General features: G+C 39.9%; 1 protein-coding gene and 1 long non-coding RNA gene across 3 annotated transcripts; both read right to left on the bottom strand.

The window, feature by feature from the left end:
- Positions 1 to 14,134: 14,134 nt before the first annotated feature.
- Positions 14,135 to 23,143, bottom strand: tbx3a (T-box transcription factor 3a). 2 transcript variants are annotated; one of them, XM_020629931.3, is made up of 7 exons: positions 22,003 to 23,143; positions 20,484 to 20,751; positions 19,835 to 19,981; positions 18,749 to 18,825; positions 18,046 to 18,203; positions 16,935 to 17,578; positions 14,135 to 15,988 (listed from the first exon to the last, which is right to left on the bottom strand). In XM_020629931.3, exons 1-7 carry the CDS (start codon positions 22,392 to 22,394, stop codon positions 15,539 to 15,541), a joined length of 2,136 nt encoding a protein of 711 aa, XP_020485587.1. In that variant the 5' UTR covers positions 22,395 to 23,143; the 3' UTR covers positions 14,135 to 15,538. The 2 variants fall into 2 exon arrangements, with proteins under 2 accessions (XP_020485587.1, XP_020485586.1); XM_020629930.3 differs by having other exon boundaries at positions 20,469 to 20,751; positions 22,003 to 23,142.
- An 11,748-nt stretch (positions 23,144 to 34,891) lies between these two features.
- On the bottom strand, positions 34,892 to 37,991 carry LOC136183236 (uncharacterized). Its single transcript, XR_010669064.1, has 2 exons — positions 37,284 to 37,991; positions 34,892 to 36,417 (listed from the first exon to the last, which is right to left on the bottom strand). It is a non-coding gene; the product is annotated as an uncharacterized lncRNA (long non-coding RNA).
- Between the last annotated feature and the right edge of the window lie 13,386 nt (positions 37,992 to 51,377).

Here is a 51,377-nt window from a genome sequence, read left to right as displayed (position 1 = left end):
ACATATTTATATGTCCCTGCATTTTGGATAAAAATGAGTGAAAAGTGTTGAATTATGGAGGTATTTCATTGATGCTTATACTTGAGCTATAAAATTATTGCAAAGTGTTGTTAACTGTTCTATCAGCAATGTCAATTTATTGAATTCATATGTCAGTGTCTTACCTTTGTCTTCATATTTATGTTTGTTGATAAACATGTGTAAGCTATAATTTTATTTTAGTAAAATTTGCATGATAACATTTAATTATTTCTGGTTTGGTTTGTTACTGTGCACCCATAGACAGATTCGGTTTTGTTCTTCTAGCATCATGAGGATCCAAATCACTAACTAACTTAAAATCCAAATAACTTGACAAATAAAATGAACCTAAACAAGAAAAAAAGGGGGAGATTTTTACCACATTGCTTTGTAAAGTTCTGGCTATGCCATAAAAAAGAAGCTGGTTATGTGATGTGGCTTGAGTTGTAACTTAACCCTCAATGTTGCAGTGTTGCAACCCCTGCATGTTGTGTACTCGTGAATCCTTCGTAACATACCATCAAAAAGGCCACATATAAGACAGCTCTAGAAAAAAAAATACCCTAGGACACTGACATTGACTGCAGCACAGATGCAGACATCCAGCCACCTACGGAGCTGTGGTAATGAGCATGGGAATCATGTGGTGTGGTCTCCTGCAGCACAGCCACATTCACAGACCGTGAAGGCCTGCGGGCCATCATGTCTCACCTCAGTGAGGTCAAAGCAACCTTCAACTATGACTTGTTCAGATGCACTATTTATGACTCTGTCATTCCCAAAATTATGAGTAAGGCATTTCCCTACCTCATTTGAGTCTTTGGTATGTCCAGGAACAGTCCAGGGTCGTTTCTTTCAGCCTCATGGAAGAGATGAAACAATCTGTAGATAAAAGATTGCTGGATAAAGCAGTAATTTTACATCCAACTCTTATTTTCTAAGTAAGAAAACAATGTAGTAAGGAAAATGTATCAGTTTACAAGAACGTGCAATTCCTGACGAGAGAGAAGAAGAAGTGGTCCACAGTTATTGAGCTTTTTGAATTCTTAAAAACACATCGTTCATCGTTTTGGAGAAACTTCTCCAGATTTTCAGTATCACAGCAGTTTGTGATAATGTGATGATGCACTTGGCATTATGGTTGTACTTCTATAACATCTTGACCTCTTGCTTTAATGTCACAACAGACATAAATGAGAATTATTTGTGAGATTTTATTGAAAGCTTAGAAACAAGCTGGTTGTTAATAAAGATTTAGAAGACAACTTTACACTAAAGACACAATTCTCTATCAAAACAGTTTATATAAGCAGTTGCAAGACACAAGGGAAAGGCATTTATATCCTGAACCAGGGGAACATACCTAATTGAAAATGTGCATTTTTATTCAAATAAACTCTTACACAATAAATATGATGGCAGAATAAAAAGTAGACTAAAATCTGAAGGGTGGAGGAAGCTGGCAAGAGTAGAATACTGTATTATTTCAGTTTTATTGGTAATATCACCAGTAGGTGGCAGTAATGCAGCTACAAGAACACAAGCTGCAGAAGACCAAGTGGAAGAAGAAGGAGCCTGAATTCAAATGCAATGAAATGGAGGGAAAAAAATGACAGTTTTAAAAGTGACTTGCCTTCTTGAATAGATTTCTGCTGTTTCACCACTCACACACTCGTGCTCATGTAGCCAGCATTTCCATTCACATTATGTTTATTTTATGATACTTTGGAGGCAGTTAATGTAGAGTTTGAGAAGTAGTCTGTTGTTAGAAAAACATCAGATAGTTTTAGCTTATTATTCAGAACTTTAACTTTTTTATTTTGTGTGAGTCCTTTACCTCTCTGCTCATCTTGACTCTCAAATGTAGGAACAACCAAACCCGACTGACAAAAATGTGACTTGCTATTATAGAGGTGTTCCTGTTGGACTGTGCCACGTGTGGGACAGGTGGAGGGGTGTAATGGTTTATGATAAATGGTTTATGATAAAACTATCAATTTTGAGCGTTTCTGAGGGGTCAACTTAATCTGTTTGAAATGTTTTATCAGATGTTTTTACTTTTAAACTATGCTATGTAAGTATTTAGTAACAATCATGACAATTGTCACTTAATTGATTTGTGAAATGGTGTTTCCTGTAGTGGGAGGAGCTATAAGGTATAAAAGCAGGACTTTAACGGTGATCTCGAGACATAGTCACAAAGGCAAACTGGATTATAGCCGCTGTTAGCACACCCTCAGTGGCTGCCTACCCTTCTCTTCTATACTTGCCATAAAGCTCCATTTCTTCTGTAAAGAAAATCTTTCTTTCACCAGTGGAATGTACATCATCAGAAATGCATCAAGCTTTCTCCTCCTGACCAACATTACAATACTACAGGTAACTTAGGTTTAAAGATCATGTTGAAAGCACCTGGTACATCAACTTAGGTTTTTATATTTCCATTTATTTGCGTTGATGAATGATTAAAAAAAAAGGCTTTCAATGTTGGTATTGGGCAAACAAGGCTTTATGAAGAATGGTCTCTTTTCCACTAAATGGGTTCAAATGAGAGGGGCATCAAATGTTTAAAAGGTGCATTTTCTTGGCACAGTACCTTGGAACATGGAAGTGACTGTGAGACAGAGCAACAATGTACATTTGGCCAATAACGTGTTACTTTCAACATTCAATCAGCTTAACAGTGTCATGGTGACAGAAATGTTACATTTCCTCTAAAAAGAGGAAACACTGACCCTCTGGTTTGTGTGTGGCGCCCCCTGTTGACAAAGCAGTACCTCTCATCTCTCTGATCTTGTCCTTTATCTGTGTAATTTCTGACAAAATATAAATTCCTGATTCTTTTGAACTTAAACGCTGTATAAGTTGTGAACAAAGGCTGTTTCTTCAGCATGCTGTTAATCTGACACCCACCACGTGTCAGCAGTTTCAGGCATAAAACATTGTAGTATAAAAATATTCAAAATTGCCACTGTTGGTCTTGTATGGTTTTGTCATAAAAAGGCTTTGGACTTTATTTCAAATTCAAAAAATGTTATTTGTTCCCGGGGGGTAAACATTTCAGTTTGTTTCCTAAACAGCTAAAAATGCATCAACAGAGCTTTAATGGATACTGAGGCATGATGTCACAATAAATATTGATATACCTCCTAATATATAATCTGCTTGATTTTAGGTGTCACCTAATTGAGTATAGGGCTGGAGCTTAGAGACATCAATATTGGACATGAAGCATTATAATTAAGGTCAGTGAGACGTAGATTCAACTTACAGCGTTTATATTCAGGTAGAGTTTCACCTTCAACTTGTCAAATGATGTTTCTGTATCATTTACATAAAGAGATAAAAGAGTATAACACAATTGATTAATTGGCTTAAAACAAAACACACAAAAATATGCTCAATTAACAAGCTTAATAAGCCTTCATCAAAAATCACAGATGCATGAATCTGCATGAATGCATGAATGCATCAATTCAACAGTACATTAGGTCAGCGTAATCTGAACAAATACAACCTACTGGCTCTCATCAGAGGACTGTATATGCCTCTGAATGTTGGCCATTCCATCTGCAAAGATACAGGTGGAAGAAGCTGTTGCCGCGGTGACCTATAGAGGCTGTGAGTTATTATGTGTAATTACTGTGTCTTCCAATTCATGTATCCATTTGGTTCAAGTAAACAAAGAAGGCAACAGACGAAAATGCAATATTTGTGGCCAAATGGAGTAAAAAAAAAAACAATGGTTGAAATCACAGGTTACCTCCACTTCTTGTGTATAGTCTCTAATAAGTCAACGTTTAATACTGTGACCTGAATTCGTCTCATGCTCTCTGTAGCTGTCCATGCACAGTTTAACACGTCTTTGACCCATTTGGCTTCTTGTGAAGTCTTTTCTGCTAGCTGTGTACTACAGCCACTCAAATATAAGCAATCTAAAAAATGATTATTGTTCAAACATTCTTTGTGGACCAAAGCTTTTTATCTGATCTTTGTGCTTAGTATTTTGTGGAGGACCAAAATCATCTACCTGCATTCTTAGATTAAATCGTTCTATAACTCTGGGTACAATTCATTGCACATCAGTTTCTAGAAAACTTAGGCTACTTTTCAAATAACTGAGAATTAAACTTAGACCAGTGTTTCTCAAACTGTATCAAACCAAGGACCACTAAAACAATCAAAAAAAGCTTGTGGACCACCTAACACCAAAACATCCGAAAAACAATAGGCAAACTCCATCAAATTAATGCCATTGCCGTTATTTCTGGGACATCAGCAAGTCAATGTCTGTCTCCGAACTGGAGAGTTTTAGTCTCATATTAGGCTCCACATTTATCTGGTTCTGTTGCTTTTGTTTTCAGACCAACAAGTGTGGAAAATCAAACTTCACAGTTGTAGGTGGTTGGAAAGGGCATCAATACAAATAAGCAGAGTCAGCCAGTCCAGGATGCTCCTGTTTGGGATGTGGATCCATGTCTTGTCTTTAGGTCCCCATATGATTCAATGTCCACAATGCTGTCAAATTTTTGTATTGGAAGCTTGGAAGAAACACGGTTGTGTGTTTTGTCCCAATTGGATTTCTGATAGCAATTAAAAACCTGTGTCTATCTCTGGCAAATATGTTGCTAGTTGTGAATGAAAGCACTGCAGATATTCCTTGAGGAGAATGTCTTTGAACGTCAGGAAGCAGTCGACTTCTTGGCTATCAAGACGGGCACACCACATTACATCTTTAGATGCACGGCTTTAAATTTGTCCTGTTCATTGAAGACAGTGACGGCTTTTCCCTGCAGTGCTAAATACAAAGCGTAGATTGGACTGAAAACATCCGCAAGGTATGCTTCTTTAGCCAAAGAAAATCATGTAGTCAGTCGTACAGTAAATCCTTGTGACGCAGGAATAACTTCACATCATTGTACAGTTCAAAAGGCCGGGTGAGAACTTTCCCACAAAACAGCCAGCGAACTTAAGTGTGAAATAGATGTTTTGTGTCTTCGCTTCCCACTTGTTTAATCAGCACTTCAAAAAGATCTGTGTTCAGTGGTTTGCTTTTCATCTTATTCACAATTTCTACGGGCTTGAGGCACTTTGTGCATTTTTTTCACAGCCAGTTGTTCTCTGTGAATGCAACAGTGTGCTGCTGTGGTCCATGGTGCTACCGTGTGTATGTGTAATTTGTGCGGAGTCCTCTCTGTTTTCTAGTCATCGCAGTTGGACAGTCTATGCAAAACCAACACATTCTTGTGCCATCAATATTATTCTTCACAATTAAGTCATTGAGGGACTCAAAAATTGCTTCTCCTATGGTGTTGTTTAGTAGGGGATGACAAAAAAGAAATTCATCATGTACCCCGCTGGCAAAATGTACCCTACAAAACACAGCAGATTTGCCTCATTTCCAATGTCGGTAGACTCGTCCAGATGAAATTAGAAAAGTTGGCATTGACGCAAACTTTTAATCAGCTGCTCTTCAACATTTTCAGCCATAGATGATATTCGCTGCTGGACTGTGTCATTGGACAGCGGGATGTTAACTTCATTGCATGCTTTTGCCCCAAACAATGTTAGCCATAACCTTTGCAGCTAGTATAACTAAATGCTCATCTTTTACATAAGGTTTCCCTCTTTTTGCATTTTACATGGACACCCTATAAAGCCTTTGTAGCCTTTAGTCTTTGGTCTTTACCCCGGTTAAAAAGACTGAGGCATTCCTCTTCATGTGTTAAGCTCTTTGCGTTTTCTCTAAAATGAATCTATAGATTTCCCCTTGTTGTCCTTTTGATTATTTTCAAAATACCTCTTGAGTTTTTTTTTTAGTGATGTGCTTACAGTAAAAACTCTGAATAAAGTCTATGGAACAGATTCTGACATTCCAGTTCACTATGCAGCCAGATTGGACGATGTAGGGGGATTTTCAGGAGTGCAATGCCTGTGTGAAAAGGGCTAAAGAGAGCTCGGGGGGTTTTCAGCATTTGTATAAAGTGAGTTGGTATCAATTTCTATTTTTACTCTTTAGAATAAAGAATTCACCTGCCACTTTTCCGACGCTGATGAACAAAGGGTTGGCTTGTCTTCATAACAATGCAACCAACCTTGATGAGGTGGTGATGTACAGCTCTTCCTTGGCACACTATGTTATGTCTATCAATCTTATTGATTGATAGACCTGATTTTAAATTGTTTTAATAGAATTGTTTTTCGTTTTTTCTGTCTTCTAAAAAAGAAAACAAGACAAACAAGTTTTTTGTTTGTTTATTTGTTTAAAATGAGGAAAAGGCCATAAATGTGTTCCCCTGTTTACTCATATCCTGTCTGACAATAATTTAAACCTTCATACCCAGAACATGTCAGGATTAAATGTAATATTTAGAAACAAAACTTTTGCAACACCATTTGGGCCCAAATTCAGCTATACTAAGATTATATACAGATTATCCTGTGCCTCGAATAAGGAGCACATAATGTGCAGTCTGGTTCTTTGTGGAATTTATTGGAGGCTTGTACCAAATTTTGCTATAACATTGTTAACCAACTTGTTAAAGAATAGTGTCAAGTTAAATGTTGAAAATAGTGTCAGAGGACTTTGAACATGTGAAAGTGGAGTCGGAGCTGTGTTAATTCAAATTTATTTTAAATGGTATTGAAAGGCCCATGGCTTGGCTGGTTGCACCTAGAAGTCAAATTAAAGGTTGTATTCAACCATAGAGAAAGAAGTCTTGGCTTGGTCCTGTTAGTTCAGGACTTTAAGATACATGTGTTTATTGCTGGAGGCAATTTGATGGTTCATATATGAACCACCAACCTTCACCCTTATAACCTGTCAGTGAAGAAGTTAACAGGAAGGGAGAATGTTGGAAATTTATGACTTACAGAGGATGATACATTGAGGATGGTCTGATGTGATCCAAAGAAGTTCAACTGTGTGTGACAAATATTCTCTTAAAATGGAAATGTGTGATTTTGTCATTGTACCTCAAGTAAAGTGTTTTCAAACATTTTTAATGGAAATACTTCACGTAGGTAACTTTGTAATATTTTCCATTCTTTCTTAGTCCTCACATCAGTAAATGCTCACATTTTGGCTCTCTATCAGTGGGCAGAGTTTGTCAATTCTCAGACCAAATAGATGTTTGGTTTGATTAATAGACTTAAACAAAAACATTGCAATTGACCAAATCCATTCCAGGCATCAGATCATCAGAATTGCTTCACTCATGGCCTATTTCTGCCACACAGACACACAAAGTATTACATCGTAAAACCATAGATGATTCTAACTCCGCCTTATTCTTACTCATCTGGTTCTACTTGCTCTTCATCAAGGGCACATCTTCAAACTCACAGAATCAACTTGAGTTCATCTCAATTGATGATATCCAAGTATGAAATAATCGCAATCAAAACATTTTACGCATTACTGATATTGCTTGTGTTCCACATTATACACAACATAAACAAGTTAAAAAGTTTAGAAAACCATGAAACAACCCCAACACCATCAAGAATTTAACATTTTACTTGAGGTAGGCAGATAAGTTTTTTTGGGATCTTTGTTTCATCTGCTAGACGGTAAAAGGTCATACTCAGATTCGCAGACGTGATAGGGGTCAAACAATAATCTCGGACCTGTCTGTCGATCAATAATGGATGAGTGTGCATCCTGAATGCTTTTAGAGAAAGTAGAAGTTGGAAATGTTTTCATCAATTTTCAAAGGAAAGCCCCAGGATATGTCCAAAGGAGTTGTCTTGCATCTCAAAACAGTCAACTCAAGAAATGCAAGTCTGTTTGTTGGCTAATTGCTACACAACCCATTAGAATATTATGTGTGAACATATTTGTATACAGTGCAATTTGTGCATTTCCTAAATACCCACTTTAAGCAGAAGCACATGCATAAGACTCGACTCCTCTCGCACGGTGGTGCGTGCGTCTGCCTGTGTTTGTGGTGAGCCTTCCTTCTAATCTGCCAGCCGCTGGTTGTGTATGAAGTGCTGCTGACAGCGAAGACTATTAGGCCTGTGAAGGCAGAGCTGACTGTCCTCTCCTTTTCCCCACAGCTCGTTTAAACTTCCAGCCCATGGTCGAGATTAAACGTCGTCTCTTAGAAGGAAGGATTCTGCGGCTACTCTTGGGCTGCTATTTAAGAAACTTGAATGAGTGAGAAGCATGTAAAGAAGCCATTTAGTCCAAGACAAAAGAGTGGCAGTGGGTTTGCGTGTGCAAACAATGTAACAGGCCTCACACGGCATACCACACATGTGGCACGCTTTTCTTTTACATGTGGCGATCTTTCAGGGTTAGCAAATGTCAGGTATATTTCCTGTATTTTGATTGGATTTCTTAAAACTAATGAATACAATTTCATTAAGATGTTATTTCTGTGTTATTTTGTAAGTCTTGTCAGTTGTTTTCAGGAAAGGTTTGGCCTTGTTTTGGTAGTGTTTACGATTTTATGATCTTCTAAGTGCTCCCTTTATGTAAATATAGACAACACATGTTAACAATTGTTTACAACTGGTAAATACATCAATTATAAAGAACTTTTTCTTTGCCGTTCACATCTCCACAAATCAAAATGTACAGATCTGATAAGGGTACATCTCTGAATTTTAACAGATCCTCGGATTGAGGGAAAACTATATTCTCTTTTTCATAAATACAGGTCATCCTCAGTGTAGGAAAGAATTGTTTTGATTGTATTAAAAGCCTATTTTTTATTCTCCTTTGTCAGCTTTTCTGTAGGCATAAGACTTATTCTCATATTACTTATACTTATATAAAACTTCAGATGTTTAAATTTTTTACAACACACATACTGTACATGAAATAGAAGGCCTTTGTTAATACTTACCGTACTATTAGTGGTCAGATTGATCAATGGGGAGATACATAGACAAGCTGCCTGTATTTATTTGTTGCTGTAATTCACTTTCTTTTATTGAGTCGCCAATAATGACCTTTTAAGAAAACATGTTTTAGAGGATAATTTCCCAAAGAAGTATGAAGTAAAACGGCCAAAGAGAACTTCGCAGAACCCAAAAAGTGACACAATCAAACTGTGAAATGGGTCCTAAGCAGATATGTGGAAACACTACAGAGGAATAACTCAGTATCTATTTTCTTTTTCAATAGAAATGACTCGATGTGGCTCAGCTGCAGACAATGTTCACTACTGCATTTCTTTATAAGATATGGACTGATGTGAACAACAGATTCAACAACGGCTTTGTGCACTATCATGTCCCTGAGCGAGCCGTAACACACCTCCACAGCTGCGGGGCAGCACATCAGGATTGAGGAAAAGTCAGGTTGACAGCAGCAGAAAAGGAGAGTTTTATTGACTGACAGGTTGGCTTGTCAGTGAGCTGCAGAACAATGTAACTTCATCCTTAGAAGTGATACTTTGAGCTGAACCTTCTCACAACACCAAAGTCAAGTTTACTCCTCCAGGGCTTTCTCTTTCAAACAGACAGTCAGAGATCAGGCTCTCAGGTTTCTTTATGACTCTTTGATGCTGTTTTTAGTCCTCACACACGCCTCTTCTTAAACATTTTATTCTGGAAACACCTTTCATTAACATGCAATTAGAATTCTTTTCTAACCCATCTGGATTTCAACTACAAGATGTTATTGTCCTCTTTTTCATGTTTTAGGACAAAAACAAAAAGGAGAAAATGAACCATATTTCAGTTCAGTTTAAAATTAAAGAACTTGAGAAAAATCATGACATGCACACTTTATGCTTAAACTTTTGAAAGGAGACAAAAATAATTTTGAACAATTTCATAAGTTTCATAATTAACATTCACAACAACAGGCATGTAAATAAGTTTAACCTGTGATTGTAACACAAAACAAACGGAGGCATTCAGGACTAAATACTTTATTTTTAGTTTTGTATGTTTAGAATTGCTTTAGAATACATAACACATTCAGTGCTGCATGCATGATTAAATAAATAAATAAATAAAACCTTTCAAAACCTTGTCTATCTTGTAGACATTGAATGCTCATGTGCTTCCCCAAAAGGTCCAGCAGTGTTTTGAACCCGGAATTCTTCACCCTCCTTTTAAAAAAATCCAGAATTCCAAAGTGCTAACATACATGATAAAGGAAAAGACTTCCCTTCTTGTTCATTGACAAACAAATGTATTGTCTCACCTTTTTTTGCAAAATGTGCTCAGAAGTATTTTTCTGTAGTAGTTATCTTTGGACACTAGAGGGTACTGCAGTATTGTATAAGGGAAATCTGCCAAGGTAATGCCAATAAGCCACTTAACCTTTAAATAGACAAAGTGCATTGATTTCCATTTATGAAGCTTTACTGCTTTCATTCTCTTTTATTTTTAGTAACTGTCTTTACGTTTTATTTTAAACCTTATTGCGGAAAAAAAGTTTACACATAGTGTCTTAGCCATCCGTCTAAGCAGCACATTTGAAAGACATAAACAATGAAACAAAGATGACTCATGGGTACAGAAATAGTAGAAACTCTTGATTTTAATGTAAAAACAAAAACAACTAACTAAGACAGTTAACCCAAGTTTAAATTTCATGTCTAGTGAAAAAAAAAGTCAACACGAAGAATTTTTGTTCAGAATGCTGCAGTGACACAGTTTAGTCTTTGATGCAAAAAATAAAATGAATAATACAATCTACAAATTCTGAAAACTATTAAACAAATGTCCAAAAGAAAAAAAAAAAAAAAGCTCATCTGTTGACATCAGTGACATCAGTTAATTTTCTTAAATTCACTTGAGTTTGCACATCTGTTTATACCTGCAATCACGAGGATATGCACATAAAACATGTGCAAGGGTGTTTCTCTGTTTTGTGCCCGTTGAAAGCAGAAATGTTATACCAGTAATAGGCTGTTCCTTCTTGCCAATAGCAGGATTATGTTGGACAATACAATGTCAACAGATTTTGGTTACACACAGACACACCTATGACTTTCAATAGAGAACCTTATTACTGCAATTATCATTTTACAATTCAAAGATTAAAAAGCTGGAACCTTTGATTTGACAAAGATGTCATGTCGCTGAACTGTCCAACTAATTCTTATCACCCTGTGGGTTTTTTTGTTTAAAGGTGGTGCAGTTTTAAACCTTTATGATACAAATAGATAACAGTAAATATTACACATTTAAAGTACTCCCCTGTGTCAGCTTTACTGTCTCCTTAAATACAGATAACATGCATGCAGAGAGCTAAACTTATCTGCTACTCAACTCACACACACACACACACACACACAGACACACACACACACACACACACACCTTCTATTCCAAAAGTAATTTATGATTCTTCAGAACTTCTCAAATCAGAGATCGTGTTGAAACACATTCATGGAATGCAACTGGAGGAAGTACACAAGCAGAACATCAACATCAGACGCTAATTTAACCATTATACACTCACTGTCCATAAGTTACTCATTTCTTTTCTAATAAAGGGAAGCTACAGTCTTCTTAAACTGAATAATTGGCAATGGACACTCATGCTTCTGCAAGATTCTCACGCAGTCTGTTTTCTGTAACCGTGATCAAAGTGCAGGTTAGAGAGTTCTTCTTTTTCATTGATTTGTAATCCTAAATGCCCATTTGTAATGTATACTTTTAGATTTCACTGGTGCATGAATGTATTCAATGTATTTCTGTGTTCCCACTTTACATTCATAGCGTAATAATTCCATTAAAAAAGTTAGCCAGGCAGGAATATTCATAAACATTCATAGACAGATACATTTCCCCTCAGTTCAGTTCAGACTTTTATTGTCCCTGGAAGTGAAATTTGATTTACAGCAAAAAATGTGGACAAAAAACACAACAGATAAAAAATAGGACAGTGCAACACAACCTGATGGATCACAACCAAGAAAAATGTCACTGTTCGTTAAAAGTTCAACTGTAATGGTATATATTGGAATGGTAGCAATATAAATAAATATAAATATATATATATATATATATATATTATAAATGAAGTGCTATAGTGCTGCTTGAAAGTGCAGTCAAGCAGCACAAGATCATCAGCAAGAGTTGAAACAGAAAGTTGTGAGAGCAGAAAAGTCATTTATGATTCACTGCCACTAGATGGCGCCACAAACCAATAAAATGAATGTATTTTCTTTACGAATAAAAGCAACCTGTTTGACCAACCTTGAAAAAGAAAAACCTCGAGCCTCTTGTGCAGTGAAAAACACAGAAGACACATTCTTTCAGTACAGTCAAGCTTACCACAAATAAATCAAATACACTGAAGCGCAGGACTTCAAAGTGTTTCATCATTTAATCAGTTTGATCCCTGATTGGCTGAAAGGGTAAACAGGTCAAAACTATGAAGCCAAAATATATTCAACGAAATATCTGAGCTGCAACAAGCAGAGGCCATAAAGACAATGATTAAAAAATAAATACATAAGACAAGCATTTCTTCAAAATGTATGATCATTTCCTTATTTGTCATGTTTATCAACTAGGTGACATCATTGAAAACATGTCCCTAATTTTAAGCACGTTCATTTGAATGCTCTCTTCATCATATCAATGTGTTAAGAGAATATGTTGGAGAATATTCGCGTTTGGCATGGCTGGATTTTGTCATTGAGTCTCATTTTCTTTCTCTTCTTTCATATGATTTCATGGCCCCATGTCATCGTTTTTTCCCCCCGGTAATATCTGAAGTCCAACATGTGGGCTCCGGCGGTTACACGCACAGAGACAGTGATTTAATATAGGCCTAGAGATCTGAACTCACGGCTGTTTTTGTGGAACAATAATTAGCCTATACACGAGCATTTATTAGCTTTAGAGTACCACATAATACAGAGATTTTCGTAATGTGTGAGCAGATCAGAGAGCCCATATGTGTAGCCAACTCTGTGTGATGTCACTCAGCATTTGTCTTTGGTTTGTTTTGCTGTGTTGCTGATATTGAAGCTGCCCTGTTGCCGCTTGGGGGCGTCGTCTCTTGCTTTGATTACAGACGCATTGTCGCCTTCCGTGCAATAAAATGGAAGATACGGCCATCGAAGGCGCCAGGTGAGCAATAAGAGAGACCAATTGAGACAGCTAGTATCATGTTTACACCTATTCCCCAGCGCCAGGCCTGCTACACATTAACCAGCCGATATACAAATGAAGATATGGAGTTGATAAACTCATGACTGGAGGTGCAATAGAGAGGGTAATCAGGAGGATTTCATTATCAGGTTTACCTCTGGCCTGTGTGACACTTCTTCAGTAGGCGATGCTGGCCTCCTTCAGGAGTTTATGATGTCACCTCTCAGCGAAACTTTCAACACATAGTGCGGTGATGCTTTCAGGGAACTTTGGAGCTATCACTTTAGGTTGACCTCAAATTACAGTTTGGTCTTTGTGATAAAAAAAAAAAAAAAAACAGACTTCAGAGAAAATATTGTTCGGATTCATATGTGCCCATCTTCCTTATTTGAAGAAACATCAGAAAACATTTTTAATACCCCCCCCCACCACCATAATCAACTTTAACTTACACTATATAGCTTTACATTATCCGGGAGATGGCTGTCCATCATCATGTCTGATTCTGTTCCAGGTTTCTTCCTGTTCAGATAAAGTTGTTTCTATTGTTTGTATACAGTGGATTCATGGCTTTCTGTTAATAATACTAATTGTGTTGTATAGTATGGTGTCGGCCCCCTCTAATGTGTCATTGGGCTACCTTTAGTTGTGATAAGGCGGTGGCCTGTACAAATAAAAACAATATTTTTGTTCAACTTTACAGGTTATGACAATGACGCCAATAAAACACTCAATTACAGTGCACAGCTTCTTGTCCAGGTAGGAATCCCAGGTATGATCTTTGGAGAGCGTCTTCGGGGGTCTTTGCTTCGACCTGATTTATCTTAAAGGCATTCTTTCAAAGCAGATATCTCCCCATTTTACGTAGTGTTAGAGTCCTCCTTACTAAAAAAGAAAAAACAGCGATTAGGCCGACTACAAGATCTCAGGAAGCCTCGTTCCCTACATGCCTTGTATCAGCTAGGCCAATTAAACAATCAAAGCTTTATTTATAAAGAAATCATTATTTAGAGAAGCGAGGGAGACACACTACAAAATCGGCATTTAAATATTTTATTGAAACTTTCAAGAACACGATGTCGATGTCGTAAACTAGACATAACTCCAATACAACAGAGCTCATTGACAACTTAAGGAAAACAAAAAAAAAGAAACCTTCATTTTTCGATAATGCGGCACTTTAACGCGAAAATATTTTAACAGAAAAAAACAATTGTCCACTTTTTTTCACACTTAAACAACACTTCTGTTTTCTTTTCTCCAAAAAAAAAAAAAAAAAAAAAAAAAAAATCTCAAGCCATTGGTGCAGTGCGTTGTCGCTTTGTCATTCGTTTTGAAACAGTAGCACTTCACACGGGGACAATGAAAATAAAAAAATACAATGGCACATGAGTGTGAATAACTAGCTCAGTGGATATTTGGGTGGAGGAATAAAGTCCATATTTTAGGGGTGAGGGAGGGGGGTGGGGGGTAATGTAGATGGCAACAAAAGGATAATATCCCACAAACTATCTTTACACAGGTATATCGACAATAAATTAGAACAAATCCCTAAAAACAAACTACTCCGTTGTATTTACACGCAATTACAATATGAAATAATTACATAAATATTGTATATATCCCTATGTACACCTTTTATTCAATACTACCATTCATTATTTTCAGTATTTAAATTTCTGCTTCCCTTTGCCTGCTGGACATTTGGGCTGAATTGCGCATGCTTGGGCCAAAGTGTATTTATTTTTTAACGCAGCACCAGGCCTATATTCTGATTTGAAAAAGGCATGAAGTAAAACATGTTCATGTTAAGAACTTTTTAAACATAAAGGAGAAAAAAATTTAAGGGAAAAGAGAGAATATTTTTCATACTTTTCGTGTCAGTTTTTAGTGATAAAACAACATTCGTTGGGGTTTTAGGGGGCATGCATCTTTTGGCCAATCAAAGAATGAGTTAACAAAATACAGCAGTCTTTCCAAGGTAGGTTCAATGGTAGTGAATTCAAAGAAGTCCTATTAATTTAGAGTGCATATTAAACCACATTTCTCCCAATGTACAATGAAAGTTTTAGGAGATAGGACACAGCAGCAACTTCTCCTAAAAAAACTCTTAAGTCACACCCATGCCAACTTTTTAGTTTCAATACTTGTACGGTATTCAAATGACAGGATAAAAGTGTTGTTTAATTTAACAAAATCAAATAAAAAATATACATATCAGATGTGTATTAACCAAAGTGCATTTCAGAAACTAAAACGTCGAACAGTTCATCTTTTTCTATTTTTTTTCCTCTTTAAAAGCTGCATGAATCTACGAGGGAGTCCTCCTAATGTTTGTCTTCATCACTGTCAACACTTTTCACTTTTCATGACAACAACGAAACAAGAAGGTGGTGCGTTCACGAAAAAACAAAAAAAGGAAAGAAAAAAAAAGGAGAAAAGCCTAGGGGGACCCGCTCCGTGGCCTGTCCTGGTTCGAGTCCAGTCCGCTGACCAGGCGTTGTATGCTCTGCAGCTCGTTGGCGGCGTCCTTCTCCGTGGTGCAAGTTTTTGGGGACAATGAAAGGGAGCCGGAGGAAATAGTCGACGAGTGACTGGTCACCTCCGACGTGGAATCCAGGGTGACACCGGACACGGGGCTCGCGGGGACTATTCCGTCCCCCTTTAGATCAACCCCACTGCCGACCATGGTGGGCAGGGCGGTGGTGAGCAGGGTGCTGTCCGGTACCGTCATGGGGAGGGAGTAAGGGCTGTACCTGAGTCGGGGTCGCACTGCGTTAAGGAAGGGGTGCCGGTGCACCGAAGAGGAGGCTGCGGAGGAAGCGGCTGCAGCTGCTGCCATGTACGTGTAAGGGTAGGGGAACAGACTGCCGAACGGAGACATGGCAAGGCCCTGCGGAGGAATGGAGAAACAAAGTGTGAGCCACAAAGCTGCTGTCAAACACTGTTGTTTACAAAAAAAGGGACAAAACATTGCAATAAAGAAGGTAGTGCATGGTGATAAACATTTTTTCTTTTTTTTGTATTAGACTGGTGCATATTGTCGATTTAAAAACATGTAAACATGACTAAAATTTCTAATCACTTTCAACTAAGTTCGTTTGGTGTCCTTATCTTAAATAATTGATTAACCTTTGCAGGCGTTAGTTATGCCTTGTTTCAGAGTTTAGGGCCATGTTTGACACTTGGCTTTTGGACATGAAAACTCTGATTTTAATGCAATACAGAATCAGTCTGCTGCATGTTGCATTCAGTGCTTTGCTTCATACAGGATTCTGTTCTAAGAATATTTAGCATTCAAGCTCTATCATATCACAGGTAGAGAGAGTTTTGTGCTTGTTCAAGAAGTTATAAAGCAATTAAAAAATAATCTGCAAATGGTCTCATGTCACAGATTAAAGGAGTTATCATCAAGATATTGTTCAACTCCTGAAACTGCAGCATGGCGGTCTCTGTCTCTCCTGATTCATGCTAGTTAAGCTAGCATATACAACAACAATAGAGAAATAAGAGAAGGTATTAAACTTTGCCCAATAGCAGAGTCAGACCAAATACAATTGCACAAGTCTACTTTGATTTTAGCCTATTCGGCACTAAACCAAAGTAAACAAACGCGCGCCTCAAAGCGCACGAGCAAAAACTTGCACTCAGACAATCTCACCCTCTTTCTCACAGAAAATCTCATAAAGAGATAAGATGATGACAGCATTTAAGATAATTACATTTGTTGACACATTAAATGAAGCACGCAGGCCTCTAAGGCCCACAGTCTGCTGAAATATAAAACCCAACATGTGCTTTACTCAAGCAGCGTGTAGGCCAAAGAAAACAGGTTTTACCTGTGATGCCAAGACATGTTGCTGCAGATGAAAGGGCAGGCCCGGCGCTCCCGTCAAGCTTTGCGGGGATGATGCCATGCTTGTCGTGTCCATGGTGCTCACCCCTCCCGTGGAAACAGCTGCCAGTAGTGGCCCCATGCCCGCGGCCATGTTTGAGAACGCACCTCCCATGTTGAACTGACTTGGGTGCAAGAGAAACGGGTGCGCGCCCCCAAGGTGATTGAAAAACTGCTGTCCTGTGAGGCCCGTTGGAAATCCAAAATTATGCAAGTGTCCGTGGCCTATGTGTGCGCTTTCAGTCTGCACAGATAAAGGAATGAAACTGTCTTTGCTTATCGGCCTGCAATCGTCCGCTTTGGGCTGCTCCAGGCTCGGGCTCTTCAGCTCATCTCCAGAGCGCGTGGTGCTCGAGATGAGCGTAATGGGGCTCTGCCGCGAGTCCGCCTGGCTTTTCTCAGTCCTCGCGCTGCTGTCCCTGCTCCTGCTGGTACTGTCACTGTTGCTGAAGGCATGCCCCTTAACTGGGCTCGCCTCGTGGTCCTTCCCGTCTTCCGTGGTCGTGGAAATCTTGCTGGAGTCCGGACCATCTTTGAGTTGTCCATCTTTGCTCTCATCGTCGCTGTCCTCGTCGCTGTCACAGAAATCTAAACATCAGAGTAGACAATCAATTTTTTGCACATTGGTGAATCCTGCAAATCACTGTCTATATGAGCAATTTTGCAGTAAGAATTATACAGAGACCTGCATGAAAGTGATGTAGGCCTATATGAACAGAATGTAGAACAGATGTTCCAATCTTTCTTTGGATATTAATCGTAAATAATGTGCAGCAAGTAAACAAATGTCTCATCAAGCAATGAGCATATTCATGTTGTCACAGTTTAATTTTAATGCAGAGGACTGAGCAATCAATCATTCCCCATGTCCAGTGTTCAGATGTGAGCGATCAGCCAACATTTCAAACAAAAACTTTACTACTACTACTACTAAACTACTTTACTTCTCTTGTTCTATACACTGTACAAACTCTTGTCACTGTGGGTATTTTACGACTTTCCACACCACTTGTGATCGGCGCATGTGTGACTGACTGTGGGGTCCCTCGACCTACCTTTAAGGTGTGGGGGGCCCACAGTAGACACGGCAGGGGACGAGGCCTGGCCGAAGCACTTAAAGGGAGCCTGCTCTCCAGAGGAGTCGTCTGAAGCGCCGTTCTCCTTTTTCTGCTGCTCCTCGTATGAACGAATGGACTGCAGAGCCAGCTGTTTCCTGTGCGTAAAGCGTATGCACGGTTAGTGTGGGTGTAAATCACAGATTTCAGATCAGAAACGGTATCAGCAGCACCATCAGCAGGGTGGAAGATTATACAGAGTTGACACCAGACATGATGAGGGTTTAGTGAAGCAGATTATAATAGTTACACACCTATGCGGTAGATGAGAACACAAAATACATTTTAGGGCTGTTGCTTTAAGAGTCCTGCCTATTTTAAATAAATTTAAAAATATCACATTTTTTTCAAAAATTTAGAATAAATAGGAATGAAAAACAATAATAATTCAGAAGAAAATATGAATTAAAACGTCATTAAAAGCCACAACGTTTCAGTATCCGTTCCGTAAGACTAATGGATAATTGTGATCTCTAGCCTATTAAGCTATGTGATCAGAAACTGTGATGATCCAGACTCCCTGCGGGTTCATGTGGAAGCTTTGACGCGGAATTAATCCATTGAGATCACTGCTTGACTCTATGTTTAAATCTGAGATTATTTTCTACCTGTTGTCACAACACACTTTCTCCTTCTGCTTTACCTCTTTTCCCGTCTCCCATTGCCAGTGTCACGGAATCCTTTGGCGAATGGATTGTGGTCAATTTTCAGCTGTGTTATCTGAAATAATTGAAATTAAGTGTTAATTAAAGTGATTGAAATGTAATGTTCCCAACATAATCCAGGCGTGCTTTTAAAGACTGAAAGATGAGGCAATTTTTTTTTTTTTTTTTTTTTGCAAGTTTACAATACGTGGAGATTACTCTCCCAACAGGCCAAAACTGCTAGAGTAACAACATGGTTTTGGTTTTACAGGCCAAAAAAAAGACATCAAACAAAACACGTGAGCACACATGTGCGCACAAATAGCGCACGAGTCCTCATATTGGTCCGTTTTGCCAAGTTGAAATATGCTGCAGATAAGTGTAAACTTTTCAAAACTTCACTCCCAAACCACTTCCTCTAAATCTGAAGCAGCGTTACAACCGCACACAAGGGGAGGGTGTGTGTGTGTGTGTGTGTGTGTGTGTGTGTGTGTGTGGATGCCAGCGTCTCCCAACAAAATCAAAGAGTTTAGGAGACGATTTCCATTATTTTTATTTCTTACATACAACTAAATGTTTATATGCCGAGCAGCCTCACACAGAACGCACCCCCTCCCTTTCATTTCCCCCATGTGTTGCCCCTCTTCTTTTCCTCATTTCTCAACCCCCAATCCTTTCACATACACACAAACACACACTAATACACACACACACATGCAGAGAAAAGGAAGAGAGAGAGAAAGAGAGAGAAAGAGAGAGAGAGAGAGAGTCTGGGTCTTTGCCAAATCCTTTTCACGTGATTAAATGTAAGGAAGACAAACGGAATAACATTCCTCAGAATTATTTCTTTACTGCCACAAGCTGGTTGAATATGGCATCAATTTCCCCCTCTCTGATGTCCCCCCCGCTCTCTCAGGCTCAAACAAATATGACGTCTTTCATATTTTATGACAACAAAATGGTGCAGAGCGTGAGCGACAAGGGGAGCAAAGCGCGCCTGGCAGGGTAAGGGGACGATCGAGCTTTTATTTGAGAAACTATCCAGGACATATAGCGCTAAAGCCACGAGCAGGAATTGGGCTTACCTTGTCATTCTGATAAGCAGTCACGGCTATGAAATCCGTTTCAGGGAAAACGTAAGTCCTGAAGGTGCTGTAGGGGAGTTTGAGGATATCGTTGGCCCTCACGATGTGAAAGCGAGGCTGATATTTGTGCATGGAGTTTAGTATGGTCTGCAACACAGTCACAGAAAAAAGCAGATTAGTGCTCTCTTGGTGATTCACTTGTGGTCGTAGTTACAGAATAGTCATTAAGCTTTTTTTTTTTGGAATTGCTATTTGTTTAAATCACATGTTAGGCTTCTCAATGAGAATGAATAAGAGTTTGTGCGTAGTGCTGTTTTGTAGACATTAAAATAACAAAAACAACAACAACAGTAAAACTAATTTCAATACAAAAGTTTAAATAGGTTACCAAATGGTACTGCAGTGATAGGCTAATAAAAGCCTACACATTAAGCATTTAGTAGGGATTATCGCCAGATAATAACATTTACAAATTCTCTAATTTTTTAATCAAGTGCTATCTAGGTCACATGCACACAAATAAGTCTTAAATCTTATGTGATTGGATTAAAAATAAATACAAATAAAAACATCACATTAGCGAGACATTTGGCTAACTAAAAGGGTATTTTGGTAAATAGGAAAATTGACATACATTAGTTGAACTTACAAATCCATGCTTGTCGGAGATGTTGTTCGTCAGCTTGAGTTTATGGAAATTGACGACTTTTGACATCCACTGTTCGCCGGTAGCCGGACTGTCCGGGTGAATGTACATCCTCTTTGGCATTTCGGGGTCGGCCTTCCCGGCCACCATCCAGCGCGAGTTATGGAACTTGTACCTGCAGTCGTCGGCTGCAACAATATCCATCAAGAGAATGTATTTGGCCTTTTTGTCCAGACCGGTGCACCTTACTTTAAAGGGGGGGAACATCCGTCTGCGAGAAAAGGAAAACAAATAGTGAGCACTGGCAAAGTTTCAGAGAAAACCATGATGTTAATATTTAGGCTCACGAATGCAAAAAAAAAAAGCAGCTAGACCTAATAAATGTAGCCTAAATGTAGGCCTATTTTTAATACTAAGAGTAGTGTTCCAGGAGTTATGGGGAGGTAGTGTTGGCCTACTCTTGCTGTTTTTGCTGAAGTCAGCTGGAGAAAATGTATTAGTCTATTAACAAAATAACATGTAGCCTATTCTCTGCATATTTAATCCCACATCAGGCCTAAGACATCACCTAAACGCTGTTTGCATTGTGTATTTATTTTGAATGCCTTTAGAAGACACACACACACACACACACACACACACACACACACACACACACACACACACACACACACACACACACACACACACACACACACAGCAGCCATCTTTGTGTAGCCTACTGTCACTGTGATGATGACGGAAATAATTTAGTCAGAGCTCCACACATTCAAAACTGACATATCAATGAAGTAATCCGTCAATGCAACGTTTTGACAAACCGGGCGTGAAAACTAACAATAGGATTATAACACAGCCTAATTTTATATCCGGGAATGTACATAGGCTACATGTAGACCACTGTTTGCTACTACATGCTTGATTTTTATATCCCAGCAGATAAACTCTGTTTTTTGTTTTTTTTTCTTGTTTTTTTTTCCAGAAATAGTGTTATACCTAATGGCCTATAATGTCACATTTAAAAGACGTATTTGATAACTTGTTCAGCGCTGGCTTGAGGGTTACATGATATATGAACTCACAAGATTTGCAGGCCTTTCTGAATTTTTCAGTTTTTATTTAAGCTAAAAAAAAAATCTCAGCGAAATCTATCTATAGATTTTTTTTTGAAGTGTCAGTTTTTTGCTGTGCAGTGAAAATATATTGTCCCGTAATTAGGATCAAATCTTTATGATAACTGAATGACACACATGCGGCAATCTCTTTTTAATTGACACAACTAAACAAATGGAAAATATTTAAAGGTGATGCGTGGATTTCAAACAATATCCAAAGGAAATATAAAAAACTCAAGTAGCATATGTAAAGTAGCCTATAGTCTATATTTTTCACAGTATAACAATAATTTCCCTCCTAAAAAGATACAAATACGGACAAACCTTCATAGGCATATTAGGCTATATTATATTATCGTATTGGCTATAAAGATTTCTAGATAAGAACAAATAAAAATAAATATTACCTTCCGGATTTGGTGATCACCATCTCAGTGCCCCTCTTGTGGAACAGTTCCCAGAGCTCCTTGGCTTCCAGGTGAACTTTGGGGTCGTCCTCCACCTCCTCCTCAGGCTCCAAGGTCTTCAGAGGCCTGAGGTGGGCGGCAGCAGCCTGGTGCCCCAGCGAGGAGAAGTGGAGGCCGGTCTCCGTGGCTCCCATCAGCTGGTCCATGATCGGCTTCCCCAGCGCGCCCGGCAGAGAGAGCGAACCGCCGTGAGGCAGAGCCAGGGCCGGGAAGAACGGAGGCTGGTGCCCCAGCATTGCACTCATGGCAAATTCCGGACCCCGGTGAGGTATAAACGGATGATATGCCATACTTGATCCCTGTATGACTGGATCTCTCATCAGGAAGTTCATCCAAGAGCTGGATACGAATGGAGGCGACTGGTTTGATTTTGAGAGAGTGTTTCTAGCGTCAGAGAAGTCTGCGCTCAAAAGGAGCAAACAACAAACAAAAAAAAAAAGAAAAGAAAAGAGGAAAAACAAAGTTGAAACGCTTTGGAAATTCCTCCTTAAAGCTGCTGAAATAAGATTCCAAGTATTTTCACAAGCTGTGGGAAATCTTTACAGTCGTTTGTTGAATTTGTATCAAAAGTCAGCAAAGAGAAATGTCAAAAAAGTTCTCCATGATTCTTCACAAGTGCTGCGAGAGCGATTTACTTCAGAGACTGACGCGCATCGGACACCTCTCTGCGTCTCGCTGGCTCGCGGACATTAGTCGAATTAAAGCAACTCGGGTGAGTCACTTAATTGACTGCGGCGCATTCTTTCTCTTCTGCTGCTGTTTACAATATCGGCATTCCTGTTAAAATGCGTTCCTTCTTATTGGCTTCAGTCCTGCAGCGAGGGCGACGTGTTGAAATATTTCGATAGCGCCGAATAATCCCCCTGCCTTTACTTGCTCCGGACATGCACCCTCACACGCACACACACACTTTATTCCTGCTCTCTCTGTCGTGCACACACACATTTCAGGGAAAGACGTGTGCAGAGAAAGGAGTCCGCTGACGGCCAGAGAAAGAGAGCGAGAGAGAGAGAGAGAGAGAGAGAGAGGTGGTAAGGTCCCAGCTCCGTGATTTTGCTAGCGCCTCTGTGGCCCATAGGGCTTCATACTGTATGGATGTGTTGCATGTTACGAGTAGCAGCGCTCCGTTTGATTGGCTCTTTGACGCTTTCGGACCAATTGTGTGGCTGCGTAGGCGTGGTTTTAACAGGTCGGGTGGAGGGGACAGACTTCAGACTTATAAAAAGGTGTTTGGAAACTGAAAAGGGCTTTGCCGTGAAACACCACCCTTCTGTGGACGGTGTTGTGTGAATATGCCAACATCGTTAGAAAAGTTGCGCTATCGGTCGCTCTGTGAGAGCTGCAGGAAGGAGGGGAGAGAGCGGACAAGAGGAGCCGGGGAGCCGGCACGCTCTGTGGGCGAGATGTTGTTTTCCGCTGTCGACTCGCTTCTCTGTCCTGTAGCGAAGCACTTTTCCTTTTCTTTTAAAGTCGCTTGCAGAATTATATTAATTCATAGATGTGTTTATGTCACGATTAAACGATTCCATTTCGCGGTCCACTAAATGTCCGGAGATTAACAGCACCGAAAAGCAGCCGGCATTTCCTGTAACATCCTCACTTGAGATCATAGCTGGTGACGGGATGAGGCGCGCGATCATAAGTTCATGTAATGTCAATAACTGACGCATAAATGCCAAATAATTGTTTATAACAACATTCAACATTTACATTGGTGTACTGAATTTCATATTTGTAGTATTTGTTTTATTATGTTTGTTATCACATTTTATTCCATTATTAGGGACACTGTTATTAGCTCCCTTTTTTTTCTCTCTCCAGACTAAATTTGTATTTGAGTCATTGTGATTGAAATCAGTTCTGAATCTGTGCAATGCAAAGAAGATGATGTTTTCCCGTTGGACTTGGAGCAACATTTTGAAACTTAAGCTGGGCTACAGTGAGTCGAACCGTATATGCAAGCAGAATAGCAGAGTATGAGAGGATGTGTTCACTGGTGATTGTGTATCATCAATGATACATCCTCTTAGAGGGATTCCAGTCAATTCTGTTGGTACATTTAGCACGCTTTCCGGGCACAATGATTTCAGGAGTTGAATTTTACGCGCATTTTACAAAGTGACTTTTGCGCAAAATAGGTCTTATTAAAATACGAGACCATCTTTTGATTTAATCATACGAAAAGATTTCAATTCTTTCCACCATAGCACATTTCTAATAACAGTTTCTTCATCAGTTATAACACTGAAGCCCGCATAGTTCTGGTCTTCTTTTTGCTCCGCTTAAGCCGCAGGTATAAATAAAGCTTATAGGTTTTATACAAAACTGAACCACCAAATTACACCTCAGCAGGAGCTCACTTTTGGGTGCAATAACAATGTCTCATTACAAAACGTCCGGGGAACTGCGCATCCCTTACAACGCCACGTTAGTGCTCACTAAAATGCTATTTAACCACAAATTCACGAGTAAACGAGAGAGCCGTGGCCACTCAGCCACCTTGGATAAACATTGACCATCAATTATCAGTCAATTGTCTGTCTCCTGTGGATCCACACGGGGACTGAAGCTGTGGTGGTGGTTCTCAAAGTCCTTGAGGGGGGACTATGTGGGCGAAATCTCACCAAAGACACCTATAGAATGTGCTCAGGTCAATATTTTTTCACCAGTTATATTTATTTACTTATTCATTTATTACATGCAGCGCAATAGATGTTGGTTTGAAGCTTTTTGTTTAGTTGGTCTGCTTTTTAAATTTGGAGCTGGAGATAGTCTGTAAATGCCTCAGGGCTCATATTGGGAGCTCTTTTGAAAGCGAACTGAGTTTCCATTCAGCACTGCTCATGCATGCAAGTATTAGTGTGGAGCCTCTGCTGTAGGCATGTTTTGTTCTTTGCAGCTTAATTGTTGCCTGTGATGATGTGAGTTATACATTGCCCTCCTCAGTGTACATTTGGCAAGATGACCCACTAACACCTGTGTATTCATGTGTGTGGTGTTGATTTACTGGGCAAAAAAACCCAAACTAATTTCAGTGCTGTTTAAAAGCTACAGCAGCATCTGATTGCATTAAATCTCACTTAGCTGCAAAAGCTAAATTCATAAGCTAAGCCTTTAGCTGCCAATTTAACATGCTTCTTTTCTGCAGCCCATATGGGGCCTTCCAAGCTACTCTCTGTGCAACTGAGGTCAACCCTGTGTCAATTACTGCAGCTTCTTTCTCTTCTTTAAACGCTCACCCTCATTAGCAGCACATTGCAATTTAGTGGAAGGTGTCATCAAATAGGAAGCAGTGTTGACACTGCGGCTGCAGCCCTTTTTTGGTCTCTGCGGCCAAGCTGGCTTCATTAGCTAAGCAAGTAGAAGAATGGTCAATACACTATATAAACTTTTACAGGGTTAGGGCTCTCAGGGACTGCAGTAGGCTGTAAAAAGGTCTGAGCTGACATTGCTGATTGATGAAGAGAACTTTGTCAGCGCTTCTTTTTTTCCCCCCTTTTCAGAGGTATCAAAATCAAATGTAGTTGACAGGAAAGGCTCTAAAATATCTCACTCCATGTGGCCATGGGGGAGGGAGGGGTCAATTTAAACTTGCCTGATATGTTAAGAATCATGCATTTAGTGCACAAGAATTAGCCTTGAAGAATGTGCTTTACAGAAATGTAGTTCCTTTCACATGCTTCTGCAGCATTTAATTTCAGCTGCAACCACTATGTGTTCTTATTGAATATTCCTTTTACCCCCTCTGCTACCCTCCCAATATTATCAATAAGGAAAATCTGCATTAAGGTCATGGGTTATGAAGCCTCACAGCCCTGACTGCACTACACACACACACACAACAGCTATACTGTGTAGGTTCATTAAGCAAAGCTTCAAAGACATTCCTGGAATTGATCATGGAGCTGCAAGTGATGTAATGTATGCTGTCCTGTTTATTTGCAGATTGTTAATGATAAGCGAGGACAGACTTGGTGGCACCGCTCCTGAATGGACTAGATTGTCTTTGCTGAGAGTCATCAAGCCTAACACGAGGTGATAGGGGAAAGGAAACATTACAAGATTAGTATATTCAACTAACATAATGACTCCAAACTTCATTATAAGACAGCCTGACACAAAGTGGAGGGGGAGATGTTCAATTGACAGCATAATGACTTTCTAAATGCAAACCATTTACCTCCAAATATTTAGGTAGAGCTGTGATCCACTGAGGGAATATTGCACCAAAAAAAAAAGGTTGCAGATCGGAAAATGCACTTTGTAGAATCAGACGCATGTTTTAGTCAATTGGCACGAGGAATGATAAACAACTTACCTGTCGATGGACTGTCTCCGTCTGGCATTTTTAGTCAAGTCAACCCTTGCTCTCATCAATTTCTGCTATAGCTATTGATGAAAAACAATTTTAGTTAATTAGGGGATGTGCTTATTGATGGCAGAGCATTGACTACAGGTTGACACGAAAAATCGCAGGGTGGGTTGAAGGGTTGTTCATCGAGAGTGACTCAGGCTCCTGAGCTTTAAGTTTATACCATGTTGTTAAGGACAAGCTTTGTTGCATAGGGTTCCTCCCCTAGGAAAGTCAGAGCGTCAAAAACTTTATTTCCAAAATTGTGATGCATTTGTGTGCACCCTTCTGGGTTTAAAAATCTCTATTTTGGCAAAGTAAAACATTATTAATGGCTTCATAAATTCAAATAGTAAATGTATGGTACTTCCTGCATGAAGTTCAGACTCAGTATCACTGGGTACTTTCATGTAAACCATATGAAGTGGAAGAGAGAGAAGAGGGACGTTTTTAAGTTTTTAGAGGGGACAATTTTTTATACCCAATTCTGCATCTTTGGTAAAGAAAAGGGCAATACAATGTGAAAAAAAAGGTTTCATGTTTAGCATGGTATCCTTATTCTGAATGAGGAAAATGTTAATGCTGAAAGTCTTTAAACAGCAGCCTTCATTCGTTTTAAAGAGCAATCGGATTTACTCACAGATTGATTTGGAACCAGTTAATCAGTGTCAGTGTTCTGAATTCATACTAAAAACTTGAACTACATTTAAAATGATCAACATTAGGAGGTGGACTAAGCTGTAGCTGAAAACTCATATGTAGTTAATTATTGATACTAAATAAGATTGCATTACGTTATCTGGTAGTAAACCCACCAAACACTTGCTTAATGGTTCCTTTTCACGTAAAACAAGCTTTGCTCATTATCACCTGTTGCTGTACAATAGAGGAAGAACTGTTCAGAGCTATGTTAGAACAAACCAGTCCAGTGGCATGCATCACCTGTAGAGCACAATGCAGAGGATTTGTCTGCTCAGACCCATAAACAGCCACCAGGCGTTCCCTCTGCAAGCTGCAAGCTGTGTGATCAAGATGCTAAACGCCTCACATGTAGACCATGTGTCAGAAGTCTTCTGCTTGCCTTTACGTGCCACCGCTAGCCAACGTCACAGATAAGCATCTTTCCTATTATATATTTCCATCCCTGAGAAATGTGCATGCTAAAAAAAACAAACAATTGTAAATGGGAAGCAGAGCAATCCTCAGGTTATTTGTCATCAAGTTAGCACAATGTAAATATGTTCCCGTTCTGTTCATGAGAGGCTTCAGTTAGAGGCTATGAATCAAAAAGTATTTGGATTCGCAGTTTGCAGTGGGAAGGGTGCTGTCCTTAATGTGGGTATCTGCTGTCTATTTATCCCTGCCACCGTTGGCACCGGTGTCGTGCTGCTTTGAGTTTACACTCTCACGAAAGCTCTAAAAGTTTTTTTTTTTTTTGCCATTGAGTCCAACCTCAAGACCCAGAGCTTTTAAGAGCAGAGCAGTATAAAGAAGCACATTCCTCAAAGCGAGGGAATCTTGGGCTAAAGGGTTATAGGGTGGCTTCTCTCTCTGGAGGTTAAGTGGGATAAGTGTGTGGCTCATGTCAACCCCTCTACCCCCCTATAGTTTCTGGAAAATTTGCAATGGGGTCAGATTGGATTACTGTGTTTTGGTATTTACATGGAGACATAGGGCTTTGAAATGGAAAACCATAGGCGGAAAAGCAAGTGGCATGCAATCTGAAAGGCCGGGTAAAAGAAACCAGCGGTGATTTCCACTGATGGGATGGTTGAATACATGTCTTTTATGTCTTTTCTGCCCTACAATCAGACATTTTGTAATAGAGAATGGCGATTTTGGTAAATGGATCAAGTGCAATCTTTAAAGTAAATCCATCTTAAGTACTATGATAGGCATTCAATAGGAAATAAAAAGGTTATGCTTACATATAGGCTATGCCACATGATAAGATGAGACTGTGGCTTTAAGGCAGCTTCTTAAGGAATTCTGCTACAAAAACAGCAGTATACCTCATCCCAAAATGACCTTGTAAAAAACTCACAAAGGTGTCAGTTCGCCTCCAGGTAAAGTCAAATCTTCTTGGATTTATGCTTCAGGATATCTGTTGTTTTTTTTTTTTGCCTGTTAAACCTTCCTGCAGACCTGCTGAGATTATTTTTTTTTGGGGAGGTTATTTCTGGAAGAATTCTGCTGCCACTCCCTCCAGGTGCTGTGTTCAGGCCTGAGCCCATAATCCAGGCTTTTCACTGCGGATTTCACTGCATGCACCCCGTCCCACTTCAGTTTGTTGTTCTAAAGTAGCAGTTAAAGAAACACAGTAGATTATGCGGCAAGCACTTTTTTAAAACATATTTTGGCACCTTTAAAAAAAAAAAGGTAAAAATGGATTGCAGTTTCTAAGAGAAAAGAATGAAGACTGTTTTCTTAATTTCTACTTAACATGTAAAACTCAGTTTGCAGGTTATCTGACTGATTACATAAAAATACAGCTTTATTTGATATAGGCAACAGGGACTCTAGTTTTTAAGGTTAAACAATTGTTTGATTGTGTCACAAATTAGTTCTTCCAAAAAATTGGATTTTCATTTTTTTAACATTTTTGTCAGATCCTCCTTTTTAAAAGTATGTATTTCATGACAAACATGCATTGAAATCTCAACCGGTTCTTTAAAACTCAAACTTTGACACCTGCTGCTTTTATTTGTTGAGTGTCCAAAAGAAAAGCAAATGTTCACGATGTTATTCATATAGTGTAAGTCTACAGGGCTCTTTGTTTATGAGGTCTGACGCAAACGTTTTCTGTGAGTTTGTCGGCTACTTTCCCCCCCTTCTGCTCCTGCTGAAACTTGACCTCCCGTTTCTGGGTGAATTAACGGTTTTGTCAGTAGCGAGAACAACAATTCGAAGTGTATGCGGCGAGCTCAAGCGGCGGCAAAGTTGAGTGCGGTCAATTGAATCTCCCACATGCTGTGGGCGATGGATGGATCTCTCTGTTCACTGTATAGAGCCTTGTAAATGTGTGCGTAAAAATTCCTTTAGGTAGCCTATGGAGTCTTGCGCTTAGTTTTGAGAATTGTTTTCTTTACCAAAATACAAATATTTTTAAACAATTTAATAAACGATGTCAATGCCTCGTCTCTATTCATATATATATTTTTAACAATTTCTTAAGGAAAACAAAATGTTTTCATTAAGCTCATTTTGTCAAAGATAAGTGGGGATTTTATTTCAAACTCAAAGTTTCTAGATAGTTCCTTTTTAATCCTTGAATTTCTCACTCCTGGATTACACACACAATTTGAGAAGTCTCATTTTAATAACGTGTGTAAAATTATATCCTGTGTGTTTGCACTGCAAACAGATTAAGTTGTCTCTTTGCGCATATTGTCGTCACTGATGCTGTGCGTCAACAGGTTTATCTGGCTTTGTGCACACTGATATGGGCGCGTGCTGCTGGTTTACACGGGTTATGTGGATTGAAAAGCCTCCTGTAGGCTATATCAGTTCGCCTAATAGTCTATTATGTTTGATATAAAACTGTCAGGTTCTCGTTTTAAAAAGTCCACACTGAGCTACATCCGCCGATGCAGAATAAAAAGTAGTTCTTTCTTTAGATCTATTGAGTTAGGCCTAAATATGACTCAAGTTGAACGGTTTCAGAGTCACTTTTTCGACTTCATTTTTTATTTTTTTACTAGCTGTTTGCCTTGGCTCCTTTTTCATGTTCAAAAGTCGTCAGAGGATTTGTGACATTTGAAATATGAGCCTGCATGGCCGTATTTACCGAGTCAGACAATACACGAAAACCACATGAAACTTCGAAATAAGTATAGGATGCGGTTAGGAGTCTGTGCTTTCATTTATTGAAGCTCCTACACATGTTTTGCATAAAGACGTTTTTTGGGGGTAATGAGAGAGGAGTATTTGAACGTGAGCTGAACCTGCTTGGATCACGTAAAGGATTTTACAGTGACTTAGAATAAGCACGGGAGAGGCTGAATCTGGGCAACTGTTGCATTACGTTTAACGTTGGAAAAATACGACTGTGGCCCGTTCAGTGGGGTTGAAACGATGAGCACTGATGTTTATGTCAGTGTATTTTAAAAATTGAAAAGGGCACCAAAGAGCTCTTTTCAACGCGGCCGAAATGCAACAAAATGATTTGCAAAAATCTAGAATAAAAGTTAACACCTGTTGAGTTTCCATCAATAAGAGCTCACACGCCTATGTATTGATATATATATAATATTTTAAAACATACTTTTGTTTTTTCACTACATCAGACCATTTTTGTGGATCCGCGCTGAAATCCAAACACCCACTGCATACACCAATAGGACACAAGCACCAACCAACCAATTAAAATCCGATTAGGAAACATCTTAGTTTTCCAACCGAGGGCAGTGAAAAAGTCTGTAACCTTTCCTCGTCGGGGTCATCCACCTAATAAGATCCATTGCCTATAGTGAAGCCGCAGACCTTCACAAATGCTCCTGGCGACCGACGGTGGCCCCGGGGACCTTTGGCATACATGGAGCTTTAATTGGTCACTGTATTTAAGAATAAGGTGGGATTCCAGTTAATTAGTGGCGAAGTGAACGCGATTGAACATTATATGATTTGCTCCCGGGCCCTGGTTTGTTAGTGAGGATTTGGGCTGGATCAGCTTTTGTGCTCGCCAAATGAGAAGTGAGTAGCGTGGTGCCGATGCACAGTGTCGTTTTGTGGACTGGCGACAGTCTCGATTCATGGGAAAAACTTAAAGGAGACCCGCGTTATCACAGGACCTCATTATCTCATGTCTGCAACCATCTTTTGGGAACAATCCCTAATCAGGAGTGGCACAGACCTACTTTGCAGAACTTTAGTATAATGGCCCCCCCACACACCTCCCCCCACCCCCATCCCTCTCTCTCTTTTTGCTCTCTCACTGCAAACACATACACACACGCACAGACACACATTCATTCATATACAAAAAAACACACACACTCTTTGCGTGACGTGGGGTGATAAATGTAGCAATATGATCCTGGATTACTGAGCCCCTGTTTTGGTATCAAAAACCATGTTTAATGGAATTGCGCGCGCGTATTCACACAAATATATACACCCAAACAACTCATCCAGGTAATAGGCTACAGTGCACCCAAATATTTTATTAGTATCAAAGTAAACATCTTTGAAAGCTTTATCGAAGATTATTTCAAACCGGAGTGGAAGAGTGGGTTTGCTGTCTTTAGTTTGAAAACAGTCTCTAATTAGTTTTTTTAGTGTCTTTAATTGCTAATATAAAAATGAATTCGCGTTTTCCCATTTTGAAGAATGTGATCAAATATTTTACATTTGTTACACAGAATAAAATGTTAAAATGTATAAAATTACAAAGGTTTTTCTTTTTTTCTGAACTTTAAACCGCCCGAAATCTATACATTAAGGCTTCAACTTAGTGCATGGCTATTGCAACAATACCCCGGGGCTGTTTTCTTTCCGCGCACGAGCCTAGAGAAGTGGTTCATTTACTCGGCCATAAACCATTTATTTACCTCCAGGTGAGTGTCGCACAGAGTGCAGAGTAAAGATCGCAGGGAGAGATTTACACCTGTCTCTCTGCTCAAATAGAGAAGCCTATAGCCTACAGAGATGGCCGCTGGAGCCAGCTTGTCTGGACTTTTTTCTGCTAGGCAGCCCGACCCCCCTCATCCTCATCCACTGTGGATTAAACAACATCATAAAAAATGACCATCAACGCGCACACTGTAAACAGATTATTCTGCTCGGCGCCTGGCGCACAAACTGCGCGCCGAAGGCAAAGACGCAGCCACGTGTTGCAGCCCTGCTTGGTCATCCTTTTTTTTTTTTTTAAACACTCACTTCTCTTAACACTTCCAGCTCGTGTAAATACTCACAAGCGTTTGATGTCATGGCTGCTGTAGGTATGGAGACTCTAGGGAGGCAGAAGAGGGACATTTGTTATCAGATGGAGTCTTACATTTCTCATTAAAACCTTTTTAAACACGAAACAGGACAGCTTGATTACAAAACCTGTATAATTTAAAAAGCTTCATTAAAACAATATCTCTCTTGAAAAAAATCTGATGTCTACACATGACCTATAAGCACAACTTCTTTTGAATCCTATTTTACCTTTTATTGTAGTGATCCCTCTCCCAATTCTTGTCCACCTTCAGGATTACACACTAAAGCATTGCTGTTACAACATGTTGAAGTATCCTTACACTATGATTTCTCTCATTTCCCATCAGATAATCGCATGTACAGGTCTGCTCCTAACCTGGTGAAATCAATTTATCACATTAGAGTGCACACAGTGTCATCATTAGTGCATTGCTTTGTGCTAATCAGCATACAGATCTGGATTTTGAGTTCTGTGTCCTCCAGCGATCTCTGTCATGTCATCACATGAAGGTTCTTCACATGCAGGTAACAAGTTATTTATGGGAAACGGGTTACATTTTTGTTTGTATCAGGTTTATTATATAAGATAGAATAGTACAGTACCCCCTGCCTGTAGCTGGATTAGAATAACTGTGAAAATTCAATATTTAAATTCCTTGCCTTAGTGTGAGAACGAGTGATAAGAAGAATGAGAAGTAAGACACACAATTAAATAAGAATAAATCAGAAAATTCTGGTTAAAATTTGCATTAGGGCAAAACCTTAAAATCCTTCTCAGAATCAAGGACACACACACACAAAGATAGAAAATAAACACAGCTCCTTTATTCTTTCTAAACAAGCACACATATTTGTGTTCCATTTCTTTCTCTTGTCCTCTCCCCCACTCTCTCTCTCTGAATCTGTCTCTGTCTGTCTGTCTGTCTGTCTCTCTCTCTCTCTCTCTCTCTCTCTCTCTCTCCCTCTCTTGCACACACACACACACACACACACACACACACACACACACACACACACACACACACACACACACACACTCGCATTCATACACAATTTACATTCACACTCACAGACCTTGGCACAGGACTTCAGTGGTCACTTTGTTTGCCTGGAAACAAACAAGTTGTCCAGCAGATTTCATGCCCTATTGATGAGAATATACTCCCTTGCTATGACAATATAATTATAATGTGGAGATTTCGGCACATCAATCTGGTTTATAAAATGACTACATATATTGAATGAAAAACAATCTACCTCCTGTATTTACTGTAAAGCCACCTATTACATATCCTATAATATATGTATTTCAGCTTCCTTTGCACTGTAGTATACTGTCTACAATAAACAATACACTGTCTATATAAGTATTATTCTAATTTATATTTTGTACCATTTTTTTTTATTTTTTGCATGTTTGTCCATTTGTGTAACTAAGCTTTAAATGCAAAACTGGAGTGAAAGTCCTTTAAAGTGCACACATGTGGCCAGTGAGGTTGATTATTGAAAAGGAGATTTCTCTTGAGGTCTTCGAATGCAGCTCATTCTCTCAATGATTGTGCTGGAGATTTCACAGAGTTTTTTTGGCTCGTTCTGCTTGTTTGGTTCTGCCAAACTATCGTGCAATGCACTCTTTTTCTCTGTACCCCGGTGTGTTTTGTTTCATGAGGATGCCGACTCACTGATGGCCATGTTAGTCTCATAGTTATTCTTGAAATGTGGGCCAAGGCAAAAATTGTGTCACAGGCCCCCTTTTAACTGGCTCTTTGTGTGACGATGTGCGAGTGTTTAGACGAGCTTGTATCACAGGGACTGAGTGATTTTATCCAATTGAGATCTGCAGTGAGCAACAGCCCCCATCTGCCGTCAAAACCAGCATTGAACCCCACAAAACAGCACGTTCTACATATCATGTCTAAAGTCTTGCTTTAAAAGGTGCACGTCCATAACTTTTGGACAACATGCTGTGATTTGTCTTTAAATCCTTTGCAAAATCCCAGTTTGGACACACTAAATACACATGATTGATTATTTGCTGAGTGAGCAGGCATAGATCACAATTATTAGTTCCTTCTGCTAATGGAGCAGCTTTTAGCTTAAACACCAATATATAGATGTTCCCAGCTGTAAATCATCCTGAAAGATCCTAACCTTTTATTTTTATTTTACAATTTTCAAAACAAGTGAACTCGATTCATCACTATAGATGCATCCTGTTGCTGCAGATTCCATGTAAGTTAATGAACAAATCCAAACAGTCCATCCCTCATTGTTTTTTATTTGCATCATTGACTCGTTCAGTCATTGAGCTCAGCCCCTGACATGTCTACGTTATTCTGAAGTGGGGGGGGGGGTCTTGGAAATTATAAAAGGAAGCCTTCTATCCAGTGCAGCCATAAGGGAATACATAGAGGAAGGCAGCAGGAGCCAATCGAGAGCGCTGATTTTCCAAAATGGCCTGGCTATTGAATGACAATAGCCAGGCCCCTTCTGCCTGTCTCTCTTTCTTTCACTGCTGCAGACTGGGAAAGCAACATAATAAAGCGGAGGCAGAGAAAATTGACCAAATGTGATTTATTCTGACATGGACAAATCATTTGTGATTTTAAACTGGCAGGGAGGGATATCCATGGTAACTGTAGTAGTCTGAATTTAAGTTACTCGTAACATTTTTATAATTTTCTCTTCATATTTTTACTGCACAAAACAAGAGTTGGAGGTCCCGTGGTATCAGCTAATCTTTGCAACCGCTGCTTCTGTGCTGTCCCTGACATTTCGGACTGTACAAACATAGTAAATATACATTTTGGCATGGGAGGCATTATTTTTACGTTATCTTCCAAAAAGACGGTTTTGTCCTCCACTAGATTCAGTGTCAGGGTGCATCGGTTAACCGTGTTTTCATCTTGGCATAGTCAGTGAGCAACCCTACATATTCCTTCATCCGTCTAGCAAGGGGAGAATTTTTTCAATAAATAATTCACCACTTATAGCCTGCCCTGATGCCGACATGAACAAATCTCTCAGTTACAGCCGTCCTGGGAGTAAGCCAGTCCGAGAGCATACTTAATAAACAAATACAGAGGCTGACGGGCTCTGGTTTCACTGATGTCTCTCTGAGCTGAGAGGAAAGTATTTGAAGAGAGTCGCTGAAACAACATCCTTTCTGTGGGTGTAGGTTTAGGGGTCAGGTGTGGGTTAGTGCACCGTCACTGGTGATGCTCCGGACATATTCACTGTCCATTTTACACCAGGCGTAATTTCAGAATGATGTTTTAGTGTATTTAGTGGGGATTAAATGACAAAGGACACATGAAAAGAAAACATAAAATATAGAAATAACTTGACACATTTAAAAAAGCTATCTGTAGTGGGTAGAAAAACAAGCTTTCTTAGCTTGTTGTCCTACATGTCCACTTCTTAGACCGAGCCTGAGTCGATATCGCAGCCTTACATCGACCACATGTTCCCTCGGACAAAAAACATGTTCCAGACATGATTCCCCTGTGGGTGAAATGGCCATGCGTGTCTGTGCAACATCTTCTCACAGAAATGTTCTTGTCCGCTAAAAGAAACTGTTACCTCTTCATTTTGGACTGTAGTTTTACAATGAATTTGAAGTTTTTGTAAATGTTATGACCATAATTTTGACTTTTGTTGAGATTGGGGAATAAAGGTTGGTGGGCTTTACTATCGGTGTACTTTAGGCCAATATGATTCTCTCATTTTGGGGTTTTGGAATCATACAGACGTCAAAATATTATTATTTTTCTACAAACCAGTATTCTAGTGTGGCCTGTAATTGTGTTTTTTAAGATTTTGCAGATGCTTGTGAGAGACTGGACATAGTTATAGCCCTTTGGTGTGTCTGTTGCACGACTCCTTACATGAAATATTTAGAAAGTCCAGTGAAAATTGATCTTCTGATCTGAAGTCTGTTTTTTTTCTCTCCTCTCTCTTTCTCTCTCCTTCCAGGTCCCAGTGGAGCAGCCTCCAAGAAGAATCCTAATATCACATATCAGTGAGATGACCAAGTTCAGGGCCTGCTGCAGCTCTGTCCTGGAGCCCGGATCAATGGAGCACTGTTGGGGATACAAAGGAACACACCCACACACTAATCAGACCTTCTGATTGGATCACACGAGGATGTCTTGACCACTACCACGGCTTCCATGCAAATTGATGACGGTAATTTGAGCCCCTTAAGTGAAATTTGATTTGCGTTAAGAGCTCTTGCTGCTTTTTTCTTAATGCAAATCGGTTTTGATTAATAGTGTGGGAGTCCGGGGAGAAATATTAGCAAGTGCAGCAGTCTAATGTATCTCTTCCACTGAATTAGTGGCGCTGCTGTTTGTCATGTGAGTTTAATTCCAGTTTTAAGGCAAGGAAAGCCGATTTCTTCAACATACTCTCCTTGAAAAAGAATGACAAGTACTTTATGAACAACCCTTAAATTTTCTTTTTTCAAACTCAATTTGAACCATTTATTACTCTTCATTAGCTGAATAGAAATTGTAAAAGAAATACTCATTAGCTACACTTGAACTGACACTAAAACCTTTCTAGTCACATGGCCTATAGTTTACTTTATTTGTTCTTTCTAACTGAAATTAATAGAGTGTAGCGATACACTAAAAAGAACAGTCAAACCCCCCTAAACTGCACACACACATAAAAAAAGGGACAGTTGTGTCAACAATCCCTGACTTAAAGTTTGATAAACACCTTGAAACTCTGTAGTGATTAGCTGGATGGAAATTTTTAGAAAGGTTATTTTAAAAGCTAGAGTTCAACTGGCACGAAACCCTTCTTAATTCTAGAACCTTTGATTCCCCCCACCACACACACACACACACACACACACACACACACACACACACACACACACCTTCACACACCAAAAACTGTTATCAGCAAATAACCCTAGTATACCATTGTATCCACCTACCCAGACTGTGGCTGTTACGTGCTCCTCTAAATGTCTGCAACACTTCACCTCACCTCCTCAGAGCGGCACAGCGCTGCACCCTGGCTAAATGAAAAACAATCTGAGGAAGCAGGGAACAATCCTCGGCAGGCTCCAGCGGGCTGCCATAAAAAAGAGTGGGCCGCCTCTCTCCAGCCTCTCCCCTCGTGCCTTCAACTTTAACTCTATGGGCTGATGAAAGATCAATGGGCCGACTGGGCCGAGCTGCTGCTGTGCCTGCTGTCCACCGCTCCACCAGGAAGTGGACCAATTACAAAAAAAAGAGAAAGAAAAGGAAGAAAATCAGTCTTTGTTAATGCAAACTTTGTGATTGGATGAGTAGTTTTATGTGTGCGCGTCTCTTATCCAGCCAAAAGTGGCAATTTTTTTAAAACTTGTTGTTCCAGTCTGTGGATCATATTCTAAACTCATTTTAACCCCGATTTCTCCACCCACCTCCCCATCTTTAACACCGCTCCATGCACTCCCCCCTACCCGCCTCCTGACTCCAGATCTGTACCCACTAACCAGACCTCTCCTCTGGCTCTAAGGCAGCAGTTAATGGGAGTTGGCGCTAGGGGGGTTTGTTGCAAACATGCAGCAGCAGACAAACAAATCATGCTAAGTCTCTGCTGCCATGGCTGGCAGCAAACTCAAAGGGGGAGTATATAGGTGCCCTGCCAGGGAGGAGGGTGCACCCATTTTCCCAGGGAGGGGAGGGGCGGGGAGGGGAGGCCTGGTCCTTATCGAGCCCCGGATCACAGACACCTCCGCCCCTCCTGGCAGGAATGCACACAGCCCCTGTGGGAGGAGAGACGAAGCAGAAGAAGAAAGGAGGAGGAGGAGGAGGAGGAGGAGGAGGAGGAAACAAGCAGACATTAAGAGGGGAAGTAAAAAGAGGAAGAAAAAAGAGCGAGTGAGGGGAAAGTGAGTGACAGACTCAACGAAAGACCTGCCCAGCTTATAGGAGAGGGAGTGTCTCAGAGCACACATGCAAGCACACACACACACACACACACACCGATCACAGCACTCAACACACTCTGGCTGGATTGAGAGCACCACTGGGAGAGCACGTAGGAAAACAAACAGGGCATTAAGCTGCTTAAATACCATACTAAACGTGCAACTGTGGTTATCATTACCTCAGCTCAGTCACAGTTTGTGTGTCACAGATGACAGCTGGAGAGAGATCACACAGCCAATGATGCGGTCAGAGGTGTTACAGTTGATATTAGGTGGTTCAAAATTGTTGGAAGTGGGACCCTTTTTTTTTTTATCAGTCACTTAGTCCAAAGTTAGAAATACATAAAAGCTATTAATTGGGAAAGACATCACAAAGGCTAATTTCTACTGTTGCCTTGAGAATTGCTGAAAAGTTTTAACCCAAAACCAAAAATAGCCAGAGCATGAAATATGAAGTGCATAAAGATCCTAAAATGTATAATGTTTCAACAAACTCTTCAGAAATGGAGGCATTTAATTATGATCTCAACATGGCGTTCCTGCGTGGTTTGTATGTCAGGGTAAGTAACACATTTTGTCAGGTGGAGATCATGGTTAAGGGAGTTCATTTACAGTTCACGCTGGAGCATTCCATGCAGTCTTTACATTTCCATTTACCCTCGCTCGCTCTGCCATCGCTCCTCTCTTATTTTACAGTTCTGTTTTTTTATGTTAAAATGCTAATATAAACCAACATATATATCTTCAGCGTTGACAGATATCAGTTCAAAATGTTTAGCACCACAACATATATTCTGCATGCTTTCCTGATCATACCCAGAAGCATTACACTGCCATGTCAAAGATGTGAGCCACACTACAGTGTATGCACTGATCCCTCATTACGCTTAAGTGTCTGCGAAATGCACAGCTAATCACAACATACAGAAAAACATACGTCTTACAGCCAACGCAATACCAGAGCAGCTCTCTAATCCGCTTCTTAACACGTCTGTTTGTTTAACTTCCTGTAAAAATCCTTCAGATTTTGTAAGCAAGCCTCACAAGGAACATGGAAAGTTGGACAGACAAACAAACAGATATGCAGACAGGAGAGTGTCATTTTTGGTAAGTTTATGTAAGTTTGCAATGAATATACAATGCATGGAAATACATATTAATTGTTTGTAAAATTTTGTGGCTTTATAATATTTTTTATCCTTGTTTTTACTCTTTGAAAAAAAATATCAACATGACAAGACAAAAAAGAGCGATATGATTAATATTAATAGTTTTTATACCAAACAATAAAATAGCAATGCTGGTGTGAAAAAGACTCAAAAGCTGATATGACACACTTTTTGGTCAAAAAGCACAATACATTTTAAAGTAGCATAATTAATGTTCAGAAAAACCCACCATTATGATTCAATATGAAGCTCTTTTAAAAAGATCCAAAATCAAGTTCATATATATTAACCTAGAATTACCCATTGTAGTTCTGTATGCACAATAAGAAAATGTGTAGGTGGGTTTTTAACAGAGGGCTCTTTGTTGATAAGCACACATGGACCATGACATGTACGTCTGTCTTCAGTATCAAGTTTAATATATTATATCATGCTTGAAAAGTCTTTATTCTATTTTAGGAGACCATCTTTATTGACAAAAGAGGTTTGATTTTATTTGGTGTTCTTTCATTCTGTTTGTGAATTAGATTAAGAGGGTGCGTCAATCATACTAAGTACTAAGAACTCTAATGAGTAAATGTAAAGAGAGAGTTAGATATACACAGATGAAGTGGCAACAGTTACTTTGCCGCTACTTTGAAACTGTAAAAAAATCATGTGTTGCCTTCACTACTGTAACATTTTAGAGCAGTGTAAAAATATGTCTATAGGTACAGTATACCTGTTTTATCAGCACATAAAAACCTCTGCAACCCAACAGCTTTATTGTGATAGAGTAAAGACGGGAAATCTTCCCGTTTTAGCGGCAGAGCCTCAGTCCAGCTCCATCTGTTTGTCCAACCAGAGTGGCAGAGAGGCTAACTTATTGCTAGCACATGTGACCGGGTGAGCGTGTGTGCCCCCCCCCCGCCCCCCCCAGAGCCATATCCCCCCCAGATAGAGCTCAACCTTCATTAATGCAGGCCCACGGCGAGCGCATGTCTCCACATGTTAGCATGGGACGCAAACATCTGGCATATTTTGAACATTGAGGGTCTCCTTTCCTCCCTGTAAAACATTCTCTTGCTCTTTTCTGGTGTCTTAACAGGGGCAAATCACATTTAGTCTCTCTACGAGAGAGGTAGTGGTGCTGGTGATGTTGTGATGAGGGACTTCAAAGACTTCGGGGATGTCAGTCATGAGCGAGCGAAGGGCAGAACCTGGTCAGCGGTGGGGATTTATTGTCTAATAGCCCCTCTGGGGGGACTTTAGGTCTAATTTCAGAGGTGCTGAAAGTTGGAGTTTATGGAGTATGCCAAACAAGATCCTTTTGTTTTAACATGTTATTTCATTACACAGAGGCTAACTGAAATAAAAATCTGAGGGTTGTTGTTAAATATTGAGTAGACTAAGGAACATGAGCAAATGTCGAAAATTTAGTTTCCTCAACAAGTGTGTATATTCATCGCATATTCTTTTTCTAACCTTCACATGACGTCAAACAGGGAAAGCCATATCATGCAACCTGTTTGGCAGTAACTCCAGGTCACTTTAATATTGATGTTTCCCTCCCCTTGTCTCCCCATCAGCAATATATTTAATGGTCACTTTCTGTGCTTATTCAGCACAAGAAAAACGAGAGCAAGGTAAACATGCCAGCCAGAGAGCACAAGGCATTAGTCTTGCGGCTTGAAATAACTGGATTGCATTTAATGAGACGTATGTAAGTTGAGAGGGGGGCAGACATTTGTTTTGTTCCTGACCGCAATGTGCTGAATTAAATGACAAACAGTGAACTTCTCCGACTTTGGGACTGTGTCGTGCTCCAACAACCATCAATATGAGATCATGATCTGCAGTCCCTGTCAGTCAGGACGTCGGTTAGAAGAAATGCACATTTAATGGCATGATCCATTGTGATTGGAGTGGTTAATTGATGATCTGGTTGTAAATTTCACTCTCATGGCTGTCACTATCTCCCCCCCTATTCTCCCATGATTCCCTCTGTTTACTCTTCTTCCTCACTTTGCTTTGCTTGTCCTGTTCTGTGACTTGAATCTCAGTCTCTCTTGCTCCATATTAACATCTAATTGAGCAGTTGAAATTCTTCTCACAACATTATTCTCTGTTATGCAGGGAGAAAATGTTTGTGTTGGCTGCTAACCAACACCGGGCCCCCGAGTATGCCAGATTTGGAGTTTTGAGGGGGACGCCAGGGTGCTGCCGCTGGTGCAGATGTGCCGCCTAATTGCAGATCCCCCCATGCGGAAACAATTCTTCTCAACCATTTCAAAGCATCCGCGATAGGTGTCACTGCAAGGTTACACCAACTTAAAAATGCAAAGTTCTGTTTCTATTCCTCAATGCTGAATTGATTTTGAAATGTTGTATGCTCTCAGAAAAGAAGAAGGAGGTCTGGTGGTTGTGAAGTGTTTCTCTGACATTATAAAAGGAGAAAAAGGGAGTATAAAGTTGAAAATACCATACACCAGTACAAATAGTGATGTCACCTTTTGGGTGTTTTTTAAACAATTCAACCGGTGGTTCCAGTTTAAGTAAAATGCGTTAATTGACATGATAGTCGTTAATCATTTAATTGTCGTAAGATTATGATGGTGTCGTATTCTCTGAAAAAGAAAGCCAAGTAATAATTATGTTTAACTGTAACCATAGGCAGAGAATAGAGCTGGTGGCTTTATCTTGTGCTCTTTTTAATGCTTTCTGGGAAGATATTGATTTTAGCCCTTTGAAACAGTTAATGATGACTGTAAATGCTAATTGAAACCTGAAGAAAGTATCAGGTTTCATCTTACTGTAGCACCAGACATGTAACCTAAACAGAAGTAAGTTATTAATCACTCAATGTAGCCCTTTAAGCAAATATTTACTGTAATAGATTCATCAACACATCAAGGATGTTCCTTCCTGAACCCGTTCTGCTGTTAACAGCACACCAACTGCACTTTAACTCTGAAATCCAGACAAGGTGCTGCTCTCACAGATACACTGCAGACAGTGAGAGCCGGTGGACAGCTGAGTAAAGACCACAGAGCTGTTATCACTGGAGACGTGATAGATCAAAGGCTGAGAAAGCAGAAGGTCATGGGCTCTGGTGTGGAGCAAGGCATATGACTCTGATTCTATTTGTGGGTATCCTCTTAGAAATTTCTGGAAACATTTCTTGTGCATTGAAAACAGACACATTTTATACTGAAAGAACTAAAGCCAATTTAAGCTCTGTCTGTTGTCTTGCTTTCAGAGGTGTATCTAGACTTTTTTGACTTTAGGTGGCCTAGCCCAGGCTCTGTCTTATGCAGGGATGGCATGCAGATTCTACACACATACACAGGTCCAAATAGCGTATTTACCATTTCTGTCTGCACTCTACCTACTCTCTCTCTTTCTCAACTCTCACTGGCCATATAGCCAATCATATAGATTATGGTGTTGCACCTAGGGAGGCAAAAGAGACACCACGCCAGGTCACCCCTTAGACACACCCCTGCTCTCATGTGCAGATTGTTATTTTTGACCAAAAGGAAGGCAAACTGGGTTGTAAATTTCCCAGTAGTTCATAAAAGGTAGTTTTTGATTGTACATATACAGTTTAATTGAACAGTTGTGCCTTTATAAATGTATAACACAGTAGCTGAATTGCTCAAATCAACATGGTTGTCCTGTTCGATTTATGCCTGTTTGCAATTTGCCAAGTGTGTTTGTCTACTGATCTTGTAGAAGTAGTCTAGTCTTGTGTTTTAATTATTATATTTATTTGATTTGAGGGTTTTTTAATGCGAAATAGGCTTAAAAAATAACCTTTTATTTCAATAAAAGAAACAAATTAGGGCCAAGGACTGACCCTTGTGGGACCCCACCTTGATTATTTTGATTAGAAAGTTATTTTTTTTATACATACTGATATCCGGGGAAGAACATAGGCCTGCACACTTGCTCAAATGCCTCTAAAAGTTTAAATTAATAACTATCACAATGTTTCTATATATTTTTGGGTGTGCCCCCCCTCCTTTGTTAAAAATGTGTCACCTGAAGAAGATCTCTGGTCGAAATGTATTGATTGTAATGAAGTGTGCTAGCCTATTATCTTGCTCATTCTGCAGTTTTTGTACTGCCCTGCACCTACGTGATGTGCGTATACCTCTTTTCTACATACTGATATCTTCCATCTAGGTAACTCCTCTTCATGCTGTATGCTAACCTAACAAAACAGTATATCTACAGTTACTTCCTTAATTTGTAAATATACAAGCCAAATTGTATGTTTTTACATGATGTGTTTCACGAGCTTATAGTCCATTTTAAGAACGCTGTTGAGAAAAGACAATGAATGCATCGCTGTATATTCCCTCGCTTGTGTGCGTATGTATGAGTGTGTGGCCCCATGTCTGGCCAGCCATGGCCACATCTGTTTGTCATGTTAGCACTTAAGCGCCTGCAGGAGCCACGATACTAAGTGGAGACAGAGTCCTTTCTCCCACCTCCTCCATCCTCCCCTTACTCCTAATTACATTTGTTCATTAATCCATTTTCTGCCTACTTCTCTTTCTTGTTTATGTTCGTGCTCCAGTGGGCTTTAGCCTCCTCCGACCAGCAGACAGTGACCTTTAAGGAGATGCCAAAAGACTCTGTAAGACAATGTTACCCCTTCACCCTTTCACCATACACACACGCATACACATACACACACACACACACTAAGCAGTCACATCTTGGCCCCTCAGTATCCCCTCAGGCCATCTCCTTTAGAGAGGCTAATGGAGTTAGCCTAATGTCTGCACAGCGCCAGCCATAAAACTGATTTGAAGCTAAAGGCTTGGTGCCGAGACCACCACTCTGCCTACAAAAAAAGAGAGATGTGAGCGAGATGTTAAAAGAGAGTGAGTGTATCTTTAGAGGAAAAGAGGTTGGGGTGGCGGTGGAGGTGGCGGTGGCAGCAGTGGCGGTGAGGGGCAGGCTGGCGTAACTAAGGCAACTGCAGACAATCTAATTGGTATTGACATCCTTGTCTCTGAGGAAATTTGACATCTAAGGGCAAATCATTCTATTTAGTCGCCTGAATAGTCTCCAAGGCGGGGCCTGAAGAGCACAATCGCGCTGTAGCGTTGTTCTGGTCCTCATGTCTGGGCCGGCTCTGCCATGCAGCAATCGATCCTAATCCGATCGGGAGAGGGTAGGAGGATAAGCGGTATGGGGAGAAAAAAAATGACAATAAAATCAAAAGCTCTGTTGGGCTAATATTCAACAAGAGGGAGTACAATTGGGCCCTGGCGGGGCGGCAGCCTGTAATGCACTTGTGCTGCTACAGCATGGTTAATGTAAAGAAAAACTCGGGAGTAATGGCTCTTCAGCCAAGGTGGCCGGGCTTCAAAGAAATGTGCTTGCTTTAGCTAAAAGACTGGAAGGCCAGGCCGCCAAAGACCTTCATTCTGTTAGAGCATCAAATATGGCCCCCACTCACAACACACAGAAACCCTGATTTTATTATCCTCACTCCCCTGAGAAACTCATCTCATCCCTCTTTTTGTTTGTGTGACTGACCATCAGTGTGGGGGAGTGAAGTCGTACTGTCAATCAAAAGGCATGCCTTTGGGTCAAAGAGGAGTGCAGGGTATCTGTGGCGACTCTACAGCAAGGGCAGAAGTGACATGGTCGTTAAGGCTTCATTTTTCATTACCTGGATGCATCAGATTAACAAGACAAGCTGTAGTATAGCTGCATATATGAGCTAACTTTATTTAGAAAAATTTGAGCAATGTGTACTGCTAACTGTAGTGAATGTATTATTAATAAAAGAGGGAAAACTAAACGGGACACAGCTTAGCAATTGTGTCTTGAAAAAGTTTGAGTGAGAAACTTTTCTAATCAAATAGACATCAAATAAAGACAATTTATCTGAAAAGTCCCTCATACTCTTTTACACTTCTACTGAAATGAGCTCTTATTCACTGAAGTCCATTCAATTCAGACTGCTCTTCTAGTTTGTTCTTGATCACGTGTGTATATCTGTATATTGGTAATGATATGGAGATAGATTGTATTTTTGACATGAAGAAAGTTGTCTTTATTCTAGGTTTGGGGTTACTGGGTTTGAAAATGAGAGAAATTGGTGTAGTATTAGTGCATCAATATGGTTAGAGTCAGGCTGATAATTGAATTAAAGTTACTGGGTTAGGTCTTATTAGTTAGGATTAGGACCAGTTTCATGTTGACTGCAGATTGAATTTGGTCAGACGAACAAGAAGTCAGTTGTGTTCCTGTGTGTGTTTGTGTGTGTGTGTGTGTGTGTGTGTGTGTGTGTGTGTGTGTGTGTGTGTGTGTGTGTGTGTGTGTGTGTGTGTGTGTGTGTGTGTGTGTGTGGGTGTGTGTGTGTGTGGGTGTGTGTGTGTGGGTGTTTATATGCGTGTCCGTGTGTCCGTCCACTCCCAAGAATGCCCTGCAAACATGCACATGTGCACATGTGCACATGTGCACAGTGCACACAACCTCATTCTAGTTATTTATTCTAGCACACAGACACAACAAACACACACACACACACACACACGCATGCACGCACGCACGCACGCACGCACGCACACACACACACACACACACACACACACACACACATCATCTCTTAGATGTAGAGAGAGTGTCTGAGTGTCTCTGTAAGTATGTGATGAGGGTATATTGAGCTGCAGATATCAGTCTGAGATACTCAAGTCATAAAAGTGTGTCTCGGAGCCTCTTGGCTGTGCAGGCTCTGGTGCCTGATGTTATCATAGTGAAACAGTGGCCTCGCTATCAGAGCAGAAGAGCATAGAGGCATTCCTATACTACTGGAATTGCCATCAGGCCTGTAGCTGTATGTAAGAGCCTGGATGGAGCCTCAGAGCGGTGTGTGAGGCTGACACATTGCTGTGTTGTTGGATTATTTACAGCAGAGTGTTATTAGGGCTTTGTTGTACCAGCTTTAGTAGACTAACAGGGCAACAAGCGGATGTCAAAAGAAGTTTTGAATTTCAGCATAGCATCATAAATCGCTCCATAACAAAGACAACACTCCTTACTAACAAACTATAACTTTCATTGTTTACTTACTAGCTGAGAAAACTGACACCATTTTTTTCCCAGCGATTTTGTTTGATTAGATAAAAATAAAATACAACTAAGCCCCCCGTGCTACAAATCAAGCTACATTTGTTTACATACAGTTAGCATGCAACAGTAATGGTAGAAACAAAGTAAAAATAAAAATAATAAAGTAAAAAAGAAGAATGAAGGAAAGTCACTTGATGAATACTATCAGTTTCATTTTTTTTCTAAATATGAACTGTCAATCTAAAGAGAAGCCTCCTTTAAATTGTCAAGTTTTTGATTGTGATTACAAATTGATGAAATGTTGAAGCTCGGTAAAGTAGATGTTTTGACATTGTACCGTTGTGGAGAACAATAAATAAAAACAAAATGCCATCAGTAGGATAGTAAAACCGTCTCTCTGAAATATAATTTAGGAGCTGTGCAGTAAAATAAATGTTCAAGGATCAAATATAGTTAATTGAATTACTAACTTAAATTTTACATTTTGATCACTTAATTATGCTCTAACTTATTTTCTCCTTGTCTGATCAGTTGCACCCAGCAGGCCTGACTGCAGAAGTCAAAGCTCTCCTGACAGACACTGCATATCGTCACACTGGGGTATCAGCACCTCTCAGGCTGCCGTATGCCAGCAATTGTCTCTGGCCTGGATTAGTTTTTGTATCCAGTTACGGACTTTTATTCCCGTGGAGTCAAGTTCAGCATGGCACTGAGAGCCAGCAGTGCCGCTGAGAGCCCAGTGATTTATGTATTGCTGAGTGAGAGCAGCAGGTTCAAGTCAGAGGTCTCTGGGCAGGGTAGCATGCCATTTTAGTTTGTGTGTGTGTGTGTGTGTGTGTGTGTGTGTAAGAAAGTATGTTTAAGTCACTGTTGCTCTCAGCAAACATAAATGTGTGTGTATGTTTGAGAAGCAGCAAGTGAGCCAACCCAAAGCTCCCGGCAGGGTGCCGTGGTCTGTTTGGCTTGGAGCGACTCCATTCGTTTGACTGCGAGCATGCTGGGAAGAGTTTTAGTGCTGTTAAAATAATGACAGGCTCTGACAGGAAGGATCATCTGTTTACTGGCTGTGCTGATTTGTGGGAGAGGGGACAGTAAATGACAAATTACACTTTAAGTATTTTGGATAGATATTTTAATATCGGCCATTGTAGGTCCTATAGCACTGAATAGGCTATCTTTCTGAAACGTCAATCATGTGGCTTTGGCTTTTATGAGGCCTGGCAACGGTGATAGAATGTCATACAGCACTCGACAAACCTGCAATTTAACGGCTTAGGTACATATGTAGTGACACTTCCCCCCTGATAAAGGCCTATTTTTTTCTTCTGAAAATTAATCATGGTTTGCTGCCAATACAAAAAATATATACTAATTTACCATGTTCACCCCGAAGGCCCATTTCCTCTGATATTATGATCAGGACAAGGAGCAAATGTGCTATTTTAAGTCATATAGATGTAAGGCATCTTACAGTTACTATTTCATTTTGTTTTAATTAGTAAGCAACTGAAAAGACTGGTGAGTGGAGGCACTTTCGGCCAACTAAGCTAGCGTTTATAAGTTAAGGTTAACTATTAACCACTGAAGGCTAACCTAAAGTTTGCTGGGAACTTAGCAAGGAAGTAAATTTCAAGCTAGAGTTAATGCTAGTTAGGAATGGACACCTTTTGTTTGAGGAAACTACCAAACAGTATTACTAACTTTAGGTCACTTCCTAGCTATTGCTTAAGTTATTTTGTAAGAGGCTGCATGCTAGCATTAGCTGTTGTGATCTTGAGATTTTCACTGCTCATTGGCTTTTTAATAGCTGATCAATTAGGAAGCTAACAGGTTAACAGTTTGTCTAATCCTAAATTTCTAAAACTTGTTACCCGGAACACAGCAATAATAAATACTTAAGCTTCTCGTCTGTAGCACGACATCAGAGAAAAAAGATGGTGAATAAGTCTGCAGCTTTCAATAGTATTGCTGTATTGCAGTTGAAAAAAGTCTAACATTGGCTTTCTTTGTGGTGACTTTGGAAAAGTTCTGACACTTTTTAAAAGTATGTTTATTCCTGTAAAATAATCTGCTGAATAAATATTTCTCTCTAAACATGAGATGAAACATTTTATGGTTAAGACACAAACCAAAGACACCAAGCTGTCACAAATAGGCCAAGAATCAATTCAGGCCTGCTTAACACAGCCTGGGCCTATGCACCCTTTATCCAGCCATCTCCATATTCCTTTGAAATATGATGTCCTAAAGATGAAGCCATATTTATTCTCGATGGTGCATTTTGGATCCCTGACATATTTTAAAATGGGGGCATCTGTCCTGTGGCCTGCTCAGCCATCTGGAGAAGGCAGGACTGGGAGAGGATGTTAATGCACTTCATGATGAGAAAGGAGGATGACACCTTTGACCTTCCCTAGCCTTTGACCTCTGCAGCCGATATGGAGCCAATGACTCCATGGGTTTCCTATATCTAGCATATGCTGGTCAGGCCGATATGTTAAAATAAATTCTTCATTTGCCACACACTGGTTATATAGCCGCTCCCCCATGTTGTAAACAGGCAGGCTTTAAGAAAATAGATATTTACTTCACAGGCTTTCTATTTGATTGGAGGGAAAAATTGACATGCATATTGGATATGTTGCCATGCTCATAGCCACAAATGCTAATGGAATATCTGAGCAGTGTACACAAGTATAAGGTTAGAGTTTAGATTTCTTTGTATACTGTTATACCTTCTGTAATCATTCCTCGACATGTGTATGGGTGCTTGCACACCCAGCAGAGATTGGGTGTGCTCATTTTGCCAGCCAAACAGAGTTTCAGTTACATACACAGAAGCTCAGGTCCACTGCTATGTAAGAAGATCTGACCCTAAATCACTGCTGCATTTCCAGGAACCACCACTAGAGTGACAGTGAGGAAAAAATACTCCATGATGGCTGTGACTACTTCAGTGGCAGTTGTTTGGGACGTTGACATTTATATAGTGTTTCCCTTGGGGTACAGCCAGGGAAACCAAGGTGGCATGGAGGCCTGGGTGCTGTGGCTGTTGCGGTATGGAGGTGGTGGTTTCATTTCTTTGCGTGTGAAGCTGTGGTAGCAGAGCTGCTTTGTCAATAGCAACCTATGGGCGATGACGGATCACTCTTCCACGATAGGATTTAATGACAAATTAGAGTGCATATCACCTCTGACCTCCAATCCTCAAGCGCTCTTGTTATGAAGAGGAATTCTAAGCATATTTGAGAAGCAGACACCTTCAATACTGTATAAAAAAATGAAGCTCCAATGAAGCTGTAAATGATTTCATGATGAAGACTTATAGGAATGTCAAGAATTGTTACACTCCGTGCCTTCCTGTGCGATTAAGTCAATGTTAGATATTAAAAAGTTTAAGAAACAAAAACTATCTAAAAGTTCCAAGATTTTTAAAGTAGGACCCAATCATGGTAATCAGGTTTTGAAAAAAGTACATACACTGTTAGTTTTTAGAAGTTAAAACATAAAAAAGTTAAATCAAAAGTCCCAACCAGAATGTTTTTATTGGCTGTAGAAATTTGGGTCAGAGAGATTTGGGTCAGCCTTTAAAATATGCTCTTTAAAGATTTATATGGTGTTATTTACATTCAGGTAAGATGTATAAGAGGAGATGACAGAAAGTGTCAATCAACACTAGCTGTACCTCCCCTTCCGGCACACATTGAGTCTTAGAACTGATAGCTGCCTGTCCAAAGTGCATTTCCAGTCATCTGGCCAGTCCTGTGTGCTAAACATTGACCTTGTGACCTCTGCTCATGACCCCTGACCTGTGATGTTGACCCCATGTCCAGGGGGATGGGTCCCTTATATATCTCAACTGGCCGTCTCCATTGACTACCTGCCAGGCACCTGCTCTGAGAAATGAAGCCAAGGCAAATGCCTCTCCTGGGAGCCTTTTTGGCTCAGCAGACAACAAGGCCCAGCCTCAGCCCTGCCTCTGAAAGGGCTTTGAGTGGCCCTGGTAAACCAATCTCCCTAATTATCTATTGAAAGAACATTCTTTTTCCCTGCCCAGTCATTACCTTGATTTCAATTGCTGAAAAGTAACATGGAGGAGCTAAAAGTAAACATACATGCACGCATGTGCATGCACAAGCACACTTGGGGGACATACAACACAAAAGACCTTTCTGATTTTGTTTAGGTTAATTGTAGGTCAGAGGGAGCAGATTTGGGATATAAATCCTTGATATGGGTGCAGGTCAAGGCATTGAAGAGGAATTAAACATGAATAAATTGCATTTATCTGCACTTTGCTACAACAATATATGCTGTTAGGGCAGGATGCAGGTGTGCCCACATAACCATTTCTCAATGTCAAACCACATAAGATTAAAAATAATAATAATTCTAGTATGAATATGACCCATCAAAAGACAGGAAGAGCAATGGTTGATGCCCAAACAGTTACCACTGGAGTAGATAACACATATCAACCAAAAAGGATTTGTATACAACAGTATACACTAAATAATAAATAATAAATGACAAAAATTACAGAAATTTAAATAAATACAAACTTCTATGGAAGCCCCTTTCAGCCAATAAAATAAATACAAATGAAAATTAGCATTGTTGATGAATGTTTTTACCCACTTTAAGTCATTATTATGAGATAAAAAGTCAAAATTATAAGATAATTCCATAAGTTTCCAGATGCACGTGATTGGATTGTGTGCAGAAGAGAGTTGTGCATTCTTGTCTTGTGTACCCCTGAAATAACTTAATGGATGCAAAAGCGTCATCCAGTGGTGCTATGCAACCGACATAGTGTTTTAATGGTGTCAATGTATAAAGCACTTTGATGTGCTGTTTGTTCTTG

Source organism: Labrus bergylta, chromosome 17, assembly GCF_963930695.1.
Source record: "Labrus bergylta chromosome 17, fLabBer1.1, whole genome shotgun sequence".
Classification (NCBI taxonomy): domain Eukaryota; kingdom Metazoa; phylum Chordata; class Actinopteri; order Labriformes; family Labridae; genus Labrus; species Labrus bergylta.
Note: the sequence above shows the minus strand (reverse complement) of the source record. Positions and strands in the feature narration are given on the sequence as shown.

Bases quoted from the DNA above. Each gene is read 5' to 3' on its own strand.
- tbx3a (XM_020629930.3), bottom strand. From the start codon at position 22,394: ATGAACTTCCTGATGAGAGATCCAGTCATACAGGGATCAAGTATGGCA. The intron at 20,752-22,002 runs GTAATATTTATT...CTTTTCTCGCAG, and splicing joins GTGATCACCAAATCCGGAAG to ACGGATGTTCCCCCCCTTTA. The intron at 18,826-19,834 runs GTAAGCCCAATT...CAATTATTTCAG, and splicing joins CTGCTTATCAGAATGACAAG to ATAACACAGCTGAAAATTGA.